Source organism: Drosophila santomea, chromosome 2L (assembly GCF_016746245.2).
Source record: "Drosophila santomea strain STO CAGO 1482 chromosome 2L, Prin_Dsan_1.1, whole genome shotgun sequence".
Classification (NCBI taxonomy): domain Eukaryota; kingdom Metazoa; phylum Arthropoda; class Insecta; order Diptera; family Drosophilidae; genus Drosophila; species Drosophila santomea.
The window spans coordinates 20,937,002-20,999,147 of NC_053016.2; the positions used below are offsets into that span (position 1 = coordinate 20,937,002).

The 62,146-nt window shown below is 41.8% G+C and overlaps 2 protein-coding genes across 4 annotated transcripts; both read right to left on the reverse strand.

Moving 5' to 3' along the window:
* Window positions 1–1,447: 1,447 nt before the first annotated feature.
* LOC120458291 (solute carrier family 2, facilitated glucose transporter member 3) lies at window positions 1,448–34,725 on the reverse strand. Of its 3 annotated transcripts, none has more exons than XM_039645891.2 (7): window positions 4,074–4,342; window positions 3,907–4,017; window positions 3,088–3,846; window positions 2,818–3,030; window positions 2,657–2,759; window positions 2,304–2,595; window positions 1,448–1,624 (listed from the first exon to the last, which is right to left on the reverse strand). In XM_039645891.2, exons 1-6 carry the CDS (start codon window positions 4,161–4,163, stop codon window positions 2,321–2,323), a joined length of 1,551 nt encoding a protein of 516 aa, XP_039501825.1. In that variant the 5' UTR covers window positions 4,164–4,342; the 3' UTR covers window positions 1,448–1,624; window positions 2,304–2,320. The 3 variants fall into 3 exon arrangements, with proteins under 3 accessions (XP_039501825.1, XP_039501823.1, XP_039501824.1); XM_039645889.2 differs by lacking the exon at window positions 1,448–1,624 and adding an exon at window positions 34,479–34,725 and having other exon boundaries at window positions 2,207–2,595; window positions 4,074–4,294; XM_039645890.2 differs by lacking the exon at window positions 1,448–1,624 and having other exon boundaries at window positions 2,207–2,595.
* Window positions 34,726–37,932: 3,207 nt separating this feature from the next.
* LOC120458764 (mucin-17) lies at window positions 37,933–48,230 on the reverse strand. Its single transcript, XM_039646539.1, has 2 exons — window positions 47,851–48,230; window positions 37,933–44,455 (listed from the first exon to the last, which is right to left on the reverse strand). Exons 1-2 carry the CDS (start codon window positions 48,147–48,149, stop codon window positions 38,374–38,376), a joined length of 6,381 nt encoding a protein of 2,126 aa, XP_039502473.1. The 5' UTR covers window positions 48,150–48,230; the 3' UTR covers window positions 37,933–38,373.
* Window positions 48,231–62,146: the final 13,916 nt, after the last annotated feature.

Consider the following 62,146-nt stretch of genomic DNA (forward strand, 5'->3'; position numbering starts at 1 on the left):
ATTTGCTATTTGCGACTGAAAAGGCTGTTTTTTCTCTATCCTTCTCTGCGAGAAGAATTTGGAACTTAAGATCCAAAGTGGTGAAGAAACTAGCTTTTTCCAAATTCAAAAGGATGGAGGTAATATTTGGTATTGGTATTTATCGTCCACGGTCTTTAAGTTTAACATTCAAAAGTCTATATCCATCTTTTTTTCCTATATACCTCTTCATCTATGCCTTTCTTGTCGACTACCCACACTGGATTATTATAAGGTGACCTCGAGGGTGGGATATTGCCGTTTTTTAACAACGTGTTGGTGTCCTTGTTCATGAAATCCGCTACACCCATGGGGTATGGTTAATGTCTTGAATATATGGGTCAATTGACCTGTGTACGTATTGTGACAATAATATTTGTATTGCATGGCAATGCTTCTTCTGGCTCAGCAAAATCACCTACTCGGTCCTTTAGCATATTTAGATGTCTTTAATATCTGATAATTTACGCTGCTACACCTTACAAATTTAATTGGTTTGACTGCACTATCGATACTCAACGTTTTATTTTTCAAAATCTTATGTGTCAATTATGCCTATTATGGCGTCAAAGGCTGAGAGGCCTGGAAGTATGAAGAACTTCTTTTTAATGATTAAGCATTTATATTTTATTGTGTCGTAACCATGAAGCGTTTTTACTGTAAACTCTTTTGTACCGGCGTTATGTATTTGAGTACTTTCATAGCAGGGACTTTTGCTCGAAAAATGTAATTGATTATAATCTGTACATTCATCCTTGATAACATCAGCCGTTTCGGCTTTATGTTATCTTATCTTATCTTTCGCAGTTTGTTTTTTGTCAGCCTTCTGACCACCATTCCCGAAGATTCTGGAATAATTTAGGCAAATTGGTAAAGCTCGTGATTGGATTCTACTTCCTGAGCGGGAAAGAGAGCTGTTGGTATGTCGTTGGGTCCCACAGAAGATATCACTCAATGACGTTTTTGTTCATGTTATAAATACACATAATGCGTCCAACCTGTACTTTTGGTTAAGTGTCTTCGCCATCGTGCCATCGCACGACTTTGATGTTTTATTCGTAAGAAGCGTCAGCTTTTTTTTCAAGTATTCTCATGTATTTTATTGAATGGCTGACGAATGACATCATATGTGCAGTCTGCGTATAATGAGTAGACTCTTGCTTATTTGCGTTGTGATGACCGATGCTTTTAATGTCTCATGAATAACTTAGTCTAATCTCTTAAGCTTTGCTTTCGTTCGAAGACAATGCATTACTCTTATCTTAAAGCTCTAAGGGAACTTCCATTAAATATGGTTCAGATATTTTGTAATACCAGGTCTTAGCGTATACAATTCTAACTCAATAACGCATCCCAGCTCAAGAACGTATAACGCAAAAGCATCACCATCGATCAAACCACACAATTCATTTTGCAAAACTCACATACATGCTCTCTATCAATCGTTTTTATTAATCGTAGAGTAAAAGGGTATACTAGATTCGTTGAAAAGTATGTAACAGGCAGAAGGAATCGTTTCCGACCATATAAAGTATATATATTCTTGATCAGGATCAATAGCCGATTCGAACTGGCCATGTCCGTATGAGCGTCGAGATCTCAGAAACTATAAAAGCAAGAAAGTTGAGATTAGGCATACAGATTCCAGAGACATAGACGCAGCGCAAGTTTGTTGACCCATGCTGCCACGTTTCAATCAAATATCAATGTTTTTTTCATTATAATATTAGACTGGTAAATTTCTATCGATTTGCAAAAAAACTTTTTGCCACGCCCACTCTAACGCCACAAACCGTCTGTCTGTCCGTCTGTCCGTCCGTATGAACGTCGAGATCTCAGGAACTACAAAAGCTAGAAAGTTGAGATTAGGCATACAGATTCCAGAGACATAGACGCAGCGCAAGTTTGTTGACCCATGCTGCCACGTTTCAATCAAATATCAATGTTTTTTTCATTATAATATTAGTCTGGTAAATTTCTATCGATTTGCAAAAAAACTTTTTGCCACGCCCACTCTAACGCCACAAACCGCCCAAAGCTGCCACTCCCACACTTTTGAAAAATGTTTAAATATTTTTTCACATTTTTGTTAGTCGTGTAAATATTTCTCGATTTGCCAAAAAACTTTTTGTCACGCCCACTTTAACGCCCACGAACCGCCTAAAACTGTCAGTGTTGAAGTCTCTCCTTCGCACTTTCAATAGCTGAGTAACGGGTATCTGATAGTCGGGGAACTCGACTATAGCGTTCTCTCTTGTTTTTATTTTGTGGTAGAGGTGGCTTACTGTAAATTGGAATAATTTTAAATCGCCGCCTGCTTCGGGAGCATCACTTTTGATTTAAAGCCCGAAGCAACGAGAGGAGCCACCTCTGACGGATCACGTCCTCGCGTCTCTGGCAAGTAGCGTTTCGTCAGGCAAAAGATCAGGAGGCAGGTTACTGAAAAGGGCAAGAAAACAAATGCGCCCCAGAGGTTCTGCAATGTGGGAAACGCCATTCCGATGATAAAGTTGCACAGCCAGTACGTCAAGCTTCCCAACGACATAGCGGCTGGGCGGAAAGCCAGTTCAAACAGTTCTGTTAGGTGTCAAACAAAAATTCATTTGATAAGCTTAAATATTTAACCAGTCTAACGCACCTGCTCCGATGAAAAACGGCATTGGGCCCAGACCAAATTGGAAGAAGAATATGTACAGGAAAATGCAGCCAATGCAGCCCATACCAAACCAGCTGTAGCTCTCCTAAAATAAAAGAATATGGTATTTGGGCTAATGTCAATTTGCTTTTAATAAAACTTACAATGAAGTAGAGCATTATGGCAAACAAAAGCAGAAAGACTGTGCATAAAAATGTGGAGAAAAGCATCAGTGGTCGCCGATTGACTCGTTCCAGCAGCACGGGGCCCAGCATGGAGGCAAATAAATTTAGGGAACCCGCACCTAGGTTGGCCCACTCAGAGGCCTGATTCGAAAGACCCGCCTTTCGGAAAATGGAGACGGAGTAGTAAAATATCTGCAGGGACAAACGAGAATTATTTTTTAGTCCGTTCTTAGGCTACCCCGTACTTACAGCATTAATGCCAGACAGCTGTTGGCCACCAAGAAAGGCGCAGACTATGATTAGCGGAAGACGCAATTGGGGGTCACGCAGGACCTGCACTAGTCCGCTGGTCTTCACCTCGGAAGCAGCTTCTAGCTCCATCTCTTCCATCTCTGCCTTCAGTGCGGCGCTGCCAGCCGTGTATCCCCTCAGTAACTGCAGCTGGCGACGAGCCTCCTCCTTGCGACCTAGGACGATAAATAACCATTTGGGGCTCTCAGGATACCACCTAAAAGGTGCATAACACACAACCACTAGAAGACCGTAAAATGCGAGTCCGAAGTGCCAGCTCTCAGGACCTCCGAGTACCGACCGGAGGCTGCAGATCTGCGCAATCACCACTCCCAAGGTCAAGCCCATTGGACACAGTGGAGCCAAGGTGCTGCGCTGGGAGAGGGCCGAAATTTCGCTGTGCCACATGGGCATAAATGATGTTAGTAGACCCCCGGCCAGTCCAACCATCATCCGACCAAGCAGCAGCAGCTCCACGGAATGTAAAGGTCGACATGCGTAAAAGCTAATGGCTCCCAGCGTCAGAAGGAGGCCACAGATATAGAAGCAGCCGCGACGTCCGAACCGGTTGGCCATGGTGGCACCAACAACAGATCCGATGGCGCCTCCCACAAGAAATATGGAGACTATGGCAGACCACAGTATTTCCAACCCCACATCGCTCAAGTTTAGGTCATAGCTGGCAATCAGTGTCTCGTTGCACCAGGATCGCATGAGCTGGTGAATTGGAAAATGAACTTATGTGGTGCTGACAAATTTGAAAAGTACCATACTTACTTCAGCTGGACTATTCATGACTCCTGTGCAATACCCCACTGGAACCGCCGCACCAAGCGACGATCCGATTGCAGCCCAATTGAGGGACCAGCTCCACTGGGGCCGCTCCTCCTGGAAACGGGGACTGTTCGGACATTTCCCCAGAAATTCAGGTTCCTTTACTTTACCTGCTTGCTATTTTCGTGTGCCATCAGCGGCGCTTCTGAAAACGTCAATGATTGCTCCTGAAGCGATTCCCCGTCTTTTGGCTTTTCCATTTCGCATTTAGTGGGTAGCGTTTCTTATGGGGCTTTTGTGAGCGGTATGCTGGTAAATGGTGTATTGCGGATCGTATTTCATTCGCGTCCGCACAGCATTTTTTCCACAGAGAAGGCGTTTATCAAGCGCGCTAAGGGCATGGTATACCGTGCTTCTAATTAAATTGTTGGGATGTTTTCTGCGTCTTATGGCTTTATCTCCAACGTATAAAAGATGCTTTATTTGAATTGCCTTATCATTATCACGATGTTAATAAATGACGATAAATACGATAGCGTATCACAGAATCCCCAATAAAAGCCTAAAACTACTCATTTGTCATTTACATTATATTCCGATAGTAAGGAATGTTGAAAACGTTATGCACGTGCAGTGGCACAAAACGGAAATGTGTTACGAGATAAAAAGAATAATAAACTACATTTTGTTTTTATTTAATCAGACAATTGTCTGTTATGTTATTATAAACTTCAGCATTATTTAGCTTTTAAAATTAGTCTAATCAGTTTTTTACAATTTTCAAATTTGGTAAGGTGACGTAACGCGTCTTTTAAAAATTATATATATTACCATTTCTAAAAAATTACTTATATATTATTCTACATATGCTACTCTACATTTACATTCTAAAAAACAATAAATCAATTTTTATAAAAATAAATCTACCACTTATAAAAGGTTATTACCCACAGAATGGACTTTTTATTACAAATAAATATTTTAATGTATTTTACCTAAAATCAAATGGTGTAAACAAACATTAAAACAAGAGAGAACGCTATAGTCGAGTTCCCCAACTATCTGATACCCGTTACTCAGCTAGCGAAGCTGAAATTTCCTCACGGACAGTTTTTGGTGATTTTTGCGCGTTAGAAGACCGGACGTGGCAAAAAGTTTTTCTGCAAATCAATAGAAACAATACTAATACAAAAATGAAAAAATATCAAAACATTTTTCTAAAGTGTGGGCGTGGCAGTTTTGGGCGGTTTGTGGGCGTTAAAGTGGGCGTGGCAAGGTGAATTGGCCAACTTGCTCTGCGTCTATGTCTCTGGAGTCTGTATGCCTAATCTCAACTTTCTAGCTTTTATAGTTCCTGGGATCTCGACGTTCATACGGACGAACAAACGGACGGACGGACAGACGGACGGACAGACGGACATGGCCAGATCGACTCGGCTATTGATCCTGATCAAGAATATATATTCTTTATATGGTCGGAAACGCTTTCTTTTGCCTGTTACACACTTTTCAACGAATCTAGTATACCCATTTAATCTACGAGTAACTGGCCAAAAACTGCCACGCCCACACTTTTGAAAAATGTTTTGATATTTTCGACTTTCTTCTTCGTCATGGATTTAAGTGACACCTGATGATAAAAAATTGCCTACAGGGCAATTAAATATATATATTTTATTACGACGTTAATTTGTCGAGCCGCATCGCTTTATGCGCCAAAGAGCACTGAAGTGCAATTTCAGCTCAGGACAACTTTTGTACTTTAACCATTTGTTCCTGTTCCTTTGGATGAAGTCGTTGTCCCCATTGTTATGGTAGCACCAAAACATTTCTGCACGTGCTGCGTCCAAGGGGAACAGCAGCAAGCGCGACAGAGAAAAATCTTTCATTGTTGTTGCTATGATTGTTATTATGATTGTATATTGTGTAATAAGAAAAGTGTTTCCACTCCATGGTACGAATTTGCAAAGCAAACAGAGTCCTTTGTCCAGTGCTCTGCCGGACAACGCCTCGACGTCTGGCTCCAGCTGTTGTCCCATCTAGCTTATTGTAATTGTTGCACAACGAACTTTCCTACTCTTCTGATCAATGTTCTACGACTTCTAAGTTAAAATCGGGCCGCTTAGTGGAACTGGAATATGTCAAATAATGATTGGAGGCTTCGTTGGTACTTCCCGCTGTCACGCCAAGCCAAGCAGGATTGCGTTTCCGGAATTACGCAAGGGTTGGTGAAAGAATAAAAAGTTGGAGAATGTATGTATATAATTATAGCCGTTACTCGTAGAGTAAAAGCAAAGACATTAGAATAACAAGATGCGTAACGCCATACGATTTTTTTGCACACGATTTTTTCGTGGTGGCTTTTCAAGTGGCTCCAGGCTCTCTCGAAATTTTGTTCAAAAGCCAGTGAGCGGAGAGCTCTAGAGCCAGCAGCTCTCTTGTACGCATACAGCGACAGCTGACCACTGTATTGGTGCACACGTATGCACATGCATTGTAAAAATGACAAAATATGCCCTTCATTTTAGAAGTTCTTAGACTTTAAATCTATATTATTTTTTATAAATTGCCACCACTTAAAAACTCTAGTTTTGCATTGCCTTAACATAACAATTATTTAAATTCAACATAGAAATAATAATAGCACAATCTATGTACCTAATAATGCATAATAATTTTCAAATATGATTTTATATTAGAATAGTTTTCATTAGAGTATTCAGCGTGCGACGTGTGAAAAATATAAGACGTCAATGATTCTTCGGTGCTTATGTCCGCACTTCGTGCATCAATGAAATCAATTTTCCAATAAAGAGTTTCCATATTTTTATTTATTTTATAATTAATATTTTAGTTTATGAATTATTTTTATGAAATATTTTAAATGTAATTCCTTTTTTTTTTTAAATTCTTTGTTTTAAATTACAGTAGTCTTAATAATTTACTTTATATACATTTTAATTATTTACTATAGATATTTTGTCAAATTACTAGTATAAAAATTACCAATTTTCAGTATTTAAAATGCAAATAAGATTCACTTAAATTTTATTTTATTTTGATATTTTTAAAAGAGCGCGCAATTATGGGTGGTAAGAAATGCTCTACGAGTAACGGGTATAAAAAACTTCTTTCAAACCATAAGAGTTACGAATCGAAATTGACCAAAACATTAATCAAATTTGTTTCTTAGATCAAAATTGATTTCGTCCCTAAAATCGTCTTCTAGCATAAGCACGCACACATGCACACGATCTCCTTTATTGTTTTTACTCATACAAGCAAGACAATTCTATTTTTAGATTTTAACGCTCACGATTTTAGGCGAGCGAAAAGAGAGCAATTTTGGTCGTCACCAAAAAAGTGGCTGCATAGTGCAAAACCAATGTATGGCCGTTACGCATCTTATTATTATAATGTCTTTGGTAAAAGGGTATACTAGATTCGTTGAAAAGTATGTGACAGGCAGAAGGAAGCGCTTAAGACCATATAAAGTATATATATTCTTGATCAGGATCAATAGCCGAGTCGATTTGGCCATGTCCGTCTGTCCGTCCGTATGAACGCTGAGATCTCAGGAACTACAAAAGCTAGAAAGTTGAGACTAAGCATACAAATTCCAGAGACATAGACGCAGCGCAAGTTTGTCGATTCATGTTGCCACGCCCATTCTAAAGCCCACAAACCGCCCAAAACTGCCACGCCCACACTTTAGAAAAATGTTTTGATATTGTTTCATTATACCCGTTACTCGTAGAGTAAAAGGGTATACTAGATTCGTTGGAAAGTATGTAACAGGCAGAAGGAAACGTTTCCGAACATGTAAAGTATATATATTCTTGATCAGGATCAATAGCCGAGTCGATTTGGCCATGTCCGTCTGTCCGTCAGTCTGTCTGTCCGTCCGTATGAACGCTGAAATCTCAGGAACTACAAAAGCTAGAAAGTTGAGATTAAGCATACAGACTCCAGAGACATAGAAGCAGCGCAAGTTTGTCGATTCATGTTGCCACGCCCAAAACTGCCACGCCCACACTTTTGAAAAATGTTTTGATCTTTTTTCATTTTTGTATTGGTCTTGTAAATTTCTATCGATTTGCAAAAACACTTTTTGCCACGCCCACTCTAACGCCCTCAAACCGCCCAAAGCTGCCACGCCCCCACTTTTGAAAAATGTTTTGATATTTTTTCATTTTTGTATTAGTCTTGTAAATTTCTATCAATATGCCAAAAAACTTTTTGTCACGTCCACTCTAACGTCCACAAGTCGCCAAAAACTGTCAGTATTGAAGACTCTCCTTCGCACTTCCACTAGCTGAGTAACGGGTATCAGATAGTCGGGGAACTCGACTATAGCGTTCTCTCTTGTTTTTAAATATAATTATTATACTCGTAGGGTAAAAGGGTATACCAGAAAAGTATGTATCACGCAAAAGCAAGCGTTTTCGACCATATAAAGTATATATAATTTTGATCAGGATCAATAGCCGAGTCAAACTTGCCAGTTTTTGGCGGTTTGTGGGCGTTAGAGTGGGCGTGGCAACATGAATCGACAAACTTGCGCTGCGTCTATGTCTCTGGAAATTGTATGCTTAGTCTCAACTTTCTAGCTTTTGTAGTTCCTGAGATCTCAGCGTTCATACGGCCGGACAGACGGACGGACAGACGGACATGGCCAAATCGACTCGGCTATTGATCCTGATCAATAATATATATACTTTACATACTTTTCAACGAATCTAGTATACCCTTTTACTCTACGAGTAACGGGTATAAAAATAAAACATTTTTGTAACTAATTACGCAATGCATACATGCATTTCAATGTTAACATCAGAGCTAGTTTTCATACAAATTGAGCGGTGATTAATTAATTTAATTGAATGTTAGTGATTAACCACGGATGAAGTGTCAGTGAATGGAACTGCAGGGTAACTACAGGCACAACGACAAGGACAAGGATAAGCAGCAACTCACCACACTCCCCAAAATTGGTTGCTAAACAAGTTTTCGTTGTCTAAGCTGCAATGTATTGGACACACACCCCTGAGCTCCGTACCACCGCCATTCCTGGCTTTTGTATCGAGTGTTTAAAAAGCCTTTCCTACATCCGTTGAATGCATATTTCTTTAAGGGGTCTACTGCGAGTCCTTGTGAGTGGGCGGCATACATTCGCTTGAATTTGTGGGTGAGGATGTTGCATGCTTGGGTGTGAATCTTGCTTGTTCTTCCCAGCACCACAAACTCTGATTTAATTTTTCGAAAATTGTAAAATGCTCCCTTTTCAGTACCGTGTCCAGTCCCTGCATTCAAAATTAGTCGCTTGTACTCACTGTGGTTTTGTGCGCTGTTGTTGTGCTTGCTGTTATCCTTAATATTATTGTTAGTATGGTTGGGCGACCAACTGTTCTCATTTAGCAACTATTTGCAGGTTGTTCAGTAATTAAATGAATCATGGTAGACTGGCAGTCCTCCAAAAGTACGGTGCATGAGAATTAATTATTTAATCTTTAGAATTATGTTTGTTAATCAAACTAACAAAATCAAAATTGTTGTGATACGTGAATACTAATCTTGCACGTTAAAGTGTCTTAAATGATTTAACACTACACATTTTTATACCCGTTACTCGTAGAGTAAAAGGGTATACTAGATTCGTTGAAAAGTATGTAACAGGCAGAAGGAAGCGTTTCCGACCATATAAAGTATATATATTCTTGATCAGGACCAATAGCCGAGTCGATATGACCATGTCCGTCTGTCTGTCTGTCCGTCTGTCTGTCCGTCCGTATGAACGCTGTGATCTCAGGAACTACAAAAGCTAGAAAGTTGAGATTAAGCATACAGACTCCAGAGACATAGACGCAGCGCAAGTTTGTCGATTCATGTTGCCACGCCCACTCTAACGCCCACAAACCGCCCAAAGCTGCTACGCCCACACTTTTAAAAAATGTGTTGATATTTTTTCATTTTTGTATTGGTCTTGTAAATTTCTATTGATTTGCCAAAAAATTTTTAGCCACGCCCACTCTAACGCCCACAAACCGCCCAAAGCTGCTACGCCCACACTTTTAAAAAATGTTTTGATATTTTTTCATTTTTGTATTAGTCTTGTAAATTTCTATCGATTTGCCAAAAAACTTTCTGCCACGCCCACTATAACGCCTACAAACCGCCAAAAACTGTGTTTAAGACTCTCCTTCTCCCTTCCACTAGCTGAGTAACGGGTATCAGATAGTCGGGGAACTCGACTATAGCGTTCTCTCTTGTTAATTTTTGTTACATGTTGTAAAAAGAAACCAGGAATATGTAGAGTAGGCGTGCCATATTAATTTGACTTTCTCAAACAATGTTGTAAGATGATCCATCATATGAGTTGCAAAGTTGTGAATTGGAGTCCATGTTCAAAGTTTGAAATTTTCATTGCCACCTGTCTTGTTTGAAACCCATGAAAATGTTTATAAAAGGTCACTAGCAAATAAGGGAAATTTATTGACACTTCACGGTACGATCGCCTGATCTCACAAATTCTTTTCTGCTTTGTATGGATTATAGAAAACCAGTTACTCATAGAGTAAAATTCTTTGAAAAATATAAGTAAGTAAGTATATTCTTGATCAGGATTGCTAGCGCCGAGTCCATCTGACCATGTCAGTCGTCTGTCTGTCCGTATGAACCTTGAGAACGGGAACTTTAAAAGATAGAAAGTTGATATTAAGCATGTAGACATGAATACGCGGTGCAAGTTTGTATTAGGTGGCTTACACGTTTTTAAGAAATATGTTGATTTATTTCATTTTATTATTCGTCTTGCCAATTTCTATTAATGTGCCAAAATAAAATCGGCCTCGCCCATCTTAACGCCCGCTAACCGCACTCCCTTAATTTTAAATTTTGTTAGATTTTTCTACTTTACACTTTCTTTTGCAACTTTCTATCGCTATGCAAACACAACATTTAAAAGTCTACCACAGGTAGTGGGAGTGCTATCTGAGTAACGGGTATCTGATAGTCGAGAAAGTTGAATATAGCATTCTCTCTTGTTTTTGTATTGGGTCTCGTAATTTTTAAGTAGCCATGAATTTTTTCAAGTAATATTTTACAATGCTCATCATAGGAATTGCTAAATTGGAGAAATAGCTTCCGTGTTCCATAAATAAACAATAGAGAACGCTATAGTCTAGTTCCCCGACTATCTGATACCCGTTACTTAGCTAGTGGATGTGCAAAGAAGAAATTTCAACACTTATAGTTTTTGGCGGTTTGTGGGCGTTAGGGTGGGCGTGGCAAAAAGTTTTTTTGCAAATCGATAGAAATTTACAAGACTAATACAAAAATGAAAAAATATCAAAACATTTTTCAAGTGTGGGCGTGGCAGCTTTGGGCGGTTTGTGGCGTTAGAGTGGGCGTGGCAAAAAGTTTTTTGGCAAATCGATAAAAATTTACAAGACTAATACAGAAATGAAAAAATATCAAAACATTTTTCAAAAGTGTGGGCATGGCAGTTTTGGGCGGTTTGTGGGCGTTAGAGTGGGCGTGGCAACATAAATCGACAAACTTGCGCTGCTTCCATGTCTCTGGAGTCTGTATGCTGAATCTCAACTTTCTAGCTTTTGTAGCGTTCATACGGACGGACAGACGGATGGACAGACGGACATGGCCAGATCGACTCGGCTATTGATCCTGATCAAGAATATATATACTTTATAGGGTCGGAAACGCTTCCTTCTGCCTGTTACATACTTTTCAACGAATCTAGTATACCCTTTTACTCTACGAGTAACGGGTATAAACACTATAGTTGAGCATAAGGCTTATTTGTCTGAAGCGTGGAACTTTAATGATCCGGAAGCGTGTATCATAGATTCGCAACCAAATATGAAATAGTATTAGTATGAATTCTGCTCTTTACTACAATTAAACTGACGTCCCGGGTTTTATATAGATAACTGATGGTTCCACCAATAACTTAATTTAAATATACGGGGACTACCCTTACTGTCTCCCATCAAAATTTTGTTTCAGCAATGAGAAAGCGTCGGTAGAGTAATTCAGCGCATTCTTCAACTATCTTTAAGATTTCTATCAAGTCTTAAGACCCTTTAGAACTGATTGCCATGGGTTTCGTCCATCTCAAAAATGTCATATTATATTTTGTTGCCAAGCTTCGGTCTAACTTATGTTTTCAAACAAAGCTTGGTAGCAGCCTATGCCGCTCTGCGGCCGATGTTGTTGGAAGGAAGATTGTACCCCGAGATGATCAGAATATATCTGACAGGCCACCTTAAAGTCCTTGGCCCTTACAGCCCAGCAACGGTCGATCGTGGACCGTAATCATTCGCCCGAAGGATCGCTACGCCGCCTTTAATTGCCTACCTTACAAGGTCCTTTGGGTGCTTCCCAATGTTATTTGTTACTTTGTCTCTAGTGTTCGCTGGAGTTGAGCTTCTCCCAACCTTGCATTACAATCCCCAATATTCAATGCAGGTTCAATCAGTTTTATGTAGTGTATATACCTATTATATCTATTTATAATTTCTTTACCCATGGTTACAGTAGATATACACTGGCAGTAAATGCATGTTTTCGCTTTCTACAGTCTATAATGTATTAACCAAATTTTGTTCCGTTTGAGAATTTTTTCGTTTTCGACATATATCATTCAGATTCAGTATGGATATTCCAGTGACATAGCAAGTTTGTTGATCAATGTGGCCACGCCCACATTACTAGTTTTGTAAGTTTCTATCGATTTGCAAAAAAAAGTTTTGCCACTTCCACTCAAACGCCCACATACCTCCAAAACACTTTTGAACAATGTTTTGATATTTTTTCACATTTTTGTTAGTCTGGTAATTTTTTCTGCAGATCGATAGAAATGTACATTACTAACAAAAACAAGAGAGAACGCTATAGTCGAGTTCCCCGACTATCTGATACCCGTTACTCAGCTAGTAGAAGTGCAGGTTTGTGGGCGTTAGAGTGGGCGTGGCAAAAAGTTTTTTGGCAAATCGATAGAAATTTAGACGACTAATACAAAAATGAAAAAATATCTAAACATTTTTCAAAAGTGTGGGCGTGGCAGCTTTGGGCGGTTTGTGGGCGTTAGAGTGGGCGTGGCAAAACGGTTTTTGGCAAATTGATAGAAATTTACAAGACCAATACAAAAATGAAAAAATATCAAAACATTTTTCAAAAGTGTGGGCGTGGCAGTATTGGGCGGTTTGTGGGCGTTAGAGTGGGCGTGGCAACATGAATCGACAAACTTGCGCTGCGTCTATGTCTCTGGAGTCTGTATGCCCAATCTAAACTTTCTAGCTTTTGTAGTTCCTGAGATCTCAGCGTTCATACGGACGGACAGACAGACAGACGGACAGACGGACAGACGGACAGACAGACGGACGGACAGACGGACATGGCCAGATCGACTCGACTATTGATCCTGATCAAGAATATATATACTTTATATGGTCGGAAACGCTTCCTTCTGCCTGTTACATACTTTTCAACGAATCTAGTATACCCTTTTACTCTACGAGTAACGGGTATAAAAATTCAAAAATATCAAAACATTCTTCAAGTGCGGGCGTGGCAGTTTTGGGCGGTTTGTGAACGTTAAAGTGGGCGTGGCAACATTAATCGACAAATTTGCGCTGCGTCTATGTCTCTGGAGTCTGTATGCTGAATCTCAACTTTCTAGTTTTTATAGTTCCTGAGATCTCGACGTTCATGCGGACGGACAGACGGACATGGCCAGATCGACTCGGCTATTGATCCTGATCAAGAATATATATACTTTATATGGTCGGAAACGCTTCCTTCTGCCTGTTACTTTCTTTTTAACAAATCTAGTATACCCTTTTACTCTACGAGTAACGGGTGGTGAGAGTGACACAGTAGACAAACGAAGTAAGTAAGAAGACTAGTTTGCGTAGAAACGGACAAAAAGACAGACGGACATCGACTCGGTTACTGAAATCAATATCTATCTTATCTTATATCTACCTTATCTAGTGAGCAATTTTAAAAATACAAATGTCTTTTTCTTTAGCATACCGTTATTTCCTGTTAATCTTAAAATTGTATTATTCCAGACTACTCTTACTGACTGGACTGAATAACTTTAGTGGATCATCTAGCCCATTGTCAGGTAATGGCCGCACAAGGCCGAAATACGATGAATTCATAAATATAAATAAAACATTTATTCGGTATGCAGTCATGCGTTTGATATTGCTGTTATCATTAATGTGGTTTCTGCCGACCAGGTACCCACCAGTGGCTTCCGGTCTAGACCCATCCCGTTCGTGGCTTAGCTTGCAAATCTGGATCGGGAGGAATGCCGAGCAAACGAAGCAATCAAAATAATGATGGCGATTGCATACACGAAAATAATTGCCGGTAATTCTCGGTTGCTAATTTGCCTGCTTCGCCTGCTTCGTTGCTGTTGCTTCTTATTTCCCGTGGTGTTCGCTTTGCCTATTATTCGCACACATTTGTAGAGTTTCAGCGCCATTTACAAAAGCGCTTTTTATTATTTATGATATAGGTTTATTATGTGGCATGAAAGTACCGGGGCTGCTGCGACCGGGACCATTTGGTCGAATTTGCGCACATATGCAATACCGCTTTTTGTACCCTTCTTTATTCAATACATGCACAAACACCAGAGAGGGATGATGGGATGGCAGATACGTCTTCATTTATATTAAACTAACATGTAAGTTTATTCCATTTTTCAATGGTGGGTACTCAACTCAACATACCCAATTACACCCAGCAGGTCTATGACTAAATCTTATTTGTTGTTTTGCTTGTGGTTCTAAGCAATGAATTTGGGGTAGTCTTTAGAGATGCCTACGGTACCTTCAATATGCACATAGGAATATGTCAAACCAAACCACTTCTGTGCGCGGTAAAAACAATTGACAATCGGATCTTAAACATACAAAAGTTCTGAAATCAAACATTGTGACGAGAAATGATTTTACATTAGACTTAATAAATATCTTTCATTGCCTTGTACTGAACAACGAAGTCTATTTATAAATCGATAGCTAAAGCTATCCGTCTGGGTGTCCGAATAAACTTCGAGATCTCGGGAACTATAAAAGTTAGAAAGTTGAGATTAAGCATCCAAACTCCAGAGACATAGACGCAGCGCATATGTTGACCTATGTTGCTACGCCCACTCTAAAGCCCACAAACCGCTAAAATCTTTTACGCCCTTACTTTGGGAAAAATCTTAAAATTTGTTGAATTTTATTATTTTTTTCCCCAATTTCTATCGATATTGCAGAAAATGTTCAAATTTATCGTTCGCACTTCAACTAACTGAGTAACGGGTATGTGATAGTCAGAGAACTCGATTATATCATTCTTTTTTGTTTTAGGTAGAAGGAAGCGTTTCCGAAAGCGCTTACAGAGGCGTACAGAGGCGATCAGGATAACGCTTTCAGATGCGTTTTTCACTAGTTTAATGGAAGCCTTTAGCCTTTATCCTTGAAACGCTGTTGAAAGGTGTCGAGGAGTCTAACTTAGTATTCTTTATATTTAGTATTTCTTTCTTTTCAGCTTTTCGGACGGTATATGTAAGCGTTCGAAGGGTGGTCTCTCTCTTGTAAAATAGCAGCGCGGTCAACAACATGACGTTATATGTCGTCAGTTAGTTTAAAATAATCCCGTGTATTATTAACCATTTACTGAAAGTAACCATACAAATTACTTAGCGTGATCCATTCACCACCAAAACTAGTCCTTCTAGCCGCATCGTCCGCATTTACCAACATACAGCAAGAACTAACTTTCCTCACAATGGAGGAGCAGAAATTGAAGCGCCTTACAAAGCACGTGGCCGTGTGAAGTCACGTTGACGTCGACTGGGACGGCTTCAGCAAGCATTCAAGAGTTTTGAGGATTTATACTCTTTATGTACGAATCGGTGAAGGGTTTTGAAGGTCCTACCGCGGCCTTTCAAGCGTATGAAGAGAAGTACATGCCCGCACTCAATGATGATCGTCCCAGACATATCGTGAACTCGTTGCTGGACACTTTCTTGGGACTGGCTGCTGCCCCAACGGCGAGGTGTCATATCTACGCAAAATGGCTGATGGAGCCAACGAAATTATTCGTGGACTGGATGCAATTGAAGAGACCATCTGGTTACTGCCGTGTAATTGATCTAATATTGGCAAAAATCGACCCCGAATCCAAAAGGAAGACCGTTAACGATCTGTTCGAGATTCTCGATAATCGTTGTGAGGACTTTGAACTAAGCCATGCTGCAGGATCTACCAATATTGGGTCGGACAAGCCACTCAAGCCGAAGCGCACACTTGTCGCAGTTCATTTTGGCAATTGCGGTAAACGTGGCTCCACGGAACATCCTCTGTTTAAATGTCTTTAGTTTCAGAACTTAAACGTCGATTAACGACGCGACCTAGTAAAGGGTAGTTCACGTTTTTTCTATCGATGTGCACAATGTCAATCGAAGCATTCATGTAAGCATTGCAGTGGACGACATCACACTCTCGTACATTTTAGAAACAAGGGTGGAACACCGTTCACCATCGAAGATTCTAATTTCCGTCAAATCTTCCATCAAGGCTGAATCTTCAACAGGATTGGCTGCACTTTATGTAAGTTCAATGGTGTCAACGCATACTATCGATGTCGCAGCGCATGTGCTGGGCAAACTCAAGTCTTCACTTTCGTGGAACGACATCTACGCAGATGCAAGGGCTTATGATGGACTTTAATTAGCCGACTCGTCGTTCAACACGACTTCGCCAATAGACATCTTATTGGGAACTGAAAACATATGGTATATTCTCTCAGATGAGAAGCTATATGACAGTATTTATGAAGGAATATCTGAGACTCGGACACATGCGCCAGCTAGGAGCAGAGGAATGTCACTCATCTTCCAATGTATTCTACATGCCTCACCACCCAGTTTTGGGAAAGAAGTTGCAAGTAGCTACGAATTGTATGGAGGGATGCCCCTACTGATCCTCTCCAACACTACCACCTTCGCACAGTCGCATAATGTACAAGCTGTGCACCAGTTTCTTGCAGTCAGAGTATTGGAGCAGCTAGCACAAGACCACCATGAAGAATTTCCGATCGTCTCCAAAATTCAGCTGGAGGACTTTTATGGATGAATGGATTAATAGACGCGATGAACTCATTTAGCTAATGTCCAAGGCCAAGCTCGAGCTTGAAAAATGGGTGTCCAACAGAATCCAATAATCCTATGATTTCTGCACAGCGAAAAATTACCAAACGGCAAGTATTGTCTGACGTTTTACGAATCTTTGATTCCTTACGCATTCTGGCACCTGTTGTAGTCCAGTTCAAGATCCTATTTCAGGAGCTCTGGCTTCTTGATTTAGACTGGGGCTCGAAACTGCCAACAACTGGCTCTTATCGCAGACAAAACACGAGTTGCACCTCTGAAGCAGCAAGGTCTACCACGCCGAGATCTCCGAGCTGTGAAGGAGGAGTTTCGTTAACTAGGATATTACTGTATAAGCTTGGTGCGACCGCACAATTACTCTGTCGTGCTGATCAACACTTGGCAGACCTGCCAGTTGTTCGGGTACGTCAAGCATTTGAGAATACAGACGGCGACTACCCCGAACCGCTTCTCCTAAAAGTGCAAAAGGGTAGGAGTCTACGAAAGGTATACATCTGTCTATTCGTCTGCATGGTAACTTCCGCAATTCATCCACGAAAACATTTCTCGCTGCACTTCGTCGCTTTATATCTTGACGATAATGGTCGAAACTTTGTAGAAGCAAAGAGGGTCTGGACAAGATGTATCAGCTCATCTGGTCGCAGTAACACAACAATCAAGTCATCGAGGCCCTGGCCACCGGAGCTATAAAGTGGAATTGTATTGTATTGATTTTGGCCATGTTGCAGTTAACCGTCTGGATTACTGGTAATACGTTCAGCCAATGTTGTAAGGATTTTAAAGGAGGTGGCACCAGGAATACCTCACCATGTCCTTTAATATCGCACAAAATGGAACGCGGAAAACAAGAACATTGCCCCTGGAGATATGGCGATCATCAAGGATTCAAATACACCCCGCGGCACTTGGAATCTTTCACGCGTGATCGATGTATATCCAGGCAGCGACGAACTTGTGTAAATCTGTAAACTTGCAATTCTACCTAATTAAGAATCTTAGTTTTAGTGTGGGACGGGATGTTAAGGAATGTAACTTAGTTTCTTTGTATTTAGTATTTCTTTCTTTTCAACCGTTCGGACGGTATATTTTAGCGTTCGAAAGCTAGCTTTCTCTTGTAAAATAGCATCGTGGTCAACAATATGTAGACCAATAAACTTCATTTGAAACTTAGAGTCCCCACCAAAAGGCATCCGGAATAATAGTAAAACAATGACTTTACAATCAACAAAAAGCCTTACCGATCCTATATTTGATGGAGAGCACTAGCCAAGTCGAAAATACCTATTGTAGGATGAAAGTGCGATAAGACCCAGTTTATTACCTCGTTGAGTTCATTTCGGGTAATTGCCAAAAAAAAAAACTATTTGTAGGATTTGTAAAAAGGGGGAAACTTTTTTCCGGCCACTCTGTCATGTGACCAAAATATGATTCAGTGAAGGCCTTTAGGCCTTAGCTGGGGCGTCACTTTTTATCTTCCGCAGGGACTAGCGCTCTGGTTGGTATCTCACACTGGTAAAGCTGATTAAAAAAGTTTCAAATTAAACCAGACAGCGTATTCATTTATTTAAGACCCTTAAATTATATCCTTTGATGTAAAGCACACATTTTGCTATCCCCGCTACATGTAGCGTTTCTTTTTTTGCAAGCCGGTTCAGTTAAGCCATCTACCCACCCACAACATGCTATTTTGGCGTATATTATTACATTTTTACTCCGTCCACACATTTAAGCACCAACTCCCATTTGATGTCAAGAAAATAAAAAAAGACACCATACAAAGTACTGACCGCGGCCTTATTCAAGAAAAGACCTAAAAATTACACATGCAGCAATTTTCTTAGTTTTTATAGGCTTTGAATTTTAGAGTCGACAGGATCCACCGTAATGCCCTATTTCTAACACTTTAAAAACATGTAACTAAAGAACCACTTTGTTTACCTTATAGAATAGTATAGTAAAGTATATAGGTGCACAAAATTTAAAATAAGTCAAAGGAATAATATTTGTAATTGCTTTGCATTTTACAACTAAATTATATTCGTCAAATTTTTTTTGTAAATTATAGAATTCAACTTATTTATTGTTTTGTTTATTGTTAGAATTTGAGATTATTAATGCTCTTTGACAATAAAAGGAAATAAATAAATATATATATTTATTAAGACGTGCTTAGTTTCTTTAACATTTTTGGTCCCTCGAAAGTGTTGATTTTTTAAATCATGAAAAAGTTACTCGTTAACAACAAACTTAAAAATATTTAATACTAATGAAAAATTGTAACTGCAATTTACATTGGCATATTAAAGTACAAATACCCCGACTGTGTAGGGTAGAACAGTCCATGTCCGAAGTCAGAAGAGCACTGCCTGGCCTTCGCAGCTCTGATGCGCACATATGTGTTGATGTGCATGTGTGGGCGTGTAAGTCAGTATGTGTGGGTGCGGTGTTTCGGAAATAATGAAATTATTAACACTTGAGCAACTTCCGGCTAAAAAACAAAAGCTCTGCAGCAGCATCAGCATCAGCAACGGGGCAGCACACAAAAAACGCTGCAACACAAAAACTTGCAAAACACATTAAATGGAAAGAAGGCATATAAGCGGCCACAAAGAGGGGAACCGTGGAGCAGGCAAAGGACGAAGGACTTCATGCAGTACGAGCAGTCATAATTGCAGCCAGACTTGGCTTGCCCGCAACTACAGAATTGAATGAAAAAAGCCTTCGGAAAACGAAACGGAGAATAGTGCACACACGAAAATAAGAAAGCCAGCGGAAAAAGTATTTCTCCATTTTTCGCCAAGCAACAGACTGTAAATTTTTTCGAGAAGTTGTAATAGAGCCGTTGGCATACTTTCTATAAACGAATTGTGGCCTTCCATAAACAACATAAAGTATGTCTGGTTGTACAGACAAAGCGAAAAAAGGCTGGGAGAGTGACGTCCCTATTTGAGTTTTTTTTTGACGGAAATAAGCCTCTGCACTGCAAAGTTTTGATACCCTTCCAAAGTTTATGATTTGGATTTGTGAATGGGACCAAAAAAGAATCAATACATAATATCTAGAAACACATATAATGGAATCTAAAGATCTCGAATATAAAGAATTTTGTACACGATCGGAGATTCAGAGAAAGTTCAACAGCAGGATTTCATTTTATTACCTAATAAACAGAACATTTTGCAGTTTCTGCTTAAATCCAACATAATCGACGAAAGCCAATAACCTTAGTGTTTAATCTTGAAGTGTTTCTAAAAATCGAAAAATAAATCCAAACTATAAAAGTCTAAGTGCTAAATTTGGGTTAAAGCAGTTTTTACATTTTTATACTTCTCTTACTTAAAATATAAAACGCAAAGTTTCCTTATCCCCACAACAGTGTCTGCCTACGTCGATAGCCAGTTCCCACCTAGAGTGCCCCCTTAATATGCGCTTTTATGAGTTTGAAGTTGATTTTTGTATTTAGAAGACAGTTGGTTAGCTGCCTGAATGACTGGCTAACCCAACTTGGCTGGTTAGCTTTTCTGACACCCCCAATCGCCACACCCCGTCGGTATATTGAATAAGTCAAGAGTAAGTGTAAGGACCGCCATGGGTATCCGGGTAGTGCACCTCGAAGTCGGCATGGCCAACCCTGCTCAAGTTGCACCGCGATAACATAATATATTGAGGAAATTCTCCACCCAACTCTCGGCGGGCGTAGTGCATATGTACGTAGATTTATCCCTTTGCCGGGCAGCAAACGCTTACTGACGGAACCTAACTTGTTAAGCCAAACGTGTTCGAGTTTATGCAGGGTTAGTCAAAGACAAATTTCTTTCCTACGAGTATTACTTCTGCACAATTCTGAAACCCTTGCGCGTTTTTATATCCATTACTTGTAGAGGATGAGGATATAATACATTCGTTGAAAAGTATGTTACAGGTAGAATTCTTCAATGACAGCTCCAACGATGTTTGGCAATACGGACAGCTCAACTTTTGAAATTATTATTCGTGCTCTCACTCATTTTGTGCGAGTTTTTGGAAAATGTTCAGCACATTTTTTTACGGCTCTACTCTGCTGCACTTTTTGTTGTCCTGCTGCTGCTTTTATTTCGTGTGCATTTTGCAGTTGGACCAAAGTTTTGAGTTCCGTTTCCAAGCTCATAAAAATGTTTTCTTGTTGTTTCTGCGTTTTTTGCGTCTGTGTTTCCGCATTGCTTTTCTTTCAACCCAGCCCCGAAAACCTTTTTCGTTTGCATTTGTTTATCTTTTTATGGAGCGACAATTTTGTAATTAATTTATTACAGTGGGTAAGGGTTTCAGGGTGGCAAGGGTTATGCATAAATATATCTGGAGAAACGGTTGGAAATAAAGTTAAATTTACATAAAATACAACTAGACAATGCAAATTCCTTTGTTTGTATGTATTAGCCTCGCCCTTTCAGAAAAGGCAGTAAATATATCAGTGTACATACATATTAAGCACACTATTAATTATACAATTTTCTTACTCTATCCAAAAAGTACAAAAATTTCCGATCACAGAAAATCGACTAAGACGCTCATTTTACCAATATCTTTATTTTGCCGGTCTTAAGAGACATATGGCCAGGACGACTTCTATGCTCATATCCCTTTTAAAACTGTCAGTAAAGACACTATTTGACATATAAAAAAATTACAATAAAAGACCATTTGAATACCCGTTACACGCAGAGTAAAAGATACTAGATACTATTGGATTCGTTGAAAAGCAAAAGAAGGAAGCGATCTGGCTCTATAAAGTATACATGTTCTTGTATATGATCAGGAGCACTAGCCGAACTGGCCATGTTCCACCGTAACTATACGAGTAGCGGATGAAATATCGCTTTGTATCTTTTGCATTCGTTGCTTGCCTTCTTCTGTGATCGGGCTAGATACAGATACGATATTAAATGCGGAATGTTTATGAATTATAACATCTTCACTTATAATTAAAACATATATTATAACTTATTCACCTTACAATGAGTCTTTTATGTTATACGCATGCTACCTAGTACACGAAGTCAATAAAAATATATAAACTATACTTTCGATTAAAAAAGAAAAACAAAAGAAAGAACACTGTAGTCGAATACTCGTTCAGTTCACCATTATTTTTAGCATATCGATTGAAATTGGCAAAAAAATAATAAAAAACAAGAGAGAACGCTATAGTCGAGTTCCCCGACTATATGATACCCGTTACTCAGCTAGTGGAAGGGAGAAGGAGAGTCTTAAACACAGTTTTTGGCGGTTTGTAGGCGTTATAGTGGGCGTGGCAGAAAGTTTTTTGGCAAATCGATAGAATTTTACAAGACCAATACAAAAATGAAAAAATATTAAAACATTTTTCAAAAATGTGGGCGTGGCAGTTTTGGGCGGTTTGTGGGCGTTAGAGTGGGGGTGGCAACCTGAACCGACAAACTTGCGCTGCGTCTATGTCCCTGGAGTCTGTATACTCAATCTCAACTTTCTAGCTTTTGTAGTTCCTGAGATCTCGACGTTCATACTGACAGACGGACAGACAGACGGACGGACAGACGGACATGGCCAGATGGACTCGGCTACTGATCCTGATCAAGAGTATATATACTTTATATGGTCGGAAACGCTTCCTTCTGCCTGTTACATACTTTTCAACGAATCTAGTATACCCTTTTACTCTACGAGTAACGGGTATAAAAAATATTAACAGGGGAGAACGCTATAGTCGAGTTCCCCAACTATCTGATACCCGTTACTCAGCTAGTGGAAGTGCGAAGGAGAGTCTTTAGGACCACGTTAGAGTGGGCGTGGCAATCGTTTTTGGCAAATCGATAGAAATTTACAAGGCTAAAACAAAAATGAAAAAATATCAAAACATTTTTAAAAATTGTGGGCGTGGCAGTTTTGGACGGTTTGTGGGCGTTAGAGTAGGATACTCAGATTTTGGTACTGCAGACATAAACAAATTCGAGACTCAGGTCATAAAATAAAAACAAAACAAGAATTGTCAAGAAGTCCAAAGATCATTCTAAAAAGGCACTCATAAAAAGCTGTAAAGCTTAAAACCGAGGTATGATCGTATAAGAAGTCAGAATTAGGAGTTGAGTTCAGTTAGACCCCTTCAATGAAGTAGATCGGTTTTTTCCACAAAAAGTTGTAAAGCAGTTTGACAAAAACTGTCGATAGGTCAATTTTCTGTCCGCCCATTCCGAGTTTATTTGTTTTATTTAGTTATTTATTATTATTTATTTATTCCTGGAATCATCACATAGTTCCTCAAGCGCAATGAGATGCCTCGTTTGAGTTCAATGGGTTGACATGCTGCCGTTCACAAAGCATGAAACAATTCTTTAACACACCATTTGTCACATTGAGTTTCAGTTCAGGACCCCAATCATCGTGTGTGCCTGGTCTGTGTGGAAGGGTGTGTCAACGCATTTACAATTAATTAATTAAGAGTAATTGAAAATCAAATAAAATGACATCCCAGCTGGGACAATAGACTATTCAATGCGAAACAATGGCGTAAAATAACCATTGATAATGTCGTTAAAAGCAAATGAGCAAAATAATGAAGTGCAGCATTCCTTCTTCTCCGGAGGAGCATCCACAAGTCACTTGCATCTGTCGTAAGCTGTATGAACCGCTGAACCGTTGACCTTCATCACCGAAGTTCCAGCCTTAAACTCGTTTTAACATTTGATAAAGAAAGAAAGTAAGGAAAATAGAGGCAGGAACAAGACATAACGCTTAATTCGAGTTCCCCGACTATCAGATACACGTTATTCCGCTAGTGGAAGTGCGAACGAAAACTTTCAACATTTTTCTTCATCTTACTTGGGCCGGCCACTGCAACCGTGAACAACCGGAGGGTGGAGCGATCCCGATAACGTATGTATATATGGTCCAGTCCGGGGACTTTGTTTTGATGTGAGCGTGTAACAACAACGAGGACATCAAGTGCCGTCAGGCACAGTGATTGCTTAAAATTAAATTTATGCCCAACGCTTTCAATTGGGGCCCAGGCATGGGAGGCTGACCGAACAATAGCTGGAAATTAACAGCCATGAAAGGACATTCGGCTTGTGGTCTACACAATACGTCTCGTGCGCCGGCTTCATTTTGCTGACATGGTCCGGCGATGGGCTCAGTTGCCCAGCCTCCGGGTACAATAAGTCAATGTCAAGTTTAGTGAGTGCTGGCGCTGGCGTTGGCGCTGGCACCCCAAACTCGTTCACTTTTTCGGGATACCCCTTTAGTGCTTAATTAATATTGCAGGAGCGCAGGCGCCGGGTTCAATCCGTTTGCAGCTGTTGCTCGTCCACCTCCATAATTACAGGTCGTCTCTGGTCCGGGTCCGGATCAGACTCCTCTCCTGCAGCTGGCGTGTTGTTGCCATGCCCACGAGCGTGGGAAATTTATGCATCGCTTCCTTTCGTGAGGGGCTACCGAAGCGTTTTCATGTTTATCGGATGCATTGAGTAATATTTTTTTTGTTCCTGGAAAACAACCGAAATTCTCATCCGTGAAGAAAAGATAATAGTGCACGATTTGCAGCTCCTGTTGGTAATAACATTTACAACTAAAAAATTTGAGAACGGAAAAAATCAATCATGTTCGGTTTCAATGTTCCCAAACTGTCTATCCCACACATAACTTAAGTATTATTATACTCTAATAATACGGACAGAAAGAGATTTTCGTGTTTTGATATATTTATACCCGTTACTAGTAAAGTAAAGGGGTGTATATAATATCGTTGAAATGTATGTAACAGTTAAAATGAAGCGTTTCTGACCATAGCGTTTCCTACAAATTAGGATAAAGAGCCAACTCGATCTGGCCATGTCCGTCTGTCTGTCTTGCCGTAGACGCACAGCATTTGATTTCCAAAAGTGTCAGGTTTTTTAATGTTTGTCTTGCCATGTTGTGTTGGTATGCAAACTTTTTTGTCACTCCCACAAATTGCCCAACACTAACGCCCAAGTAGTTCAAAATTTTTATACCCGTTACTCGTAGAGTAAAAGGGTATACTAGATTCGTTGAAAAGTATGTAACAGGCAGAAGGAAGCGTTTCCGATCATATAAAGTATATATATTCTTGATCAGCATCAATAGCCGAGTCGATTTGGCCATGTCCGTCTGTCCGTCCGTCTGTCCGTCTGTCTGTCCGTATGAACGTCGAGATCTCAGGAACTACAAAAGCTAGAAAGTTGAGATTAAGCATACAGACTCCAGAGACATAGAAGCAGCGTAAGTTTGTCGATTCAGGTTGCCACGCCCAATATAACGCCCACAAACCGCCCAAAACTGCCACGCCCACACTTTTGAAAAATGTGTTGAAATTTTTTCATTTTTGTATTGGTCTTGTAAAGTTCTATCGATTTGCCAAAAAACTTTCTGCCACGCCCACTATAACGCCTACAAACCGCCAAAAACTGTGTTTAAGACTCAACTTCTCCCTTCCACTAGCTGAGTAACGGGTATCAGATAGTCGGGAAACTCGACTATAGCGTTCTCTCTTGTTTTTCATTTAATTTTCACATCGAATTTAGTATGCGAGCTCAAAGATTTTTGATAAAATTCTAAGTAGGTAAACTCTTATTATATTGCTACAACGTGCGATCTTCTGATCCCAGAAAACAAGAAAACATCTGCAAGAGCGACGGAATTGAAACCATGGCAAAAACTGGTGGGCAGGATATGAGAGCTAATCCTAACTTTAGGCGCTGCAAGTCAACTCAGCTGCAGGACAAATTTCCCAGCAACAATCCCTAACTGTATTTGGCCCAGGAAGGACGGTCATTTTGTTTGCACGTAGAGGATTCGACACGTTCAAGATACTCTAGCTCAACAACTTTGCAGAGTCAAAACAAGAGAGAATGCTATAGTCGAGTTCCCCGACTATCAGATACCCGTTACTCTGCTAGCGACACTGCAAGGAAGGAATTTCCACATTGACAGTTTTTGACTGTTTGTGAGCGTTAGAGTGGGCGTGGTAAAATCGAGAGAAATTCACAAAACCAACAAACAAATGAAAAAATATCAACGCATTTCAGATGACAATTACTGTCCTATTTGGAAACCAAAAAGCCATCCGCAGGCCACTTTTACCGATTACAAATATATTTCCACGAATGAATTGTGCAATTCTAGTTAGGGTACTGAGAAAAATTGAAATTAATATTGCAAATAAAGGACTGATATGGAAGAAGACCATCAGCACGTGCAACTCAAAATTCGTTTTCTCCTTTATTATACGTCACAGCTCTACAGTTTTGCAATATGTAAAGTGTATTTAATACATTATTCTTCATGCTCGGCTGCCTTTAATCAGTGTTGTCTCTGGCACCGTTTGGTTTGAATTCGCATTTGCATTTTCATTTGAATTCCACTCTCACTGCATCCATTTGTCTCTGTCCAGCTGGTCCTGTCGACCGTCGACGGCCTTTGACCTTGTTTTTGAGTTTGTGCTACCTTTGCCCATATGGCTCGCAAAGATAAGAACGTCAGATCGTAGCCAAGCGCTTTAGAAAAAAAAAATACTTTGCTATTGTTTATGCCGGGCTGCAAACTCTGTCGCTCTATCGTTGTCGCTGGCAACCAGACAACCAGATACCTGGGACACAGGGTGGTACATTTTTAGAATTCATTGAATTTTAAAACATAACAATAAAGCACTCAAGATGTGCTATGTGCCACAGCAAACCAAAGGTATGCCGAGCACACACTGCGGCCCGTGAAAATGGGAAAACTTGTTCTCCCTTGGTTGGGGTCTGTTCTGCGTTGTGTTAAATGTGGCTCCGGATTGCTTGGCACAGACAACGAGCTCGAAAATAGCGCGGAAAATTTTAGCAAGTTTTCCACGCCTTTTGCTGCTCGCGGGGAAATCACATTTATAATGAATTGCAGCTGTTGCGTAGACACTGCAGCAGCAACAACATCAGGAACAAGCGAGATGAATACTTGGCCCGGATTTGCAATTCATTGGCGTGTATATCCTGCCAGTGTGTGAGCCTGTTTCGAGCCGGGTCTGTGAACATTTTATATAAATTTAATTCGCGGCTATAAACGCATCAACAGACGATTCCGGCTGCGCGGCTTCTTCTTGCGAAAAGCTGCAGCTGCCAGTTGCTCAGTGCATAAATCCACCCTTTTCGCCCAGAGACCCAAATACGTTTACAGCAATAAACGTGTTGATTTATTGATTTTGCACGTCGCATAATTTACTTTACCTGCATGATGGCATCAAAAAGTGGGCGACACCCAAACAACAACGACAGCAGGCGACAAGCGACAGGCGACGAGGGGATTCAGGAGGACAAGGCAAATAAAAATCATGCGCCCCTGTTTATTTCCCAGCTTGCACGAACCTGTGTATTGCTTGCATTTTGTATTTTCCATTTCACTTTCTTTTTTTTGGTTGTATATCTTGTCAACTCTCGGTGCCAACTCTTCCACCAACCCCTTTCACCTGTCTGCTATCCAGATTGTTGTTAAGCTGGAGTTGCTACTTTTTTGCACCTATCTATCTGATGGCGGCAGCAACAACAGTGAGCACAGCACCAACAATGGCGCGCGACTCCATGCCGTGCGCCATTTTCAAGTCGTTCTTGCTCCGGAAACGAAAGCGGTTTTCATATGCATGTGCGCTCCCAGCAGCACAAACAAACAACCGCATGCACACAGTTGTGTTGAGCGCATGTGTGTGGGTGTGTGAGACTTTGACGCCTATGGCAACGCCCCTTCGTCTTTTCTGCCCTCGCCGTGGTATGCCCTTACGTGCTGACAATATGAAATGTGCACAAAAATTGTGGCAGATTTCTGGAAGATTTGAAGATTCTGCCTGCCGATTCGGATGCAATGACTGCAGAAAATGGGTTCACAGAAGGACTAGTACTTTAGAGGCAACCCGTTTCCGGAGATCTACAAGTAACGTTTTTTATGTTTACGTATCGCTTAAAAAAGAATTTACCATACAAATTTCTTATTTCTCTCAATTAAATAATTTTTTTAATAAAAGTTATTTTTTTTTAAAATTTTTTCTTAGTCACTATAAAATAAACTTGACTTAAAAACAAAAAAACCATTATGGCAGTCGGCGTAGTGACGAAGCGTGTTTGGAGAGTTTGCGAAAGCGCCTACTTTAAATATCACGAAGAGATGAAAATCTGCTGTGGTTCCCCGATCTTAATGAGTGCTGCAACAAACGCACAAAAACTAAATGAATCGAATGTCAAGACAAAATATTACAAAAATAAAAAAGAGATATTCCCAAATCAAAATGTTGGGAAATTATTAAAATATTTGTCTCTGCAACAAATGTATTTTACGTTAAACAGCTCGATATAATTTTAGTTCTACCACTTTTGTAGAAACCCGCTAGATTAGTATGAATACAGCTATAAGTAGTAAATACTTCCAAACGTCTTAGGCGAAAGACTTGTGCAATATGTCGTGGAATATTTTAATTCATTTAAAATATATGTGGAATGAATATTAAATATAAATATTTTTTTGGGAATATATAAAATTTATAAGAGAAATATTTTATGTTTAAAGTTCTTTTGTCACTTTTATTTTCCTAGTCTATATTCAGACATTAAAAATGTTTTCTGGAGAAAACACCCATACTTTTTATACCAACTAGATTCGTTGAAAAGTATGTAACAGGAACCATATCTTAGGAACTATAAAAATGTTTTGATATTTTTTAATATTATTATTAATATTGTACATTTCTATTCATCTGCAGAAAAAACGTTTGCCACGCCCACCCTAACGCACACAAACCGCCCAAAACTGCCATGCCCACACTTTTGACAAATGTTTTGATATTTTTTCACATTTTGTTGGTCTCGTAAATTTCTCTCTATTGCCAAAAATCTTTTTGCCACGCCTACTCTAATGCCCACAATCCGCCAAAAACGGTAAGTGTTGAAATTTCTGTATCTGATAGTCGGCGAACTTTTCGCAAGAATTGTGTTGAGTTTTTGTTATAGAGACATGCTGGTCATTAAACAAGGCAGGCGTAACTAACACCATTAAATTTTAATAATTAAACTGTCAGACAGATAAGAAGTATACAGCTGAATTTGTAAAAGCATATAATTTTAACGAAGAGACTGTTTTGGGCCGGAGACCTGGTGATCCCGATCACTGTTTATGTACTCTCTATTGCATACATTTGTTTGGATTTAGCCACCCGTTACCCCATTGAGTTTCTTTCTGCGTTGTGTGCATAGAAATGGTAAATAAATTTGCATACTTTAGTTCATCGTTAGTTTGGCAAAAGCTCAATTTTCTATGCAAAAATGCAGCTCTGATGATGACAAAAAAGTAAACGAATTACAATGCCAAAATAAAACAAGAGAGAACGCTATAGTCAGGTTCCTCTACTATCAGATACCCGTTACAAAGCTAGTGGGAGTGCGTACGAGAAAGTTTAACAATATTTTTGGCATATCGATAGAAAATGGCAACCAACATTTTTATACCCGTTACTCGTAGAGTAAAAGGGTATACTAGATTCGTTGAAAAGTATGTAACAGGCAGAAGGAAGCGTTTCCGACCATATAAAGTATATATATTCTTGATCAGGATCAATAGCCGAGTCGATATGACCATGTCCGTCTGTCTGTCCGTCCGTATGAACGCTGAGATCTCAGGAACTACAAAAGCTAGAAAGTTGAGATTAAGCATGCAGACTCCAGAGACATAGACGCAGCGCAAGTTTGTCGATTCATGTTGCCACGCCCACTCTAACGCCCACAAACCGCCCAAAACTGCCACGCCCACACTTTTGAAAAATGTTTTGATATTTTTTCATTTTTGTATTAGTCTTGTTATTTTCTATCGATTTACCAAAAAACTTTTTGCCACGCCTACTCTAACGCCCACAAACCGCCCAAAGCTGCCACGCCCACAATTTTGAAAAATGTTTTGATATTTTTTCAGTTTTGTATTAGTATGGTAAATTTCTATCGATCTGCCAAAATACTTTTTGCCAGGCCCACTCTAACGCCCACAAACCACCAAAATCTGTCAGTGTTAAAGACTCTCCTTCGGACTTTGTTTGTTGCAGAGAACGTTTTTAGAACGATCGTTTTCAAATTATTCGTCCTTCAGTTTTCTAAGTGAAGTAAGGGATATAAAAAGGTGGCAATAAAATGAATTAATTAATTAATGTCGAAAGCTCGTAATGAAAATATGCTGGGCATGAACGGCTGAATTGGAAACATGCTAGAGAGGTATTTGCTTATCACAATATTCCTGTGTTCCTTGTCCCATGAATGACTTTCATAACATTAAAACGGCGATTCCTGACAGTTCCCTTAGAAATGATTTATAAAACCGCAATGGCATCTCCTGGTCGCCAGGTCCCAAATCTATGCCCAAATCTATTCTCTTTTTTCCTAACACAGATTTCTGGGATTGTTTTTGCTGACCGTGGCTTTAATGGCGCATTTAAGCGCAACCGCAGCCCCTAACAACATCAACGGTAACAGTCCTGACTGCATGTGTGCCATTTATGTACTGTTCTCGGCTGCAAGGATGCGTTGCAGGGTGTGTGTGGCTTGTTCACAGGAGCACGAATGGAAAGAGGTGGCATGGCTCAAAACCCGTTTCGGTTAAAATGCCGAGACACACGCTTGCGCGAAATTTTATGATGGTATTTTGGGGTAATGGCGTACCGCATTGTAGCTTTCGGCGCAGCGCCTCTCCCACCGCTGCAGCCTCGGCTGCTGCCTGTTTCTGTAATCTAGTGCTGAAATATGGTTTTAAGGTAGATTCAAGGCAATTTACCATATTGGCCACAATACAATTTCCGCCGAGCAGCGCCAACAGAACGGCAGAACAACGACAACTGCCGCATAAGACCACATAAATACCCAACAGCAGCGGTAGTCGGTACAACAACAACCGGAGCAGGAATTACAGCTGCAATGCCAGCGACATGTGTATTTAAATTTGTGGCTTATGTTATTTGCTGTGGCGTTGGCTGCTGTTTTTATAATAACAACAGAGTTTCTGGAACAACAAAAAAGCGAAAAGCTATTTACTTATGATAATAAGCATCGGTAAAGTATGCATTGATGTAAACCTATAATACGGTAATCTCTAGTGTGTAATTTCCAAGCAATCTTGAACCGCAGGTGGATTGATTTCTTTGAAAAACCGTTTCAAAATAGAGGTCAGCCTCTACTTTATTATACCCGTAACTCGTAAAGTAAAATGGTATACTAGATTCGTTTAAAAGTATGTAACAGGTAGAAGCAAGCATTTCCGACCATGTAAGGAGACGCAGTGCAAGTTTGGTTGACCCATGCTGCCGTCCAAAACTGCCACGCACACACTTTTGGGCACTTAAAATCTATTTGCCACGCCCACACTAACGCCCACAAACAGCCAACAACTGACAGTGTCGAAATTTTTCTTTCGCAATTCTACTAGCTGAGTAACGGGTATTAGATAGTCGGGGAACTCGACTAAAGCGTTCTTTCTTGTTATACCCGTTACTCGTAGAGTAAAAGGGTATACTAGATTCGTTGAAAAGTATGTAACAGGCAAAAGGAAGCATTTCCGACCATATAAAGTATATATATTCTTGATCAGGATCAATAGCCGAGATGATCTGGCCATGTCCGTCTGTCCGTCCGTCTGTCTGTCCTTCCGTATGAACGCTGAGATCTCATGAACTACAAAAGCTAGAAAATTGAGATTACGCAATCAGACTCCAGGGACATAGGCGCAGCGCAAGTTTGTTGATTAATGTTGCCACTCTAACGCCCACAGACCGCCTAAAACAGCCACGGCCACACTTTTGAAAAATGTTTTGATATTTTTTCATTTATTTTTATATTTTTCATTTCATTTTCATCTTGTAAATTTTTATCGATTTGCTAAAAAACTCTATCGCCCACATACCGCCCAAAGCTGCCACGCCCACACTTTTGAAAAATGTTTTGATATTTTTTCATTTTTGTATTATTAGTCAGCGTTCTCTTGTTTGGTATAAATTTACTATAATAACCTGTGAATCCAAGGAGAGCTCAGATTTCTTTTGCCATTTTTGGAATGGGAACACGAAAGAACATTTCGTCAAAATATTTGTGCCTACCAGTGTATATCCATGGCTTTAACTTTAAAAGGGACTCGTTTTATACAATTAGGGGTTACGATGTGACGAGAAAAGCTAACTTCTTCTTTTAAGAATTTACATTTATCCAGCTGCAGTTTCAAATTTGATTCTGCACATTTTGAAAAACTAATGACTTTGTGTTCGGTAAGGGATGTAAAAAAAATTATAATATCAACTAGATACACCAAACAGTGTTGGTTAAGGAACGGTCGAGGGATATTATTCATATACCTTTGAAAAGTAGCGGGGCATTTCTAGGGCCAAATGACATTTGAAGGTGGAAAATGCCATTTCAGATATTGATTCTGGGTCCATTTCTATTTGGTGGAATCCATTTGCCAAATTGATAGTTTTGAAATATTGACATCTTCCTAATTTACCAAGGATTTTGTCCATGCTTGGTATTGGATATCTGTAGAGAATAGTTATTTCTCTATACTTAGTTTTACCAATAGCTTAATTTTTTTTGGTACTACCCAGTTTTCACTATTGTATGAGGAATTACTTTCCCTGATTAGGCATTTCCGGTACTAGGTATTCGAATTCAATTTCGTGCCTTTGTGCAAGTGGGTACTGTTTTAAAAAATAGTACGTGTTTAATGGTATTTGTAAATGCTAGTTCGTATCCTTCCTTATATTGGAGAATTTTAAACTTAATAACCCTTCCAACTTTAAAGTTTCCTCCCGATTTAGGTGATCTAGTCGAAACAGTAAAGAATACTATTGCTGGTTAACATAATCTAGTTGTTCAACGTAATAGGGCCATTTGATGTTAAAACATAACATCTAGTATTTTAAATAGGAAGACAAAATATATTTTTATTAATCATATTTATTTTAGATTATGTGTCTATAAGGCAGTTGTATGTGCAACCTTTATATGATATTTCTATGTTTTCGTGTGGTCCGTGGCTGTTAACTTTTGTTATTGATGAACCCATGGTATTGATTGTGGTCATAATATTATTGTTCCTTATAATTAGGTTGAAATTATTCGTATTCCTGGGCATCTATAAATCTGAATTCTTCAATAGACATATTGGTTTGTTCACTATCCGGTGGTCTTATTCGTTTGGTAATCAGGAAGTTAGTATTAATACATGTGGAGGGTAATAGCACTTTAGGGTATGTATTTCCTCTAAAATGTCCTGTTTAAGGATTATGGGTTTTATGGGAATGTGGTTGGAAAGGACTTTTGTAAATAATTGGTTGTGTGTTTATGTATGGGTTGGGTCTGAAATAATTTGGTAGGTGCCACATAGGTTGGTTGTTAGGCATCTCCTGTGTATAGGTGGGTCTAATTGGTTGCATGTATTGATTAAAATTCGGTTGGAGGGGATGAGAATATTGTGGGTAACTGGGTCCATTTGCATTGAACTTAAGTAATTCAAAATTCTGATTTATTACGGTTTTATTACGTTTTCCCGAATTTGAATTTAATTCAAAATAAATATGTTCTTCATAAATTCCCTCATTTTGTGCAATACTAAATAACGATCTTAAATATGTAGTATCATAAAAAAGAAAAGAATTGAAAAAGTATTTTAATGGAATCTTTAATCGCCTGAACATAAATAAGACAAGAGAGAACGCTATAGTCGAGTTCCCCGACTATCTGATACCCGTTACTCAGCTAGTAGAAGTGCAGGTTTGTGGGCGTTAGAGTGGGCGTGGCAAAAAGTTTTTTGGCAAATCGATAGAAATTTAGACGACTAATACAAAAATGAAAAAATATCTAAACATTTTTCAAAAGTGTGGGCGTGGCAGCTTTGGGCGGTTTGTGGGCGTTAGAGTGGGCGTGGCAAAACGGTTTTTGGCAAATTGATAGAAATTTACAAGACCAATACAAAAATGAAAAAATATCAAAACATTTTTCAAAAGTGTGGGCGTGGCAGTATTGGGCGGTTTGTGGGCGTTAGAGTGGGCGTGGCAACATGAATCGACAAACTTGCGCTGCGTCTATGTCTCTGGAGTCTGTATGCCCAATCTAAACTTTCTAGCTTTTGTAGTTCCTGAGATCTCAGCGTTCATACGGACGGACAGACAGACAGACGGACAGACGGACAGACAGACGGACGGACAGACGGACATGGCCAGATCGACTCGACTATTGATCCTGATCAAGAATATATATACTTTATATGGTCGGAAACGCTTCCTTCTGCCTGTTACATACTTTTCAACGAATCTAGTATACCCTTTTACTCTACGAGTAACGGGTATAAAAATTTGTTTGTTTACCTTCGATTTTCGGAAATCCCATGGACCGTGTTACGTGTTCCTCTCGATAGCTCCAAGAAGGATCCTCTGTTGTTGCACATCATTAATTTGGTATAGTGAAATTACGAAGTCCACTCTGCTGATGAAGGTGTAGAGGGTTTCCGAATCACCCTTGAATGGCAAGATGTCTTTTAGCTGCCGACGGGCACACTTTTAAAAAATGTTTTTCATATTTTTTCGTTTTTGTAATGGTCTTGTAAATTTCTATCGATTTGGAAAAAAAACTTTTTGCCACGCCTACTCTAACGCCCACAAGCCGACCAAAGCTGCCACGCCCTAACTTTTTAAAAATGTTTTGATAATTTTTCATTTTGTATTGGTCTTGTAAATTTCTATCGATTTGCCAAAAAACTTTTTGCCACGCCCACTCTTACGCCCACAAACCGCCAAAAACTGTCAGTGTTGTTCCACTAGCGAAGTAACAGGTATCAGATAGTTCTCTCTTGTTTATTAGTACATTCCTTATTGTACATTTCTATAGATTTGCTAAAAAACTATTTGTCCAACCCACTCCTACGCCCACAAGCCGAAAAAACTTCAAAAAAATTTCTATTTATCGATATGTTGAAATTAAACAAACCAATTTTGAAACCTAGGCAGTAAATATTTGAGCAGTCGACATAACTTCATTACTTTAAAAGTTTAAAAAAATTTAACTTCACGTCGTTAGTAATCAATCTAAAACGTTTTTATTGGCCCCCTGGGTAAAGCAATTCTGACTTTAAAAAATCTCGCTTTCACAACTAATGTCTCTCAAGTTTTTGGCAAATATCCTTACACAATTAGCTCCTTTAGCGCTAACAATGGACGTGAGATGCCACTGCCAGTGCTGTTTCCGGTTTTTCCATCGCGGTGGCCAACAGTGGGGTTGCGTTGCTTTAAGTGCTGTTCGTACGGGTACCCAATTCATTTGGCCGCTCAGACAGTTCATGCATCCCACACCTAGCACGTCGAGATACCATACTCGGCCGTCAGCCGCAACTAGATTTTTGGTTGGCTCGTTGCTACTTCAGCTGCAGTTGCGGCGCTAGGCAATTTGTTTGTCATTGCAATGCATGTGAGGGTAGTGGGTGTAGTGATGGTACGCTGCACGAATTTGGAAGTGCTTTTGTGCATGAAGAAAAATAATAAAATGGGTCTATTTATTATTTCTACATTCAGGGAAACAGTTCCAGGTGGTAAAAGACCTTTCAGAATAATTAAAAGTAAAACACAGATTACGAAAATAGATGTATGTACATATATTGAATTGACCCCTGTAAAAAGCATTTAAGCTACTTCAGTTGTGGTTTTATACTGCAATCTTGATTTAACTCTGACCATTGACTATATGGCGTTAATCTCTGGGCCAACAGTAAACTAGCAAATTTGTATGAGTTAACAAGAAAGACTTCGACTTTTCTCCAGTGTGCTGATATGTATGGGGCTGGCGGCCGTCTCTGCTTTCTTTTGGCTGATACGTTTTGCGCCATTGCTATCCTTCCCCGGGGGCAATCGTCAGCGATGGCTGAAGCCCAGACAAGAGATTTATGTGCTTGCCAAGCTGCAAGCAAGCAAACGGACAGCAATTAATTTGCATTCTGGTAATTAATTTTGCATTTCTCCAGTCCTCTTTTTTCCGCTGCTGCTGTGTGTGTTTGTTTGCTCAACTAGCTTGCGTTTCTTTGCGTCCACGCAGAATGTCATTTGCCAAATTGCTGTTTGCGTTTTAAAGTCCTTAAATGTAATCAGCCGTGCGCCGAATGTGCTACTAATAGAAACCTGTTGCTGGTGGTACAGGTAAATCAACCAGAAGGCTATAAATTGCTTAAAAGGTCTATTAATTATTCAGGTGACTGGCAAACTCTAGTGCAGTAAGCAGCCGTTCAATAAGTGCTCCCATAACACCGAAAACTTCCAGTGACAGACAGGAGCATCCTAATTTTTATGTAAAAGAGAACGCTATAGTCGAATTCCCGTTACCCAGCTAGCGGAAGTGTGAATGAAAAATGTAAAAATGTTCTGTCATACCGACAAAAAAAAACCAACAAAAATTAAAACACTTTTCGAAAGGTTGGTCGTGGTTTTGGACGGTTGGTGGGAGTTGAAGTGAGCGTGGCATCATTTGGAAACAAACTTGCTCTGCTTTCTATATCTCTAAATTTTTTTTTTGTTTAAGTTTCATTTATGTTCTTGTGGTCTTGTGATTTTTTTAGATCTTCCTGCATCCACGTAGTTGTTTTCAACTATATTCAATGCTCTTGACCCAGTTTATTTCTATCGTTGTATTACCTACCCAATCAGTGTTCAATATTTCCGTTGCAAAATGGTAGATTCCTTGTTGTAAAGATTTATTAATCGGCATCGTTTCTTTAATAATTACTTCATCATCTGTTTTAACAATTGCTCGTCTCATATCTGTTTGACCTGTTGTTTCGTTGTGTTCTTCCATAACTGCTTGATCTCTGCTTTTGAAATCATATGGTTTTTTTGTCATATGGTTGATGTGAGCTGTCCATTGATCTATTCTCTGACTGAGGGAATATGGGGGCAAATGCTAGGGCGTCGTTTCTGATGTACCAATCCGCATTTGCACTTTCATGACATTCGGTTCGAATGTGAGCCGTGCCCCATATTTGGATGCAGTAGGTCATTGAGGGGACCACCGTCGAATTGCAAAAAAACCACGCCCACTTAAACGTCTACAAACCTCCCAATCCTGTAACGCCCACACTTTTGAATTAAATGATTTTCCATTTATTTTTTTACGTTTTATTATTTGTTTTGCTATTTCTTTCGGATCACCGCTAATTCTAACGCCTACAAACCTCCTGCAAGTGTCACGCCCACACTTTCAAAAATTTTTAAATTTTTTGTCATTTTATTATTTTATCAATTTTATTGATATGCCAGACAAATATTGAAATTTCTGATTCGAACTTTCACTAACTGAGTAACGGGTATCTGATAATTGTTAAATCGACAATAGCGTTTTTTCTTGTTTTAAACTAGTTCATTTTAAAAAATAACAAAAGGGTACAAAAGCTTTTTTTAAAAGCTAGCTTCCTTTCTTGTTTTCGTTACCGACATTGTGAACGATCGTGATGCTTCGGCAGAAGAGAAATTCTAGTTATAAAACTTGGGTAAATGGTATCTGATCATCTAGGCTCTCGACTACAACGTCCCCTATTGTAGTGAAGCAAGTTCACAGGTAAGCTTTACATGGTAAGATCCACTGTTTACAGAAATATTCTCGAAAGACACTTATCTATTACTAAGTATGAAAGTGAGGGTGGGTTTGCTTTTAGGTTATTTATATATTTATATTTTTTATTAAGAGTTTTTATTTATGCTTATATAATAGCATACATAACTTTTAGTTTGCACATTTGTAAAGTTTATTTTACTAAATTACATTTGTTCAGTTGCCAAAACATTGACGCATTCCATGATTGCATTTGCATTTAATTTTCGATTGCGTTGGCAATCGCTGCCTATGTATTTGTTCAACATTTGTTTGCCAATCCGGCAATTTTTCAGTGAACAAAAATAGAAATAAAAAGTGCAGTTCATATACCATTCCGCATCTACGATGTGTGCCGCAAATTAAATGCAAGCCAGAAAAATTTAAGATGAATTTACGCAGACTGAATTTAAATATTTAAGATATTTGAATTCGTTTTGGCAAATGCAATCGTTTGCTGCACATCAATCTCGTATCGGACCAATCCGTGGGATTCGGGACGCGGGATTAAGGCTCAGCAAGCAGGGTTCGTTAGAGATAAAATTATTATTATGAGTACGGTATAAATTCACTAAGTCACTTTTCAAGGTTTAACAAGAAAACGACCCACACTTGCTTGTGAGTCTTTTAGCTTCACGGCAGCAGTCGGGGGTTAAAGCGCCCCATGAACAGAATCATACCCGTAGGGTTGTGGCGCACGAAGTACAAGAAAGGCTTGTCAAAGCGCAGTCGTGGTGCGTCAGGGACACGAGCCTGCCGTGGACGGAGGGGCAACGGCAGTTCCAAGTATTTCGGGTCCAGAAGATCATCGTAGAAGCCTCGTCCCAGTGCAGATTCCTGCATCAACGAGCCGAAGTCCACGACCCTCTCGGAAGAATCGAAGGCATCGTCATCTGTGGCATCCACGTCTTTGTTTCGCTTACGCAGTGGCGGCGCGGGGTACATTTCCACGTGGTGGTGCTCCGAGATCTTCCCCTCGCCGCAGGTGCTGAACGTGTTGATCTGTATCATGTCGGACAGGAAGATGTCGCGGTTTCCGGCGCCAGTTAGACCTCGCAGGTCGGCAAAGTCAGACTTAAAGAGTCCGCGCAGTCCCATCTTTTGCAGACCCAGAGAGGCGTTAACGAAAGAGCGGTGTGAAAAGCGCGGTAGTTGCACCTCCATTCCTGGTCGATCCATAAGGGAGGTGAGCAATCTACGCCAGGCCTGCTTGTCGGTAAAGGCCGTCTCCACTAGACTGCGCTCTAATCGGTCGAGGCTGTCCATCGGAGAAATGGAGCTCTGGTGCCCAGGCATTACATAGACTGTGCTAACAGTGTTCTGAACTCGACCGAAGGAAACGACGGTGGCATCCAGGTTGGGTTCATAGCCCGCCAAGAAGCCGGAACGGTAGAGCACTGCTGGAATAGGCACGAGCCGACGCTGGCGAACTGTGGGATGCACTTGAAAGAACATCTCTCCATCACGATCTGTGGTGGATCCATGCGAGCAGTCTGTCTGAAAAAGATTGGCCGAGATGGTGGCTAATGGTCCGTTTACCCATACGCTATTTGTACGTAGATACTCAAGAACCTTCCCCATCGTGTGGCGTTTCACCAGAAGGTTCGTTCGACGTCTTACGATGTCGTTGACCACGTGGAAATTCACCTCCTCAACATGTCCGGCGTAAAGTTGCTGTGTCTTCTCCTTAAAGAAGGGTAGAATTTTTCCGTTGGCCCTGTCGCTGAATATTTCACGTACAAAAGCCGTAGTCGCTATATCGCTGTCCGTAGCTTGTTCCACTGAGTTGGTTATATTCTTAAAGATGAGATGCGGATTGAAGGTGACCATGTCGTCCAATTTCAGGATCTCGTTCATCTCGCCAGAAGTGCTACCGCGTGCCCCCAGGAAAACCATAGAAAGCATGGACGTGAGGGCGAACGGGGATATGACCAAACTTCTGGCGGAGCTGATTTTCTCCGAGGTAATAGCTCGCCAGTAGCTGAAAGCCAGCTCGTTGCAGAGGCCGGCGAAGGACTGCAGATCCTCGTTCATCATAGCGGTGGAGGCCTCCAGCCCCTGAGAGGTTTCGGGACTTGGGTCTATCTTTACGGGAGGTCGAGTTGATTGTGTAGAGCTGGCCATAAGATTGATTAGCAAAGGTGGCCGTTGGGAGGGTCGCTGCTGGTTGAGCATCGATTGGCTATGGTTTGGGACTTGCGGTTGGACAGGGTCCGCCTTATTAGCATTGTAAGGTAGCACCTTTGGCGGCTGTATCTCCAGTTGGTTGTATCCTCCCATTAGCGAGGGTTGTACGTAGTAAGAAACTGGCTTTAAAGTGCTTAGTCGCTTTGTTGTTGGTAGGGGGGCACTAGTAGTAGTTGTTGATCTAGCTGGGGCTTCCGTAATGGAGTTTTTAGTGGTGCTCGTCGTAACTGTGGTGCTGCTAACTAGCATGGGAGTTATGTGGAAAGCTACTTGATCATCCTCGTCTTCTTCATCAGCTTGATCTACTGGTGGATTCCCGTAGTTGGTAAAGGGCAATTTCCCCTTGTAGTTATCCTCGTCTGATTCAGTTACGTTCTTATTCTCGCCGAATCCTTCGGAATTTGTATTCATTGGCCTTACTACTGCCGCTGTCGTTTCGCCTAGCTTGACGTAGGGATCCTCATTGTCTAGCTCTATTTTCTGGGCACTTTTTATCGGCTCCGCACTTTCAACATCCCGTTCTTGCGAAACGGTAGCTGTAAGTTCGTCAGAAATTTCTTCCATTGACTCGTCGTTCAGTTGTTGCGCTTTCACTGTGCTCAGTTCGATTTTCTCAGTCACCTGCTCCGAACTTAGCGACATGTCCGAATCTGAAGATGCCAAAGACATATCACCGGGAATTTCAGTGACCGGTAATTTATTATCCTCTCGTTCAACGCTGGGTGGAGACTGATACTCAGGCATTTGTTGAGCGGCATTGGTGGCGCTGACCTCCACAGCTGCAATTTGGGCTTCTTGCGGCTGAGGTTCTAAAAACTCATGCCTTTCCGTTGTTAATGATTGCTCTTCCACCTGGGCATCTTGATAAACATTAGTTGGTAGTGTTGTCTCTTCTTCCAGGGATTGATGCGTTGTTGACTCATGCTCTTCCGATGTTGAAAGCTTGGGCTTTGTTTCCTTTTCTTGGATATCATTGTTCTGAGTCTGCTGCTGCTCGTAGTAATCATTCTTAAACAGCTCCGGCATTTTCTCTTTATTTTGATGATTCGTGTTGCTTTCAGGGATGTTGCTATAAGTGGTCGTTGGTTCTTCGCTGCCGGAATCCTCCTCGCTAGAAGTGGTCTCCTGTGTGGGAGCTTGTGGTTGAGGCTCTGTGGTTTCAATACTGTCAGCAGTGGTAGTTTCCGCAGAAGGGACTTCTGTGTACATCTCCTCTAGCGCTGAAACGGTTTCCTGCCCAATGGTCTCTAGAGTTGGTTGAACTTCTAGTCGTTCATTGGCAAAAACTTGCTGCTCCTCATCGTCGTCTTGCTGTTGCTGTGCATAAATCTGGGACAGCGATAAAATCGGAATTCGGTGCGTGCTCGTCTCCAAGTACGTTGAACTTTCAGGCAAATCTTCCGGATATATTGATTCTTTCTTAAACGGGCCCGCGGTTGTTGTGCCGTGCGTCTGCTGTATATGGTATGCCTGATGAGGATCCTCCGTTTTTTCTATGTTTGGCTGGAGCAAGAAGGAGGTATTTAGTTGGGCGACATTGGTCAGGCGATTGGAATCGTCTGCTGGCTTGGCTTTTGTCGGGTTTTCATCGTTTTGAGTTATTTGCTGAATAACATCGGATATAAGGAATTCCAGCTCATCCTTTGTCTCGTTCGAATTTAAAGGAACATCTGAGACAAGATTATTACTGCCGTCAACTAACGTTGAGGCAACAGTGGCCGCCTGGGTCTGAAAATTGGACATTGATATTTGGTCCGTGGGCTTAAGCATTTCCAGGTTGAGTTGTTGAACGAGGTCGGCGATCAGGGGGGTAACTTCGGTACTATCAATTTCAGCGACTGTGCTGCCCTCTGAGACTGGAAGTCGAATAGTCTGTTCTGTCGTGACGGACGCTTCACCCACCTTCTCCTTCACCTCTAGGTCAGAGGGGTTTGCTTCGTTAACTTCTGATACGTTTTCGTAAGCTGACTCTATAACAGACTTATCGGTGCTTTCTTCCACTTCATCCACTTGTGACATCTGTGTTGTAACTAGAAACTGTGTCTGTCCGGGCAACTCGGTGGTCTCCGTCTCCTCCTGTCTGTGATCAGTCTTTATGAGCTGCAGTGGTTCCGGCACACTTGATACTGTAAAATATTGTGGTCTGGCGGTGATCACAACTATAGGTGTTTGGTCCTCGTTTATATTCTCAAGGCTGCTGACAGTGGTCTCTGCTGGTTGCTGCTGGACCACTGTAGAATCCGAGAACTCGACATCCTCCTCTTCCTCGGAGAGCATCGTGGCCAAAGTACTGCCACCATAGTGGGAAGTAAGCGTCTTGTGGCTAGTCGATAATTTGGTGGGTTTGGTGGCGGTAGTTTTTACAGGAGAACCTGAAGTCGTCGTTGTTGAAGCTGAAGCGCTGCTGGAGATGGCTGCTACTTTCTTCTTGTTGGCTAGAGCCTCTATCTCGAGTTTGCTCTCCGCACTGTCGTATTTTACGGGACCTGCGCCGGAACTTTCTTCACCATTCTCTGTAGTCGACAAGTCCTGGGTAAGTGACTGCACTATTTGATCCATGGAGAGAATCTGATCGGGCGAGAGCTGTGGAGCTGGTGATGGTGAGCCAAGGTGCAATTGCTGCTGCAGATGCGCCAGCGAAGGCAGCGGAGACTTTTTTAGAGGCTTATGCTGCACTGGGGGTTGAGGTAGTAAAGTAGACACATTTTGGACGACGTCATCGTCGTAGCTTGGCAGCGGATAAAACGGTTTGTATGTGGTGGTCGAGGAATGAATTACATTAACTATGCCATAGGTCTCGGTCTGTGGCTCCCCAGCAACCTTACTCAATTCAGTTGTGGTGCTATGAACTGGACGACCGAATCCATGGTTGTGGTGCTGTGTCAGTGGACGGCTAGCAGTTTTATTATGCAATTTTTGATGGTGTAATGCTGGTGCTATTGCCGTGGTCATAGGCGATGCAACTGTTGATGTGGGTGCGTCGGTGGTTGTTGTTGTTAATTCTTCAATTGGTGTTGTAGAGGAAGCCTCTGTTGGATTCGTTGGTGTAGGCTCTTGTTCTGAAGTGCTAACTGTACTCTCTGCCGGTGGCTCTGTAGCTTGCGGCTCAAGGCTTGTGGTCACTGGTTTGGAAGAAGTTGTTGTAGTGGTTCCTTCTGGCACTGGCGTTGTCGGAGTGGTAGATGTGGTACTTGTTGGTAAGGGTTTTTTGTGCGGTCTTTCCAGTCTGGAAGGCTTTTGAGTTCCTACAACCTGGGATCCACTAACTTCCTGGACCGGAGGCCTAGGCTTAGACGTTGGCTTGCGCTTCGGCTTAGAAGGCTTGGAGCTACCACCAGAAGATCCTGTACCCGGTGTTCTGGTAGGTTTTCGTTTCTTTTTTTTTGGTGTGGTCGAGGATGGTGCTTGTGTCGTTGTTGTCGTACTTTTCGTTGTTGATGATACAGGCTCCTCCTGGGTGGGTGGCTGTGTTTCAGGCGCTGGAGCTGGTGTGGTTGTTGTCGTCGTCGTCGTTGACGTGGTGGTTGTCTTTCTTTTGATCTTCTGCTTTACGGCATGAGATGTAGTTCCCGCTGTACCATCACCGTTAGGCTTTTTCACTCGATGTGGCTGGTTCGGCTTGCGATCCACACTAGCCGGCTTCTTGGCTAGCTGGTGTGTAAGCACAACTTCGGCGCTGGAGGGGGTACTGCTCGAGGAGGTGGGCGTGTGAATTATTGCTTGGTTGTTGTAAAATACCCTTCGTGTGGTTGTTTCCGGACGCTCTGATGTGACGCTTGGTTGCTTCTGGTAGATGGGCTGCATGTGCCCGAGCTCAAAATGTGGCATATTCGCGGCGACCTGCTGGTATTGCTGCATGCCCGTGTACACGGATTCCATAGGGTCTAGCTCCTCTTGCACCACCTGCGGAGTTACAGCGGTAGTGCTGGTCGTCTTACGTTTTGTGCCCGGCTTACGCTTCGCGGGCTTTGGTTTCTTTGTGGCTAACGTTGGTGTTAGCGTCGTCTTGTTGGGCGTTTCCAGAAGATCCGACTCGGGTGTCATCATAATTTGCTGTGGACGCTGCTGAGGGAAAATATCCCCACCAGTGTTGCCGAAAATGGCGGGCAATATGAGTGACCAAGAAGAGGAGACGTCGGGCGTGTCCAAAAGAGGAGGAAGCAGTTCGCCGGAGTTGTTCTTTGCTGAGCTGGAGGCCATCTCCTTATTCAAGACATTTTGCACACTGTTCACTATGTCTTGAACATTCTTGTCGGGATGGCTCTCACCCAGCGGAGCCGGATGGATAATAGACGGTCCCTCGCCGTCGCCATTAGCAACGATACTCTGAATCTCCTGCATGGTCATCAACCGCTTGACTAGCTCTCCGTGCTCGTCGAACGTGTAGAATTCATAGCGGTCTGGGTTAAGGAGAACAATTGGACTAGCCACTTGCAATGACGGCTGTGGCTTGGGAACTTTGTGTCCAAGGGCATCAGTAAATTGCGGCTCATTTCCATCGAGAACCACGGACACTGAAGGGTTCGCACTGAAAAGACAGGAGATTGGGAAAATAGTAGTAGAATTTTTTTAGTTAGCTTGGAATAAAATTTAGCTATTGGATAAAACAAATCTGGGACGTTTCATGGTTAACGAAAATCCTGTTTATATCAAAATATACTCTATAGATGTAGATATTCCTCGACTATCAAAAAGCCGTACGTCGTCAAGCCAAAATATATAATACATTTCGTTGTTATTTCCCAGATACTTTAAAGCCATACAATTTACTTATTCGGCACGCTTTATCAAAAGGGTATGATGCTTCTTATGCACTTTCTATTAAAGCGTGCCGAATAAGTAAATTTGAGATATTGTTTTTCTTAGTTCAATAAATATTTTTTTTTCCACTTTTGATCTCATTATTATACCCGTTACTCGTGGAGTAAAAGAGTATACTAGATTCGTTGGAAAGTATGTAACAGGCAGAAGGAAGCGTTTCCGACCATATAAAGTATATATATTCTTGATCAGGGTCAAAAGCCGAGTCGATTTGGCCATGTCCGTCTGTCCGTCCGTCTGTCCGTCCGTCTGTCCGTCTGTCTGTCCGTCCGTATGAACGCTGAGATCTCAGGAACTACAAAAGCTAGAAAGTTGAGATTAAGCATACAGACTCCAGAGACATAGACGCAGCGCAAGTTTGTCGATTCATGTTGCCACGCCCACTCTAACGCCCACAAACCGCCCAAAACTGCCACGCCCACACTTTTGAAAAATGTTTTGATATTTTTTCATTTTTGTATTGGTCTTGTAAATTTCTATCGATTTGCAAAAAAACTTTTTGCCACGCCCTCTCTAACGCCCACAAACCGCCCAAAACTGCCACGCCCACACTTTTGAAAAATGATTTGATATTTTTTTCATTTTTGTATTGGACTTGTAAATTTCTATCGATTTGCCAAAAAACTTTTTGACACGCCCACTCTAACGCCCACAAACCGGCAAAAACTGTCAGTGTTGAAGACTCTCCTTCGCACTTCTACTAGCTGAGTAACGGGTATCAGATAGTCGGGGAACTCGACTATAGCGTTCTCTCTTGTTTTCTTATTTGTTTCCGCCAATTTCAAGTGGGGGACCAAAAATATTGGCCCCGCCCCTTTTAACGCCCACAAACCGTTAAAAATTTTTAAAAATAAAAAAATTTTTTTGATTGATAAATAAATGTTTAAATTTCCCGTTTTTGGGGGCCTTGGGGGATATTTGATTATTCATACTTGAAGATTTAAAAACAATTCAACTTTATTTTTGCGTAAATATTTACTCTTTTTCCTACGTCTGTTATCAACTAAGCGCTACTGTATATTGTAAGGCATTGTACATAGGTGCTTGGATGTTATGTATGAAGCTGTTTTAAAGGAAGAATCGTTATCGTTTATCCCAGTCGTGTTGCATACTTGGCGGTGCAATGCTGGATAGAAATTGAAAACTATGCAATAGTTGGAGAAAGTCACGCAGTCAGCCAGCTGCACCCCCCCCCCCCCCATTCTAAGCAACTGCATCTGTATCCCCATCTGCATGTGTGCAGAGCTTAATGGAAATATCTCGGCACACAGTTCGGTTTACATATGTATGTTGGGTGGCGTTTGTATGATATGAGTATGCAAGTAATTCCGCTTGTAGCATGAGCACATCATTAACATTTAAGCACGTGAGTCGAAGCGTGCTTAGTCATTTGCAGCTGCAACAGACAAACTATATATAAACAGACATATCCATATGCCGCATGCCATAAACCGGGTCCGATGCCTCGTCAAAATCATCATCGCGGTGGAGGCAATCCGTTCATGCGAATATTAAGTGCACAAATGTGTTGCAATGGGATTAGGACGAAATATTCGGTAGCATTTAAGTGAATTTTCCACTGCATCCAAAATATTTGCAGCCTAGTCCGATTTCGCCTTAGGGCAAATAGAAATGATTTATTGACTTATTTCTAATTTAATTTTTAGGTTAGCATTGCCGGTCAAGTGACGTTTTATGGCACAAGACCCAAAGACAAAGAATGTCAAGCGCACGGATTGGTTTTAATTGGAATCCAGAGGGCAATGCAGCACAATTAAAAATGTATGTAAATACATGTAGTGCAGTTGCGCCTGACTGCTTTTGCTAGTTGCCAGCACGCAGTCATCATTGCCATTATCATCGTTATCACCATTACAGGCAACAGCTCGTAGTCATTACCATTGCAATGCATTGATGGGCAGGAATGAAAAGAAGGACGAAGAGCTGACGCAGGACGCCGCTGGCTGCGAACTTTTTTACCCGTGGAAATAGTGTTGTAAGAAGTTAATATGGACTTCTTTGGGCCAGTTGAGCAAATAAAGGGGCTTCCAAGCTTCCGTTTGCTGTTGTCCTACGTTTATTTATCTATAAAGAATAATGATAAACCGTTTTGGGACCCACCTCAATAAAATCACGCCCACATAAGCCCAATTAATAAGCATTGATTTAAAGTTAATGAGCAATTTATTTGGACAGTGTTGTCGGGCTCTCGGTTGCAGCCCGACTTTGCCTACCTACTACCTTCAAACCAGCGCACTATGGGAAATTTGACCACTTTTTCTGGCCTAAATTAATAACTCCAGAGCGGGAAGATATATTTAGTTTGTGTTTTTTGTATAGTGTTACACTAGTCCATAAATTTAATGGTTCCAAAAATTGTGGGCGTTGCACCGCCCCTTCTATTCTTTGTAATATATAACTCTTTGTTGTGGCGCCATCTATTAACATTTCTAGTATGCAGCACTAAAGATTGGTCAATTATGAATGCGTACACTAAATATTATTGTAACATTCCGACTTTCAGAAAATGGGTTTTGGCAGGAAAAAGGGGTCAAATTACCCATAGTGCAGCGGTAACTCAATGAGATTCCAAATGCGTGCCAAAAAGTATGCTACCCGTTTCTGCTCGCACCAGCACGCTTAGCGGCCGCAGAGCAAATTAATTAAAAATACTAAGGCGAGGGCCCAGCCTGACCCACGCTCTTCAATCGGAACGAACGGCAGCTACAACAAAGCAGAAATTCTATTTCAATTAGTGGCAAAAATTGCAAAACGCTGTGGAAACAAAAGATTTTCTTTAGCTATAGCAACACCGATAGAAACAGCAAACAAAGGGCAAGAAAAAGTAGAAGTGGAAAAAGTGCGCCCTCTTCTCCACAGAAAATAATAAGATTGGAGATTAGAAACAATAAAATCTAGCTCAATCCTGTAATTTTTAAGATTATTTCGTTCACTTTATTTGGAAAACGAATCTGGGTCCGATTCCATATTTATTATTTATATTATATGATACAGGTATTAAATTGTGATTTTAGCCGATAGTTGATTCAGTGTTGATTCTCTAATTCTGATGAGTAGTACAAAACTCGTGTGTGTACTTACGTGGAACTTATGACTTTCTTTGATGACTCGGTCGCCTCCTCGTGCCGGACATCGAATGTGGATGAGAGCAGGGAATGATTGGAACTGTCTTCCTCTTCGGGAAGGGGAGAGTCATAGACGAATGCGGGCTGCAGGATTGAACTGGCGGAGGGGCTCCGCTGACTTGACGTCGTCGAGGTGGTCACATAGCTGACCAGTGCCGGCTGTGGCTGGGTGTTTGGATAGCACTGAATGCCGGGGATAGCCAAGGGTAGCAAGGCCCAGAACCAAAGCGCTGGAAAAGTGCGCGGTAGACGCATTGTGGAGTGGTGAAGTCCTCGCGCGGAGCGGGCGTTTGTTTGTGCTTCAGCCTTGTTCTAATCTTAAAATGGCTTTCCTCTTATTTCTGCTCTCGAGAGGTCAGGACCTTTGCCTCACTGAATCCGATTGCTTAGTGTCGAAGGACGCTGCATAAACATCAAGAAAAAGCTGCAAAGTGGAATAAAAAACTAATTAATGAAATGTTAATGAAGGCGAGCGAAAAGAATGCCGTGAAAAATTTGCATAAAACGCGGGGATCCTTTAAGAAACTGCGCAACCTTAAACGCTTTAGCAGCGCTGCAGGAGGTGCATTGTAGATGCGCCTCGTTTTAAGGCCCTATCATAATTAGGCGTCCTGGCAGCAGGCAAATTGCCAAGCCCCTGAAACCCAGCACGTTAATGCGCCTGTAATTATGCTAATAATAACGAGCAGCCACATGAGGCGAGTGGGTGAAGTAATGCCATTGAAGTCGGCGTGTTTGCAGTAAAGCAGGCTTTCAGTGCCGTGGTCTAAGTGCCTGGCAATCTGGTCTTAAGCGTGGGAGTAGGAAAGGGTGCATTTCGAAATGCATAAACCTGACGGAAATTAGAGATTCGCAATATCTTAGAGCGGCACTCAAACTTGTCCACGTGGCTGTGAAATAAGTCGGAAAGGCCTGGTCATACTCGCTGGCGAGCACATGGAAAATTACTTTATTTTTATATAGAACCCTTTTTTGCTCTGCCCTTCTGTCCTCGTTGTCTGTCACTTGCTATCAGCTTCAAAAATCTGTGCCAATACTTGGCAGCCACTTTGAAAGTTTTGCTGCTCTGCGCTGTGGCACTAAGCCTCTTCTGTACGCGTATGTGTGATAACACACATGAATTGGCAATGGCGCGACACGGGGGAAACTTCAAACAGGCAATATGTTAATAAGGACAATGGCCAACAGCAACAGCAGAGCCGAAGAATACGCTGACAACTTTAAGCCTATACTGTCAAAATGTTAGCTAACAGAAACGAATTCCGCCATCCTTGCTACACACACACACTCTGACACATAACCGCACTGTCACATACGCGCCCTGACACATACACGCACATTTCCATCCCCCATGACCCTTGTCCTTGTAAGCCGAACAAGTTTTGCCACATCACGTATACGCACCGAAACAGCGTATAGAACGAAGTCATATACAGCAGATAGCTAAACAATTCCTGGCCAATGTGGAAAAAATCGGGTATAAATACCGAGCATTGAATTGGGCTGACTGGTTGCTGACGGCATTGACACTTTTAGTGCTATTTTTGATTTCCTCCGTTCATTTTACGGCCGGAGAACAGCGGGGGGAATACAGGTTAATTAACATAAATTGGGCGTAAAATATTTCAGAATAGTGCGGGTTTGGTGACACAGATGCTTAGTCCCCCGACATTGCTGACGTAAGGCTCGTCACGGTCATAAGATGGCAATTGATTTGCAACGGAAAACAACGATTGTCAGTGCCGAAAGCGGGTGACATTGAAATGTAAATGAAATGCCAATCTGCAGAGTGGCTTACCCTTTGGAAGGAGCTTCTTTCGAGAAGTTAACTGAGGTGAGGTGCCAGAACAGATTGGTCGGACGGCCATTGTCTGGGCCGACAATGATGGCGAGTGACATGACAAGTGGTCGACAAACACAAAGAGAGCGCCGCACACAAGCATTAAAAGCTGAAGAAGTGCGCCTGTTCAGGATCCAGTGCGGCAGGTTGGGCAAGATTGAACCTGACAGCTGTAGAGACAAGCAAACGAATCGAAAAGAGAGGAAATCAGACCGCACACGTACTTTACGTTTGTTTAAACAAATCACTCCAAAATTTCCATGTATTGGGCCCAGATAGCAAATAGGGCAGCCAAAAAGGTGTAACATATGCAAATAGTATGTGGTAGGGAGACTGACAATCAATCAAACGGCAAAAGGTATATTTGACATTTGGGGTCATATATGACATTAAAATAACACGTTACTAATGTTAGGGACCAGGTTTTTATATGACTTAAATACCTGAAAACCTGAATTGGTTTTAGTGCCACAGAGTCAACCACAAATAAAGGGGACAAGCGTCGAGCTAATCACACCAATACTAGACCAGAACATGTGGGAGTGTTATATAAAGCTAAGAAAAGTTTGCAAAACTTCCCAGGCGATCATCGAAAATTTGTCACGTTCCGTGGGTTTGTCGAAAATTAAGATTTTTCCCCAAGGCGAAAGTTTTCTTGTTTCGGTTTCTTTTTGCTTGTTAGCCCTTGATTTGTTATTGCATTGACTGTCCCTGTATACACAGCCGGACTGTCGAGCAATCAGCTGCCGCCTGCGGGTAGAAAAATAAAGCAAATCGCAATTATTCCCCAGCGATTAGTCAAGGTCATAGTCATCCTGAAATTGCATAATTTGAACTAAGCGGAGCGCAATCGCCGCTCACGGACGAATGGCTCCTACTCGAAATGTCAGTTTTCCGAGTCCGATTTCTGTTTCATCGGTTTCACCTTTCCAGGAAACGCAGCCATTTGGTGGCCGACATTTACACGCTGCTTTCGAGTGGCGTAGCTTGGCTTTTGTCTTAAGCCATCCCTTTGCCTTCAGCCCCTGGCTGGTAGCTCCAGGATCCTCCAGAGCTCGTACTTTCACACTTTTACAACACCGCGGGTGATGCTGAGGGTTGGTGTACACTATGCTAACAGAACTTTATCGCTCTGATTCCGTTTTCGTTACGTATACGTTCCCGAGTCCCAGAGCGTGCCCCCCCGATGCTCATAAGATGTAATTTCAGTCGCTGACCCTGCCGTTCGCCCAGCTTGAAAACTTTCCTTCTCGTGGCCAGTAGGTACATGTGATTTTATTTATTTATTTCGATTTGCGCTTTTCTTTCGCGGAGAGGACCAAAATAACCGGCACACGGTGGGCTATTGTTCTTGGGTCCTTGTCGACGAAACCATTTTCTTCCTCCTGGCCCACAGTGGGTATTATTGCTGTGATTTCCTGAATTAATTTTTTAACTTTAGTTGTTATTGACCTCGTCACTCATGGATTGTTCAAAACGATACATGCATTACAAATTTCAGTCTCTTTGAAACATTTTTCAACTTACTCCTTGGCTCAACTCATTGGGTCACTTTGTCGATAAGGCTGGTGCTATTTCTGCTGCTTTTTCTCGCAGTACAGCTGCTGGCAGTTGAGCTCACTTGGCCGGCTAATGTGCATTTTATTTTCCGCCCCACTGTCACCGCCACTGGAGCTCAGTCGATTCATTGGCCATTTACTGACTGCCAGTGCCACATCCGCACAGGTTCTGCCTTGGCATGTGCATGACATATATTGTTTTGAAAAAGATTTCGCACGCCGCAGGAGCTCGATATTATGCTCGGCATTCCATTCCCATCACGTACATATCTCGCTTTGCCAATCTTCATTTGGCTATGAAACTTTTCAGCTGCCATACCCCTTATCTCTATTCTTCGCTCTGACTGTTATTGTTTTCGCGGATCGAATTTTGAGAGGACGTAGGTGGACTAATATTAATGCTGCCAAGACTCCAGACAAAGGCTAAGGTAGAATCTGTCTGTCACTGGCACGCCACTTCACTATAAATAAATCCCTTCGCCGGGACACGAAGCTCTTTTTGGCTTTATAGTTTTTCAAGTTTCTGCGGCTCAACAACAATTGCCCTGCCTCACATTATCCCTCTTCGCACGTGTAGCTCATCGGGCTTTAGACTTGAATGGCTCTGTCCCGATTCGATCGCAGTCAGGACACGTTTTTGTTCCTGGGTGTTCGGGGTGTCCGGCTGACTGGTAGTCCGGCTGTCCGGTTGCGTTGCCCTGTCTGTCAGCTGCGCCAAGTGCCAAAGTTATGGTGCTAAGGCGTGAGCGGGATTATGACACGTGGGTCCGTGGCCTGGCGGCCGCTGTTCAGAATACACCGACCTTGCATTAATTAGAAGGACCTTTTTAGGCCTTCGCTCGGGGTACACGTGATTTGCAAGTGCAACCTGATGTTGCAACAGTGCTCAACTTTCAGCCACACATTAAGCGACAGGCAGGGTTCTGATTGCCGCAATTTATAAAATGGCGCGTGCTTGCCGCGCATTGCAGTCGCCTAGTCGTAGGTCTTGGGGACAGGCCACAGTAAGCTCCTGCTAACGACAACCGGGCACATCTGCGTATTAAATAATAACCTTAAAGAGTGGCAATAATCGGAAGCGGCAGGCGCGCCAAAAGCTTTAAACTGTGAATAAATCGCTTGAAATTAAGTAGAACGGCAAACAGAGATGCAGCTTTGTTTCCTGCTGCGTTCGCGGTCGCATATTTATTCAGATTGGAATTGATAAAGGCTTAAATGAGAGCAGCGGCGAGGCCGCAAACAAACGACAGGGGGATCAACACCAGGCCGTACTTAATCCATTATGCTATCTCGCCATTATCACATTTGTAATATATTTATTGTAGCGCACTTACACTGCTTTTGCAGTACGGAAACAATAATTTACGCCTTAAAGCTGCGCCGCTGTCATAATTATTCTCCCTTTAATGTGGCCTCTATGCGATTGTTCTGATGGGAGAGCTTTGTAATTCTGTTGCTAACTAGCGTGTCCTTTTTGGCTCTACGCCTCTGTATTCCACATGAGCAACCCTATGCGCTTGGCCACACCGTCCCGGACTGTGACACATGGAAATGCCTGGTTCGAGAAACCCGTTATCCGAAAGGAAAACGAATCTCCCCGCAAACACTTTGATTTCGTACAACTTTTGCACAACAGCAAATTTTCAATTTATAATCAAAAACAAGCTGTAGGAGCTGGTGCGGAGCCCAGGGATCATCGGGTATGCCTGGCTGTTGTTGATTAGTATAAACATGAACCCCAAGAGGGGTTCTTTCACTTACCACCCGCAACCTCGGCACATTCAATCATCAGGCATTCAAGCATTCATTCATTCATTCTCGGACTTTTTAGTCAACAAACTGTAAAAAAGGGACCTTGAAAGGTGCACAAAATCCTTTTACTCTGCTTCGTACAAATGGCGTCATATCCATTCATGCCCAACTGAGTTTCTTCTGGTCAGTGTTGGTGGCTTCTATCCTGCTCTGTTTTCTCGGATAGCTTGCTTTGGGGTTTGTGAATGGGTTAAGCTCCCATGAGTAAGTTTGCGCCGAGAGTTTCCCCTTTGAGCTTATCCCACACTCAACCAATGGCTTTTTTTTGCCGCCCGCTGCGTCATTCTCTGAATGTCGATGGAACACACGGGCGTCACCCTCGTATTGCACGTATCCGTGTTCTTTTAAGTTATGACTCGCACAATCACTTGTGCTGTTTATCAGCCCGGCTTAATTGCCGAGCTTTCAAGACCAATATGGCCGCTAGTGCGAAGGCCCAGGACTGATTTGTGCCCGCAGTGTGTCAGCTATTTCCAGTGCATTAGTCATGTTAATTAACCCTAAGCGAGGGCTTTTCATAATCTAGTTGCCTGAATTACATTACGCTGTGCCCAAGCCCAAGATGAGTTAAATCTATTATTTAACTGCATTTTAAAGTAAGCGACGACCACGGCAATGGAGATACCATCCCTGGAAAGTGTGCTACGCTAGGTGCAAGTCCGTCAGCAGGGCATCGGGTAGCAGGGACCATCAGGACGTAGAGAAGGATAGACATTCTCATTCCCAATCTGTGTGCCAGCACAGACGACCACAGGTTGGTATGGGCTATCTGGAGCTAAACCCAAAAACGGAAAACCTTCCGGCCAAAAGCGCTAGCTACGGGAATATAAACATGAGAACATTTTTCATGGGATCTGCTGGCCAAGTCGGAGCTGGGTCCTGAAAGTGTGTTCTGCAATAGCCGTTGAACGCGTGGGCCTCAGATAAGATTCCATGTGCTGTCACAACTACTGCTGCCATGCCTTCGTTCCTGTTTCAGTCGCAAATGGAGGCAGGGAAGCTGTGTTGTTACCCAGAGGAACTTTTTTGTCTCACTTTACTTTCTGACAGATAAGCGAGGTGGTGGTCATAGGAAGGCTACAAAGGACGCTAAATGTGTGGACAGTTATGAAGATTTGTGGTATAGTCATGTGAATGGCTCACACTAAAGCAGCGATATCTGAAACGATAGCTTGTGTAGATACCCTTTATTCAATAAATTATTGACACGACCCTATAGGTATGTAATTACAAGCAGAGCGAGCAGAATTTAGATACTTAATGACTTCAATATATCCTTCATAAATATCCTTCATAAATCATGAAGGATATATTGAAGTCATTAAGTATCTAAAGTTTTCCGGCTCGGTAAACTTGTCGTTCATTAGAATGCACTTCTTTCCGCTGGCTTCGAAAGATAACAGCTCCTCGACCTTCTTGCTCCAAAACCACTCGATTTAGATTAGCGAGTCATTGACAGAGATTTGGAAATAGAGAAGGCTCCTTAAACAGACTGCGACCTTAAAGTATCCTTGCGGACCACCAAAGGCGTCGCCTTTCATCGGACCGCTTTGCTGCAAAGCACATAATTTAGTGCATGCAGTTGAGGTTCAGTTTCGCCAAAGCAGCTTTACCTATTTTGCATAATTTTCGTTGTTCCCCCGCCGTCTCCGCCACAATGACAGCGTCAACAGCAGCAGGAGCCGCAGGAATATATGCAGCCGCGACCCACCACCCCCTGTGTCCCCATCGGCTGTGGTGCATTTGGGCCGCTCCAACCGAGCACCCTTTATACATTAGCCAGCTGTTTAACATTTTATGGTGGTCGGGGTAGCAGGTGCTCCGCTCTGACCGTGCTCGTCAAGTCGGGTTTGTTTACTCTTCTTGAGATGCGAGTCGGGCTGACTGCTGTTGACACAGTTAAACGCTGGCCCATTTGCTATGCGAATTTATTGTGCCAGCGACAGGAAGTTGCCGAAACTGGTGTTCTGACCGCAAAGGACTTAAATATTTCCGCGCGAAATCCCTGGCTAACTCAATTAGGGCCATATCGCAGGCGCTCCTGCCAGCGCGTGCATATCTTTGTGGGCTCAGGTGTGTATAAGTTTATGAACTTTGCTGCAGAGAGTGCACCCCAGCGCAGTCGTATGTACGGACCGAATGTTAGGCAAACACGCAACGCATTTTCGCACTCACGCAAATTACCAAATAAGCGACGTGCGAATTTGCGTATGTGTGCTCGCCCCAGCATGTGCGTATGCGTGTGGCTTTGGGAGTGAAATGGGAGTGGGTGAGGAAAGCTGCCCGCCAGAAGCGTTCAAAGTTTACCTTTGGTTTTTCGTGCAAATTTGATTTCGTTTCCGCTGCCTGTGCCAAGGAACTTTAACTTCCATTTCTAGCACCAGCGCTTGTGATTTTCGGGCCTTTGCTCTGCGATGCTGCATTAGGGCGGTCCAACATTTTGAGAAATCGGAGAACAATCAATGCTCTCATTCTTCTAAGTGGTAAGCTTCCAATAAATTGCGCCATTAATCAAACGTATCTATCTATCTCTCGTAGTTGCCAAGCGATTGATCTCGCTCAAATAAACATATAAGTTAAAAGATTAGTCGAAAGACAATATATAGTTGGATGACCGACTCTTAGGCTTACATTAATCTTGGCTACTTTTTCGATGTTTTGAGAGACAACGAAAACAAGTGACATGATATAAGCGAAATTCTGGAACGAAAGTTACTGAGAACACGTTACAAACGGGTTGACGTAGAACCTCAGAGCTTGGAACACCCTAATGTGCATGTGGTTGCGTTCGTGGGCAGGTACATAGTTAATTTGCACAACAATGCGCCGCTCTGGGATTGCTGCGTGTAGCTGCGCATCTTTGCCATTAAGTGGTGCGAAGAGGTGGTGTGGGACCGCTAACAGCTACTAAAAACTCAATTACCAGCCCCTCGCCAGCCGCCAAACAGCTTGCACCACGCATCTATTTTGGGCACAGAGTTAGAGCGCATCAGACTGCAGAGCAGTCTAAGATGGTTAGCTTCCATTAGAGTCTTTCAGTCGGACTGGAAGGAGTTCTAGTTAAATGCTGCTTAGTGGAAGCTGATTAGGAATTTTGAATATTTATGTTCTCAGCAAGTCGGAACCCCAGTCTCCCACATGTTCTGAATTTGGGTCAGCGTCAACAAGCGGCCACAGCTGAACCTGCAGCTGTTCAGTGCGGAGGCTGCACAGCAAGGTATCTGATAGATACTTGTTCCCCAATGTTAGTGCACAGCTTTAAGGGTCCATTCCAATTTATGTCGAAATAGACAAGCTTTCGCCGGAGTAATACGCGCCGACGGCAGAACTGCAATATAATTTCGCATTCATATGCGAAAGTTTGGCGCATGCTTTCAGCTCGCTTTCAAACAAAGGCAGTTTAAATCGCCATTAAAACTCGCTCACATCCATGAGCGGAGCTGGGCAGACCCACATACCACGCCGCTGCCGTTGCCGTTGCCGTTGCCACGTCCACTGCTGACTATCCCATCAAGGGCTGGTCCGAAAGTGCCGGAGGAAAGCGTGGAGCAGAGAGCCATATTTTGGAAACATTTTGTGTGCGCACATTAATTTATGCAAATAGTTGGCAAATATTAATGGCGGCCAGCAGCTGCTAAGGTTACTACGAGAAGTCGGTAAAGTGAGCATTTAGTGAGCGGGGGTCAGGGAGCAACAGCGGGCGGGAGGCGTTCGAATTAAACATTTATGCGTTTAAAAACTTGGACAATTTCCGTTACATTATGGGGCATAAAGACCAATAAGCCGCACACACCAACACCACCAACAAACTAAAACTAGGGGCAATCGACGTTGCCAGCGCCCGAAAGCGTGCTGCACAATCGAAAAATATGTAAGCAAAATGGCGCACAAGAAATAAACTTATGGCGCACTTCCGCAGCAGTCAAACATTTTATTTCATTTTATATTCCCATCTCATCGCCCTTCCTCTTCCGCCGGCGTGTGTGTGCTTCTGTCTGTGTTTGTGGGCGTGGGTGTGTGTATGTTCTGTTTGTGCTGGTGTGCTCACCATCAAAAATGGTCAAAGAGCAGTTCGAGAATTAAAATGAAACAAAACGGAAATGCTACAGAAATCAACCAACTGGCATAAACTTTGCGACCGCTTTCCACCCACAGTTCCACTCACTTTCAGCTTTTGTTATTTCTGGCCGGCTGGCCCCAACCAAATCAAGTAAAAAATGCTTGTTCTGCCGTAGTTGGCTGTGCAAAATGGTCATTTCCCGTGCCCAATAAAAGGGCCACGGGGTTCTGATTCTGGTTTTGGTTTTGGTTCAGGTTCTGGTATGGGTTCGGGCTCGCGTTCGGATTCGGATTCGGGCACAGAGAGTGGACTCCAAGTGACGTGCTGGCCAACAACGAGCCCAGCTCTAATAGCTTCATTAGCTCGGTTGCGCGGTAAATACTCGACGATGGTTCCTAACCAATTCCGGGCGGCTTTTGTTCTTTGTTAAACCCACATATTGTTCATCAATGCGCTCAATATTTTCAATCGACAGCAGGAACCTTTCATCGGAAGGGCTCACCGCAAATTCGGAGAGTCCGTCGAATTGTTGAATTAGTTTTCCCGAAAAATACAACAAATTGCAGCGCAGCTGCGGAAACTATTTACTTTTATTACTCTCGCTGAACTTTTGGCAAATCGATGATAAAATGCAATATTGGCTGATAAAATGGAGAAAATATTTTACCGCATCAGAAGGACTTTTGATGGAGTACAGAAAGCCAATGCTGCTTTCGACCCCGATAAAGTTAAGTTTAAAATGTTTAAATTGCGATTCAACTTAATATCAGTTAAGTATTTTCTTATTTGGCCTCATCTGCCATTTTTCAGTCTCTTTGTTCTTCCAGACGAATGAAAGAGCATTTCGGTCACGTCCGGTCCGATATTGTATTTAAAAACCCCTGCAAATTCCGGCGGCTCAATCGGATTGACGGGCATCGACTGGAGGTATTTATATACCAACAGGCACTGGATTGTACGAAGTGCAGGTCAGTCCGTGGAAACGACCGGAATATGCAGAGCTATGGCGGTCCAAATTCTGTTTATTTTCGCTGTCGCACATCAAAGTATCTGAAAAATGACATGTGCTCGTCGACCCCTGCCCTACACTCGGCCTTAGCGGCTTAAAAGCTCAATGAGCGGAATTGTTTGATTTTCCCTAACGTTTCATTTGGCAGCTCGCCCGATGATTGTTGTTACTGCTGTATCGATGCTATTTGTTTGGACGGGTGCTTGTGTGCATCATTTCGTCTATTTGCATTTGATGTGAGTGTAAGCTGGCAGCCCGCTGTTTTTGGCGCTGACATTCGAAATAATTTTGTTGGCAATGTTGATGTCGTTGCTTTTTAATAAAATGCCCAAGCTTTGGCAACTAAAATTAGCAATAAACTACCTTTTCAAATACCAAACTTGCATATCAGCACTTTTTGTTTCATATTTCAATTGCAGCTGAGTATTGAAACCTTGTGAAAAATTTGGAATAGTAAAAGAAAGTATTTATATTTGAATGAAAAACGCAATATGAATAAGTAACTCTTCACATATCCTCATCTTATGTCAATCTTATCTTTTACCAATTACCATACTAAATTCAAAGTTTTAATACTCAACGTTACTTTAATTCAAACCCACAATGTTAAAAGTCAAAGCAACCATATTTAAGTTTTATTTATTCATGTCCTACGAACCTTTACGGTGACATAATATCACAATCAAGCTAAACCACCAGCCTAGTCACCTTACTATTATTAAAGCAATAAAGTCGAGTTCCCCAACTATCTGATACCCGTTACTTAGCTAAAGAGAAATTTTAACACTGATAGCTTTGGGCGGTTTGGGCCAACAAGTTTTTCTGCAAATCAATAGAAATTTACAAGAAAACGCCCACAAACCGTCCAAAACTGCCGCGCCCAAACTTTTGAAAAATGTTTTGATATTTTCAAATTTTTTTATTAGTCTTGTTAATTTCAATCGATGTGTCAGAAAACTTTTTGCCACGCCCACCCAAACGCCTTCAAGCCGCCCAAAACTGTTACGCTCACACTATTGAAAATGAAATGTGTTTATATTTTTTCAATTTTTTTTCCAAAAATCTTGTGTTTTTTTGTTCTTTATATATAGACTAAAATTTAAATGCCTTCGTATATACATAACGGCTTAAGCCACACACAGAAATGACACATCTACGGCATTATGAATTCCTGAGGAGTAAGATCAGCAAGGAAAACAGCGCACTAAAACCCACAAAGTGCTGCCAAAAAATTGATTTCAAGACAAAATCCAGAGAAGGGCAGCCGTTGCTTGTCCGCTCTCCGTTCTGCTTTACGTAGGCAAAAATGCTTGGACACTCTCGTGCAACAGAACTTGTCATTGGTCAAGAGAGTCGAATAAAAACCACCGAGAATAAGGCAAAACAACAAGCAAACCAAGACGTGCTGGACAGTTGTGAATGTGGGTCACCTGAAAGCGTAGCTTTCAATTTTTATAACGTTACCGAAAATCATCTTCGATCGCCGATCTACTCTTCGAGTCTGTATCTGTATCTGCTGAGAAGCTCTTTCTGTATCCGCGTCTTCCTTCTCTTTTTGTGCGCAGATGTGGAAGATTTGTGGATTTTGATTCTTGGGATACTGGTGTGATACAGGTGAACCTGACGCACTTGTTGCGGTCCCAGAGCTGTTGCTAATTGCGGCACTTAAAGCCTCGAGTGCACACTCTCTCGAGGCGCGTTAAATATACATACACTACAAACAAGGGCCAACGATAAAACCTCTTGAAGATGGAGGAGCCCATCCAATCGAGTTGCCTGATGAATGGGGAAGCAAACAAAGCGCCTCAAAAAGACAACCGCACACAAAAATACCAATAATCTATTGATGCGTTCGATACGCTTTTCATTGTGGCCATTGTGAATTGATATTCTACAGCGGCAAAAATGAAAGTTGTCGGGCTAGAAAAAAGATCACATGGCGGGGTTTCGACGGTAGAAAGGGAGGAAATTGCGTACTATGGTCACGCACCAAGACGGTAGCAGCCTATATGTACATATAGACACACTTTTGGGGCCGCTGTCAAGAGCCAGACTTAGGATCTGGAGAGCCCGGGCCCAGACTCATCGCTCAGGTGAAAAGAAGTTAATGCCAAAAATTGCAATATCATGTTCGGTAGCGCAGGCGTTTGGCAAAGTAAAAGCAAAGCCGTCATTTGTTGCTGTGTGCCGCTAATGAAGGCGGTTGTGGACAACCCACTGACACTTTGACCGATTTTTAGCATACTAAATATAGTAATTTTGTCATTATGGTATATTATGCGCCTTTCGCCTGCCGCTGATGTTTCTCCCTCCGTCAGAGCCGACCGATTTTCTCCGATTCCATTTGTGCTCGATTTGAGCTGCATTCTTACTGCTTCCGAGCAGAAGATGCAAACCCATATGTCCCGAAGCGGCTGTAAAAATCTATGATTGCATGTGCGAAATCGCCGATCTGCTCGGATGTGTTGATTGAGATAAAACCCAAACAGTGGGAAACTTTTTGACCCATTTTCGCTGGGCTGCTCTCTTTTCTCTCCATTTCTTTTGTGAAGACACGAACGAATTCTATGTACCAGAAAAGGGGAAGACAGAGGCGGGAAAAACTGGTTCTTGTGCTAAGTATATGCTAATGGCACTAACTTTTCGGTTCTCGGTCTCTGGTTTCTGGTATTTCGGTCAGAGTTATTAACTAAGGCGGTGGACAGCTGACGCATCATTGGCTTCGTGAGCTTGGCCCGAGCCCATCTAATGCTTGCTCAATGCAATGCTTGCTCAGCTGCATCTGGCCCTTGATGACTGATCTAAAGCCTCCAAATTAAGGGGCGTCTTAGTAGCCAAGGCCCAATTTTGTGCTTATTAGGCGTGGAATTGTACGAGCCGAATGCTAAGTGGAAACACGCACGTTGCTCAAGCGTGTAATTGGGATGACGACCTTAGACCCCATGTATCTTTGGATGCCACAAATAAAGCATTAATTGATGTTGCGCGGCTCAGTAGATGATTGCAGAGACAACATGAATGCATCATTGAGGCGCCGACTTAATACACCGAGACCAAAAGTTTGGTTTCCCCACTGCTGGGTGGATTGGTGGGTGGAGTGGGCCACAGTGGCCGGGGTATTACAAGAGTTTTACATTTTCGTATGCCACAGTGGAGTTTTTGCCTCTACTGCCTGTACTGCCCCATGCCCTTTCCCCTCCCTTTGCAGTCCTGGCTTCAATTCAGCGGAGCATACTTTCCAGCGCTCGCACACTTTGTGGCTCTCATGAATTTTTCCATTCTTGGGGCAAAGTGCAATAAATCATAATTTGCTACTTTTTCTAATGGATTATGGACAGTGGCGGCAACAGAAGCCACAGCAGCATACTGTTAGAATCCACTTGGGGAGCTCTTAAGTGCTGATTGACCAGCTCATGACTGCGGCGGTGAGGACGGGGTCGAGTGGCAGTCCAAATGATCGCTCAAAGGGTCGGAAAATTAATCATACCGGATGATCTGAGTGCTATCTCGGATGCGCATCGTTGCAAATAAAATTCTTAATTAATGCTTTAAAGTCGGATGCACAGGAATGAATAATAATTTCACAATTATAATTGTGTTTTCCATTATTTTTATAATTGTGATCGTTTTTGTCCACATGCACTGCAGATGCCCCGGCACAGGCAATTCAATTTATATTTTGTGAAAGTGATTACATAAGCCCAAATAAAGAAATGGCAAAATCGGCGAAAAAATTTACTACGCGTGATGCATATTGTTATTATTAATATATTATTGTAAAGCAATGGACAAATGCCGCAATGGAAAAAAAATGCTTTACTTTTTCCCTAGTGCAATCCAACATAAAGTGAGCCATTCAGACCATCAATTGTGCGTTCGATGGGCATTGATGATGATGTGTTGAAGCGATGAAATGCGGCTTGAGGCAATAAGTTTGTACCTCGTGTGTCAGTTTAATAAGCCGCTTAATTA

Excerpts from the sequence above, each read along its gene's own strand:
- LOC120458291 (XM_039645891.2), bottom strand. The coding sequence starts at position 4,163 with ATGGAAAAGCCAAAAGACGGGGAATCGCTTCAGGAGCAATCATTGACG. Across the intron at positions 4,018-4,073 it reads CACACGAAAATAGCAAGCAG|GAGGAGCGGCCCCAGTGGAG; the intron begins GTAAAGTAAAGG and ends CCCCGTTTCCAG. Across the intron at positions 2,596-2,656 it reads GCCGTTTTTCATCGGAGCAG|AACTGTTTGAACTGGCTTTC; the intron begins GTGCGTTAGACT and ends GACACCTAACAG.
- LOC120458764 (XM_039646539.1), bottom strand. The coding sequence starts at position 48,149 with ATGCGTCTACCGCGCACTTTTCCAGCGCTTTGGTTCTGGGCCTTGCTA. Across the intron at positions 44,456-47,850 it reads AAGAAAGTCATAAGTTCCAC|TGCGAACCCTTCAGTGTCCG; the intron begins GTAAGTACACAC and ends CTGTCTTTTCAG.